Source organism: Rutidosis leptorrhynchoides, chromosome 1, assembly GCF_046630445.1.
Source record: "Rutidosis leptorrhynchoides isolate AG116_Rl617_1_P2 chromosome 1, CSIRO_AGI_Rlap_v1, whole genome shotgun sequence".
Classification (NCBI taxonomy): domain Eukaryota; kingdom Viridiplantae; phylum Streptophyta; class Magnoliopsida; order Asterales; family Asteraceae; genus Rutidosis; species Rutidosis leptorrhynchoides.
In genome coordinates this window covers 140,592,604-140,664,692 of record NC_092333.1, presented here as the reverse complement: position 1 = coordinate 140,664,692, position 72,089 = coordinate 140,592,604, and the positions used below count along the sequence as shown (strand labels likewise).

The window sequence follows — 72,089 nt, the reverse complement described above, 5'->3', positions numbered from 1 at the left end:
AATGTATATATATCATATTAAGAGATATTCGTACATCATAATATCATGATAATATAATAATTTAAAATCTCATTTGATATTATAAACATTGGGTTAACAACATTTAACAAGATCGTTAACCTAAAGGTTTCAAAACAACACTTACATGTAACGGCTAACGATGACTTAACGACTCAGTTAAAATGTATATACATGTAGCGTTTTAATATGTATTCATACACTTTTGAAAGACTTCAAGACACTTATCAAAATACTTCTACTTAACAAAAATTCTTACAATTACATCCTCGTTCAGTTTCATCAACAATTCTACTCGTATGCATCCGTATCCGTACTCGTACAATACACAGCTTTTAGATGTATGTGCTATTGGTATATACACTCCAATGATCAGTTCTTAGCAGCCCATGTGAGTCACCTAACACATGTGGGAACCATCATTTGGCAACTAGCATGAAATATCTCATAAAATTACAAAAATATGAGTAATCATTCATGACTTATTTACATGAAAACAAAATTACATATCCTTTATATCTAATCCATATACCAACGACCAAAAACACCTACAAACACTTTCATTCTTCAATTTTCTTCATCTTATTGATCTCTCTCAAGTTCTATCTTCAAGTTCTAAGTGTTCTTCATAAATTCCAAAAGTTCTAGTTTCATAAAATCAAGAATACTTTCAAGTTTGCTAGCTCACTTCCAATCTTGTAAGGTGATCATCCAACCTCAAGAAATCTTTATTTCTTACAGTAGGTTATCATTCTAATACAAGGTAATAATCATATTCAAACTTTGGTTCAATTTCTATAGCTATAACAATCTTATTTCAAGTGATGATCTTACTTGAACTTGTTTTCGTGTCATGATTCTGCTTCAAGAACTTCAAGCCATCCAAGGATCCGTTGAAGCTAGATACATTTTTCTATTTTCTAGTAGGTTTATCCAAGGAACTTAAGGTAGTAATAATGTTCATAACATCATTCGATTCATACATAAAAAGCTATCATATTCGAAGTGGTAAACTAGTAATCACTAGAACATAGTTTAGTTAATTCTAAACTTGTTCGCAAATAAAGTTAATCCTTCTAACTACACTTTTAAAATCAACTATACACATGATCTATATCTATATGATATGCTAACTAAAAGATTTAAAACTCGAAAACACGATAAACACCATAAAACCAGATTTACGCCGTCGTAGTTACAACCGGGGGCTGTTTTGGTTTGGATAATTAAAACTATGAAAAACTTTGATTTAAAATCTATACTTATGGGAAAATTATTTTTCTTATGAACATGAAACCATATCAAAAAATCATGGTTAAACTCAAAGTGAAAGTATGTTTTTCAAAACAGTCATCAAGATGTCGTTCTTTCGACGGAAATGACTACCTCTTTCAAAAACGACTTGTAACTTGTATTTCCGACTATAAACCTATACCTTTTCTATTTAGTTTCATAAATTCAAGTTCAATACGAAACCGTGGCCACTTAAATCACTCAAAACGGATTAGAAACGAATAAATGGCGAGCAAAACAAAATTGGTAAAAACTACTCATTTTAGCTACGTGAAAATTGGTAACAAATCTATTCCAACCATAACTTAATCAACTTGTATTGTATATTATGTAATCTTGAGATACCATGGACACGTATACAATGTTTCGACCTATCATGTCGACACATCTATATATATTTCGGAACAACCATAGACACTCTATATGTGAATGTTGGAGTTAGCTATACAGGGTTGAGGTTGATTCCAAAATATATATAGTTTGAGTTGTGATCAATACTGAGATACGTATACACTGGGTCGTGGATTGATTCAAGATAATATTTATCGATTTACTTCTGTACATCTAACTGTGGACAACTAGTTGTAGGTTACTAACGAGGACAGCTGACTTAATAAACTTAAAACATCAAAATGTATTAAAAGTTTTGTAAATATATTTTGAACATACTTTGATATATATGTATATATTATTATAGGTTTGTGAATCAACCAGTGGCCAAGTCTTACTTCCCGACGAAGTAAAAATCTGTGAAAGTGAGTTATAGTCCCACTTTTAAAATCTAATATTTTTGGGGAGAGAATACATGCAGGTTTTATAAATGATTTACAAAATAGACACAAGTACATGAAACTACATTCTATGGTTGAATTATCGAAATCGAATATGCCCCTTTTTATTAAGTCTGGTAATCTAAGAATTAGGGAACAGACACCCTAATTGACGCGAATCCTAAAGATAGATCTATTGGGCCTAGCAAACCCCATCCAAAGTACCGGATGCTTTAGTTCTTCGAATTTTAAATCATATCCGAAGGGTGTCCCGGAATGATGGGGATATTCTTATATATGCATCTTGTTAATGTCGGTTACCAGGTGTTCACCATATGAATGATTTTTATCTCTATGTATGGGATGTATATTGAAATATGAAATCTTGTGGTCTATTGTTACGATTTGATATATATATAGGTTAAACCTATAACTCACCAACATTTTTGTTGACGTTTAAAGCATGTTTATTCTCAGGTGAATACTAAGAGCTTCCGCTATTGCATACTAAAATAAGGACAAGATTTGGAGTCCATGTTTGTATGATACTGTGTAAAAACTGCATTCAAGAAACTGATTTCGATGTAACATATTTGTATTGTAAACCATTATGTAATGGTCGTGTGTAAACAGGATATTTTAGATTATCATTATTTGATAATCTACGTAAAGCTTTTTAAACGTTTATTTATGAAATAAAGGTTATGGTTTGTTTTAAAAATGAATGCAGTCTTTGAAAAACGTCTCATATAGAGGTCAAAACCTCGCAACGAAATCAATTAATATGGAACGTTTTTAATCAATAAGAACGGGACATTTCAATAACGGTTATTTTCCACAAGACCAAGGATGGGAAGTCGTCTTAGTTAAACCAGAATGCATGACTTGTTTCTGGACTTATGAATTATGTGTCTTTATTTTCTTTGCTGAACAACTTGCGTATTAACTAGATTTATCTTCAAAACTATCATGTATCATAGTGTACTATATTTCATGTTATATGTAATATAGCGAAGTTGTAAGTTTGAAGAATATTTGTATGTGATATATTATTATAATAAGTTTTTCATATGGAATTGTGGTAGTTGAATTGTATATTAGCTACTAAGTATGAACTTAACGGGTAGGTAGTACCCGAATTTAAACTTATAAAATGCTAATATGAAGAAAAAGCTTTTATAAATGAGTTCATATTATGCTACGAGATACTATTGACTACTCTTAATATTCTGTATGATTAACTTGTTTCATTTGACTATTTTGAAGGAAATGGCACCGACTACTCGACACACCTTGAATATGAGCGAAGAGGAATTTCGTGCCTTTCTTGCTTCAAACATAGCCGCAGTACAGGCCGCGCTACATACCAACAATAACTCTGAATCTAGCAATACAGCTAACGGCACAAGAAATCATGTAGGATGCTCCTACAAGGAATTCACTGCCTGCAAACCTTCAGAATTTGATGGGACCGAAGGACCAATCGGATTAAAATGGTGGACCAAGAAAGTTGAATCGGTGTTTGCCATAAGTAAGTGTGCTGAAGGAGACAAAGTGAAGTACGCTACGCATACCTTCACAGGTATTGCGTTAACATGGTGGAATACCTATCTAGAGAAAGTGGGACAAGATGCTGCTTACGCGCTACCGTGGTCAGCATTCAAGCACTTGATGAATGAGAAGTACCGTCCCAGAACCGAGGTCAATAAGCTTAAGTCAGAACTTAGAGGGTTATGAACACAGGGATTCGATATTACTTCGTACGAAAGACGATTCACAGAATTGTGCCTATTGTGTCCGAGAGCATTCGAAGATGAGGAAGAGAAGATCGATGCATTTGTAAAAGGGTTACCGGAGAGAATCCAAGAAGATATAAGTTCACACAAGCCTGCCTCCATACAAAAGGCATGTAGAATGGCTCACAAACTAGTGAACCAGATTGAGGGAAGAATTAAAGAACAGGCGGCCGAAGGGGCCAACGTGAAGCTAGTCAAAAGAAAGTGGGAGGAAAACGGTGATAAGAGTCACCAAAACAACAACAACTATCCCAACAATCGCAACATCAATCGCAACTACAACAAATGGCACAACAACAACAACAACAACAACTACAACAATCATCCCAACAACAAGAACAACCGCAACAACAACAACAACAACAATCAGAAGCAGCTATGCCAAAGGTGTGAAAAGTATCACTCGGGGTTCTGCACCAAATTTTGCAACAAGTGTAAAAGAAATGGTCATAGCGCGGCGAAGTGTGAGGTCTACGGACCAGGGGTTAACAGAACGAAAGGAACAAATGGTGTCGGAACGAGTAATAGCGGAGCAAGAAGTGTCGGAGCAAGTTATGCCAATGTAGTTTGTTATAAATGTGGAAAACCGGGCCACATTATTAGAAATTGCCCGAACCAGGAGAACACGAATGGACAAGGCCGCGGAAGAGTTTTCAATATTAATGCGGCAGAGGCACAGGAAGACTCAGAGCTTGTTACGGGTACGTTTCTTATTGACAATAAATCTGCTTACGTTTTATTTGATTCGGGTGCGGATAGAAGCTATATGAGTAGAGATTTTTGTGCTAAATTAAGTTGTCCATTGACGCCGTTGGATAGTAAATTTTTACTCGAATTAGCAGATGGTAAATTAATTTCAGCAGATAATATATGTCGGAATCGAGAAATTAAACTGGTTAGCGAAACATTTAAGATTGATTTGATACCAGTAGAGTTAGGGAGTTTTGATGTGATAATCGGTATGGACTGGTTGAAAGAAGTGAAAGCAGAGATCGTTTGTTACAAAAATGCAATTCGCATTATACGAGAAGAAGGAGAACCCTTAATGGTGTACGGAGAGAAGGGCAACACGAAGCTACATCTTATTGGTAATTTGAAGGCACAAAACTAATAAGAAAAGGTTGCTATGCTGTTCTAGCACACGTCGAGAAAGTACAAACTGAAGAAAAGAGCATCAATGATGTTCCCGTTGCAAAAGAATTTCCCGATGTATTTCCGAAAGAATTACCAGGACTACCTCCACATCGATCTATTGAATTTCAAATAGATCTTGTATCAGGAGCTGCACCAATAGCTAGTGCTCCTTACAGACTCGCACCCAACGAGATGAAAGAACTGCAAAGCCAACTGCAAGAACTATTACAACGTGGTTTCATTCGACCAAGCACATCACCATGGGGAGCTCCTGTTTTGTTTATCAAGAAGAAGGATGGTACATTTAGGTTGTGTATTGACTACAGAGAGTTGAATAAACTTACCATCAAAAACCGTTATCCACTGCCGAGAATTGACGACTTATTTGATCAACTACAAGGCTCGTCGGTTTATTCAAAAATCGATTTACGTTTTGGATATCATCAAATGCGAGTAAAGGAGGATGATATTCCAAAAACTGCTTTTAGGACGCGTTATGGTCATTACGAGTTTATGGTTATGCCGTTTGGATTGACTAACGCACCAGCTGTGTTCATGAACCTTATGAACCGAGTATGTGGGCCATATCTTGACAAGTTTGTTATTGTTTTCATCGATGACATACTTATTTACTCAAAGAATGATCAAGAGCACGAAGAACATTTAAGAAAAGTGCTAGAAGTATTGAGGAAAGAAAAACTGTACGCTAAGTTTTCAAAGTGTGCATTTTAGTTAGAAGAAGTTCAATTCCTCGGTCACATAGTGAACAAAGAAGGTATCCAAGTGGACCCGGCAAAGATCAAAACCGTTGAAAAGTGGGAAACCCCAAAAACTCTGAAGCATATACGTCAATTTTTAGGATTGGCTGGTTACTACAGAAGATTCATCCAAGATTTCTCCAAAATAGCAAAACCCTTGACTGCATTAACGCATAAAGGGAAGAAATTTGAATGGAAGGATGAACAAGAGAAGGCGTTTCAGTTATTGAAGAAAAAGCTAACTACGGCACCTATATTGTCATTGCCTGAAGGGAATGATGATTTTGTGATTTATTGTGACGCATCAGAACAAGGTCTCGGTTGTGTATTAATGCAACGAACGAAGGTGATTGCTTATGCGTCTAGACAATTGAAGATTCACGAACAAAATTATACCACGCATGATTTGGAATTAGGCGCGGTTGTTTTTGCATTAAAGACTTGGAGGCACTACTTATATGGGGTCAAAAGTATTATATATACCGACCACAAAAGTCTTCAACACATATTTAATCAGAAACAACTGAATATGAGGCAACGCAGGTGGATTGAACGGTTGAATGATTATGATTTTGAGATTCGATACCACCCGGGGAAGGCGAATGTGGTAGCTGACGCTTTGAGTAGAAAGGACAGAGAACCTATACGGGTAAAAGCTATGAATATAATTATTCTTACTAACCTTACTACTCAAATAAAGGAGGCGCAACAGGGGGTTATAAAAGAAGGAAAGTTGAAGAATGAGATACCCAAAGGATCAGAGAAACATCTTAATATTCGGGAAGATGGAACCCGATATAGGGCTGATAGAATTTGGGTACCAAGGTTTGGAGATGTGAGAGAAATGGTACTTAAAGAAGCACATAAAACCAGATACTCAATACATCCCGGAGCGGAGAAGATGTATAAAGATCTCAAGAAACACTTTTAGTGGCCGGGTATGAAAGCCGATATTGCTAAATATGTAGGAGAATGTTTGACGTGTTCTAAGGTCAAAGCTGAACATCAGAAACCATCAGGTCTACTACAACAACCTGAAATCCCGGAATGGAAATGGGAAAACATTACCATGGATTTCATTACTAAATTGCCAAGGACTGCAAGTGGTTATGATACTATTTGGGTAATAGTTGATCGTCTCACCATGTCAGCACACTTCCTTCCAATGAGAGAAGATGAAAAAATGGAGAAGTTGGCGCGATTGTATTTGAAGGAGGTTGTCTCCAGACATGGAATACCCATCTCTATTATCTCTGATAGGGATGGTAGATTTGTTTCAAGGTTCTGGCAGACATTGCAACAAGCATTGGGGACTCGTCTAGATATGAGTACTGCCTATCATCCACAAACTGATGGGCAGAGCGAAAGGAATATACAAATGCTTGAATACATGCTACGAGCATGTGTTATTGATTTCGGAAACAGTTGGGATCGACACCTACCGTTAGCAGAATTTTCCTACAACAACAGTTATCATTCTAGCATTGAGATGGTGCCGTTTGAGGCACTTTATGGCAGAAAGTGCAGGTCTCCGATTTGTTGGAGTGAAGTGGGAGATAGACAGATTACGGGTCCGGAGATAATACAAGAAACTACCGAGAAGATCATCCAAATTCAACAACGATTGAAAACCGCCCAGAGTCGACAAAAGAGCTACGCGGACAGTAAAAGAAAAGATATAGAGTTTGAAATTGGAGAGATGTTCATGCTTAAGGTTTCACCTTTGAAAGGCGTTGTTCGATTTGGTAAACAGGGGAAATTAAATCCAAGGTATATTGGACCATTCAAGATTATAGATCGTGTCGGACCAGTAGCTTACCAACTGGAGTTACCTCAACAACTCGCGGCTGTACATAACACTTTCCACGTCTCGAATTTGAAGAAATGTTTTACTAAAGAAGATCTCACTATTCCGTTAGATGAAATCCAAATCAACGAAAAACTTCAATTCATCGAAGAACCCGTCGAAATAATGGATCGTGAGGTTAAAAGACTTAAGCAAAACAAGATACCAATTGTTAAGGTTCGATGGAATGCTCGTAGAGGTCCCAAGTTCACCTGGGAGCGTGAAGATCAGATGAAGAAGAAATACCCGCATCTATTTCCAGAAGATTCGTCAACACCTTCAACAGCTTAAAATTTCGGGACGAAATTTATTTAACGGGTAGGTACTGTAGTGACCCGAACTTTTCCATGTTTATATATATTAATTGAGATTGATATTTACATGATTAAATGTTTCCAATGTGTTAAGTAATCAAACTTGTTAAGACTTGATTAATTGAAATATGTTTCATATAGACAATTGATCACCCAAGTTGACCGGCGATTCACGAACGTTAAAACTTGTAAAAACTATATGATGACATATATATGGATATATATATATATATATATATATATATATATATATATATATATATATATATATTTAACATGATACTATGATAAGTAAACATATCATTAAGTATATTAACAATGAACTACATATGTAAAAACAAGACTACTAACTTAATGATTTTTAAACGAGACATATATGTAACGATTATCGTTGTAAAGACATTTAATGTATATATATCATATTAAGAGATATTCATACATGATAATATCATGATAATATAATAATTTAAAATCTCATTTGATATTATAAACATTGGGTTAACAACATTTAACAAGATCGTTAACCTAAAGGTTTCAAAACAACACTTACATGTAACGACTAACGATGACTTAACGACTCAGTTAAAATGTATATACATGTAGTGTTTTAATATGTATTTATACACTTTTGAAAGACTTCAATACACTTATCAAAATACTTCTACTTAACAAAAATGCTTACAATTACATCCTCGTTCAGTTTCATCAACAATTCTACTCGTATGCACCCGTATTCGTACTCGTACAATACACAGCTTTTAGATGTATGTACTATTGGTATATACACTCCAATGATTAGCTCTTAGTAGCCCATGTGAGTCACCTAACACATGTGGGAACCATCATTTGGCAACTAGCACGAAATATCTCATAAAATTACAAAAATATGAGTAATCATTCATGACTTATTTACATGAAAACAAAATTACATATCCTTTATATCTAATCCATACACCAACGACCAAAAACACCTACGAACACTTTCATTCTTCAATTTTCTTCATCTAATTGATCTCTCTCAAGTTCTATCTTCAAGTTCTAAGTGTTCTTCATAAATTCTACAAGTTCTAGTTACATAAAATCAAGAATACTTTCAAGTTTGCTAGCTCACTTCCAATCTTGTAAGGTGATCATCCAACCTCAAGAAATCTTTGTTTCTTACAGTAGGTTATCATTCTAATACAAGGTAATAATCATATTCAAACTTTGGTTCAATTTCTATAACTATAACAATCTTATTTCAAGTGATGATCTTACTTGAACTTGTTTTCGTGTCATGATTCTGATTCAAGAACTTCGAGCCATCCAAGGATCCGTTGAAGCTAGATCCATTTTTCTCTTTTCCAGTAGGTTTATCCAAGGAACTTAAGGTAGTAATGATGTTTATAACATCATTCGATTCATACATATAAAGCTATCTTGTTCGAAGGTTTAAACTTGTAATCACTAGAACATAGTTTAGTTAATTCTAAACTTGTTCGCAAATAAAAGTTAATCCTTCTAACTTGACTTTTAAAATCAACTAAACACATGTTCTATATCTATATTATATGTTAACTTAATGATTTAAAACCTGGAAACACGAAAAACACCGTAAAACCGGATTTACGCCGTCGTAGTAACACCGCGGGCTGTTTTGGGTTAGTTAATTAAAAACTATGATAAACTTTGATTTAAAAGTTGTTATTCTGAGAAAATGATTTTTATTATGAACATGAAACTATATCCAAAAATTATGGTTAAACTCAAAGTGGAAGTATGTTTTCTAAAATGGTCATCTAGACGTCGTTCTTTCGACTGAAATGACTACCTTTACAAAAACAACTTGTAACTTATTTTTCCGACTATAAACCTATACTTTTTCTGTTTAGATTCAAAAAATAGAGTTCAATATGAAACCATAGCAATTTGATTCACTCAAAACGGATTTAAAATGAAGAAGTTATGGGTAAAACAAGATTGGATAATTTTTCTCATTTTAGCTACGTGAAAATTGGTAACAAATCTATTCCACCATAACTTAATCAACTTGTATTGTATATTAAGTAATCTTGAGATACCATAGACATGTATACAATGTTTCGACCTATCATGTCGACACATCTATATATATTTCGGAACAACCATAGACACTCTATATGTGAATGTTGGAGTTAGCTATACAGGGTTGAGGTTGATTCCAAAATATATATAGTTTGAGTTGTGATCAATACTGAGATATGTATACACTGGGTCGTGGATTGATTCAAGATAATATTTATCGATTTATTTCTGTACATCTAACTGTGGACAACTAGTTGTAGGTTACTAACGAGGACAGCTGACTTAATAAACTTAAAACATCAAAATATATTAAAAGTGTTGTAAATATATTTTGAACATACTTTGATATATATGTATATATTGTTATAGGTTCGTGAATCAACCAGTGGCCAAGTCTTACTTCCCGACGAAGTAAAAATCTGTGAAAGTGAGTTATAGTCCCACTTTAAAATCTAATATTTTTGGGATGAGAATACATGCAGGTTTTATAAATGATTTGCAAAATAGACACAAGTACGTGAAACTACATTCTATGGTTGAATTATCGAAATCGAATATGCCCCTTTTTGTTAAGTCTGGTAATCTAAGAATTAGGGAACAGACACCCTAATTGACGCGAATCCTAAAGATAGATCTATTGGGCCTAACAAACCCCATCCAAACTACCGGATGCTTTAGTACTTCGAAATTTATATCATATCCGAAGGGTGTCCCGGAATGATGGGGATATTCTTATATATGCATCTTGTTAATGTCGGTTACCGGGTGTTCACCATATGAATGATTTTTATCTCTATGTATGGGATGTGTATTGAAATATGAAATCTTGTGGTCTATTATTATGATTTGATATATATAGGTTAAACCTATAACTCACCAACATTTTTGTTGACGTTTTAAGCATGTTTATTCTCAGGTGATTATTAAGAGCTTCCGCTGTCGCATACTTAAATAAGGACGAGATTTGGAGTCCATGCTTGTATGATATTGTGTAAAAACTGCATTCAAGAAACTTATTTTGTTGTAACATATTTGTATTGTAAACCATTATGTAATGGTCGTGTGTAAACAGGATATTTTAGATTATCATTATTTGATAATCTACGTAAAGCTTTTTAAACCTTTATTGATGAAATAAAGCTTATGGTTTATTTTAAAATGAATGGAGTCTTTGAAAAACGTCTCATATAGAGGTCAAAACCTCGCAACGAAATCAATTAATATGGAACGTTTTTAATCAATAAGAACGGGACATTTCACTTAATACACTCAAATCTTTAAAACATAATAAAAATGGTTGTAATTATATTTTGATCATACTTTGATATATATGTACATATTTGTATAGGTTCGTGAATCGATCCGTGGCCAAGTCTTATTTCCGAGGAAGGAAATATCTGTGAAAGTGAGTTATAGTCCCACTTTTAAAATCTAATATTTTTGAGATGAGAATACATGCAGGTTTTATAAATGATTTACAAAATAGACACAAATACGTGAAACTACATTCTATGGTTGAATTATCGAAATCGAATATGCCCCTTTTTATTAAGTCTGGTAATCTAAGAATTAGGGAACAGACACCCTAATTGACGCGAATCCTAAAGATAGATCTATTGGGCCTAACAAACCCCATCAAAAGTACCGGATGCTTTAGTACTTCGAAATTTATATCATATCCGAAGGGTGTCCCGGAATGATGGGGATATTCTTATATATGCATCTTGTTAATGTCGGTTAACAGGTGTTCACCATATGAATGATTTTTATCTCTATGTATGGGATGTGTATTGAAATATGAAATCTTGTGGTCTATTGTTACGATTTGATATATATATATATATATATATATATATATATATATATATATATATATATATATATATATATATATATATATATATATATATATATATATATATATATATATATATATATATAGGTTAAACCTATAACTCACCAACATTTTTGTTGACGTTTTAAGCATGTTTATTCTCAGGTGAATACTAAGAGCTTCCGCTGTTGCATACTAAAATAAGGATAAGATTTAGAGTCTATGTTTGTATGATATTGTGTAAAAACTGCATTCAAGAAACATATGTCGATGTAATATATTTCTATTGTAAACCATTATGTAATGGTCATGTGTAAACAGTATATTTTAGATTATCATTATTTGATAATCTACGTAATGCTTTTAAAACCTTTAATGATAAAATAAAGGTTATGATTGTTTTAAAAATGAATGCAGACTTTGAAAAACGTCTCATATAGAGGTCAAAATCTCGCAACGAAATCAATTAATATGGAACGTTTATAATCAATATGAACCGGACATTTCATAAGAAAAGTCTGTAATATTGAAATCTTAAAAACTTTGAACTGTGTTCATGTATTCATTTACCCTTCGACTACTCTCGACGATTCACGAATAATTAATTGTATATAGATATGTGTATATGTATATATAAATAATAATTCGAAATATAATTTGAAGTATCATATGTTGTTGTTATTAAAAATTAATAAAATAAAAATAGGATATTATAATAATTATTATTTAAAATATATCACTATATATAAATAATGTATATTAAAAAAATTATTAAATGATTGTAATACTCGTTTAATGTTCTGATTGATATTAAATAAGTTAAATTCAAACTTATGTAATTTTAAAATACACGGTGATCCGAAAATGAGTTCTATAAATTTTAGGCTTACTAAAAATGTATTTGGGATCTAGTTATTAAATTTTAACACTTTGTATATTTTACCCAGAATTGAGAGGGACAATTGATGTAATTTTTATTTAACAAATTAAGGATCGAATTTTATACCATAATGACCAAAATAAATAAATATAATTACTGTAAAAATTTGGAATTTTTCTGAGAACTTTCATCCTCCACTGTTTAACAACGTAGCACGAAGTCTGGTTCATTAGAAGAATAGTAACTAATAATTCTATGACTGCTTCTTTGAGAACACATTTTTATTTATAATTATTATTATATTATTATTATTATTATTCAATCACTGTTTTTGATTGATTACCTTTAAAACTTTAACCATACATATAAACATATTCATGTATCAATTTGTTGTCCACTTGAGTAACCAAACAAATATCATCAACCATCTTCTATCACCCTTGGTTATTAGTTTATGTTTCTCTTGTTCATCGAACCCAACCCAAACCACCATTGAACTAATCAGTTGTAACTGCTACGGTATTATTTCATGTTTCATGAACGACTACTGATGTTAGAGCGAAGGGGTACTAAATACTATTAATTTTACTACCAAATACTATTAAATACGATACAATTTTACACAAGTAATTTATTTATTTATAGAGTGGATATACCTAAACCTTGCTACAACACTATAGGCAGTGTACCTAATCGTAGAGTAATATAGTTTTTAGTAAGTCCGATTCGTTCTGCAGGGAGCTAGCCAAGTTTAACGCTATATTTTTAAAAACTATATTTGTATATATATATATATATATATATATATATATATATATATATATATATATATATATATATATATATATATATGTAGTATTATTATTATTATAAAAAGGGAGTTTTACCGTTTAATGACCGGTTTGTCGATTTTATGTCTTAAATCGCAATTAAAACATAATGTAAAATATTAAATATACAAATGAATTAATTTAAAGCGTAAAGTAAATAACGATAATAAAAGTGCGATAATTTAAAGTGTGATAAATAAAATGACGATAAATAAAATTGCGATAATTAAAAAGTACGATAATTAAAAGTGCGATAAGATATAAAATAAAGGAATTATGCTTATTTAAACTTCCGTAATCATGACGTTTGACGTGTTGATTTTAATTTATTATCATGGGTTAACTGTCCTTTGTCCTGGATTATTCGATATGTCCATACGGTTTTATCCATAATAGTCCATCGGTCATAATTATAAAGTGCGAGGATCTTCGTCAAATTAACCTTATATCCGAAGTCAAGTATTCCAACTAATTGGGGATTCGAACTGTAACAAGGTCTTAATACTTTGTTTAATTAATACACCAGGTTATCGACTGCGTGTAGTCCAAGGTTTTAATACTTTGTTAACAATTACACCAATTACCCTTGAATGTAATCCACCCCTATTTCAACGAGTCCATTGACTATTAATCCATCCCCGTGTCCGGTAAAATGAACAATTATTGGTATTTATAGATATCCCATCCACCGTACCCGATTAAGCGTATGTGGTTATTTATATATACGTCAAATTGTAACCTTTATATTAAATTAATAAGATATCGTTTAGTTAATATAAAGCCCATTAATAGCCCATAGTCTAATTTTCACAAGTGTCGTTCTTTTGTCCAAACCCCAATTATGGTACAAAGCCCAATAACCCCGTCTTTATTATTTAGCCCAACATCACGATTACTTCGATTTAAATAAGCATAATAATAACTTAGCTACGAGACATTAATTTAAAAAGGTTGAACATAACTTACAATGAGTATTAATCACGTAGTGTTACACGGACAAAATTTTGACTTACAAACTTAAAACATTCGCCACTATAACCTTATTATTATTAACTTAATGTTAAAATTATAATTATAAAATATAAATATAAATATATTGAGAGAGTATGATGATAGAGGGATATATATTGTATTTAACTCGAGCAGAAAACGTTCCAATTTATAGATGTGGCCAGCCTCTTGGGCTCATGCGATCGCATGCTTTTTCTTCTTCCTGGCCATGCGATCACATGGCCAGCTGTACCCAGATATTTTCCTTTTTAAAACGTGGGATGCTCGGATTTATATAATATATAATATAATATATATAATTATATATATATTATATTATATTCTAGTGCATCGTTGACTTGTAATTTTAGCTCCGTTGAGTTGCGCGTTGATAGTTGGTTCATGCCCCATTTCCGGATTTTCGAACGTCCTTTCGTACGATTTAATATCTTGTACTTTGCGTTTCGCGACTCGTACTCTTGTAATTTTGAGACGTTTCTCATCAATAAATTGAACCTCTTGGATTGTACTTTGTACTTTTTAGCGTTTTGGTCATTTGCGTCTTCAATTCGTCGAATCTGTCTTTTGTCTTCACCTTTTATTATTTAAACGAATATCACTTGTAAATAGAACAATTGCAACTAAAAGCTTGTCTTTATTGAGGGATAATGCTATGAAATATATGTTCGTTTTTATCATTATCAAATATTCCCACACTTGAGCGTTGCTTGTCCTCGAGCAATATAGAACTTTGAATAAAAACATACTTGAATCACTTCTTTATTCTTCACACTTTGTACATCAGTGATTTTTATACGGCGGTATGAACAATGATAGTAACGTTGTGGTTTACAGCCCCACATGACTATGAAAATTTAGATCCTTTAAGGAAATTGGATCTTTATGAAAACTTTTGATCTTTTGAAAATTCAATCTAGCTTTTACCCTAGATAAGTTTTTCGGAATAACCCATCACCGGTGTTTGCAATTTGTTTTTGTGGGTTTTGTGGGTTTCAGATTTGAAAATTTTAGCTCAAAACTTGCGGTTTTGTGTCACCCACTTACTAACCTTGTATTTGGAAAGCAACACGTCCAGTATACTTCCTCCGTATATTACCTTTCGGTAAACTACTGTCCGGTTGTAAAGGAAAGCATTGAACAAGCAACTGTTAAGGCAATGTCTAATGACATGCTTTTGATTATGGTCTATATCGTATCGGATGCAATTACTATCCTTTGTAGGAGCAATAGTAAAGTTCACCCTATAGTTTTTCAGTCTGGCACAAGGTCCTGTCTTCAACCATGCTATGCAACCACCGTTCTTACGGTTGACACCCGATTTGGTTCAGGTGACCTAATGAATTCCGGTGAATTCTCAGGATTTTACGTTCAATGGTAATGAACGCATTGAAAATAGGTTTTCAGAAAACAAATCGGTTTGTAATTTGATCAAAATATTTTCTCATTCAAGCTCGAGTTTAGATATCATTGAATTCCATGAGTTTGAATTCTCAATCTTTAAGGTCAATCTCAAGGATTGAGTAATATCAGGCTTAAAAGCTGATTTTTGATCTTTTAAGGCTATTATCCTTTCTGGGGATCTGATTCATTAGTCTTATAAGCTAATTTGCATGGTGCCCCCCCTCCCCCAATTGTACGAGACTGATCCTCTCATGGTTAGGATAAGTCTGACCACTTGGTGACCCTGTTTGATGCTGAGGTCTGTGGATTTCCAGCTGATTTTCGAGAAAACTTTTCAAGGTTTTTCGTAGACTCTACAACTGGTCTGGACGACAACTTCCTAACCTAAATCAAGAAGCGCGTGTCTTTTTTTATCGGAAGACTTTACTTCCTTATAAATTCTATTTATATTACAATAAACTGGGTAAAACTGATTAATATCGTCCAAAACAAAAGTATCTTCAATTATTTGTTCAAAAATATGTGATATATGTTCTAAATAACTTGGTAAATTTTTCCCACACTTGGCTTTTATTTTTCTTTCTTTGCCTTTTTATTCTCCTCTATTCCATTTTAAATGAATTCAAGCATTTTGGATTGTTTCTTAATTTATGTCCTTTCTGAGGTAACAATAATTTCTGTGTTAACACCTAGTTTTATCGTTCATAAATATGTATAAACATGATTTTGAATTCATTTATTTGAAAATTTTTAAAAATTTTGCTAGAATTGGGTAGTCAGTATATAAGACTAGGGCTGTTCTTTATTATCAGAGAGCACTAGATTCTAATACAACTACTGCTTTACTAGTATTTTAACGGTGGCTATTAAACCAAGTGTATAAGTCAAAAAATTTTAAAACTGAAAGAATTTAATCCCTTCCCACACTTAAGATCTTGCAATGCCCTCATTTGCAAGAAATCAATAGCAATTTAAATTATTGAGGGTGATTAGCGTAGAAAAATGATTAAATTTTACCAAAGTTTCCAAACATAGTGGTGTTTGTTTTGAATGATAAATGGTGCACTTCATTTGTTCATTCCATCTATTGTTACATCACACTTGTTTTTCGTTTTGTCGTCAAAATTAATAGCTTTTGCTGAACTTAATGCCAATCTTTGAAAATGCGCTGTTTTACCCTGTTGTGTACATGAGATAAAATACATACAATACAAATATAAACATGCATGGTAATTTGAAATGGGACATAATATCCCACTTTCAAATTAAAAACAAAAAATGAAATATTAGTATACAATAATAAAAATATTAAACATTACATAAAAGTATCAAAATGTTAAGTGTTTAACATAAATAGATAAAAATAATAAAAGATAAGAAATCACCAATGGAACACTATTGATTTGGATAGGGATTCCAATTCATATCGTCGTTCAGGTTCAATGGTTGGTGATAGGTGTCCTGGTAGGCTCGATTGGGGTCGTACAGGTCATAGGGTGGTCGCATGTCGGGCTGATGTGGTGGATAGTAAGCAGGCCGAGTCGGGATGTAGTTATTTGGTACCTGATATGATAGCTGGCTCATGATTTGGTACTGATGAACTTGCCAGCTAACGTGTTGGCATCGCCTGGAAGTCTCATACTCATTCGCGACTTGCCACTGCTCATACCGACGATGCCTATCCTCGTTAGTCATTTCTACCTCATCTATACACTAGAAAACATCAGTAGCACTATCCCTAATGTCATCCGCTTCCTCCATCTCCTCATCCGAACCCCTCTCTACCTGTGGATGGCGTCCTTGATATGGTATTGCCTGATTGCGTCTCCTAGTCAATACCTTTGCACCTTGATAGACTTGCAAACCTAAAGTCACGTCTTGTTCCCTAACCACCATCATTGGACCCCCTTGTTCCCTATCTACACCTAAATACTCTCCAATGAGAGTAACAAAAATACATCCTCCTATTATTCCCCCGTCATGTATATCTTCCACCATTTTGGACAGATAAAAACCGACACAGTAGGGGATATTAACAAAGCCTCTAGTGTCTCCAATACACTTAAGGTAAAATAAATCGTGTAAGGTCATTTTCTCCTTGTTGTTACCTCTTTGTGTAATCGAGTTTGCAAAGAATCTATGTATTATACGAAGCTCGGCTTTATTAATATCTAGATAGGAGTGTCTTACTCCCCGCGTAAACACATTAAAATTTGACATACGCCTCCAGATGGCGTTAGCGTCAAAATTTCTATCTACCCTCTCACCATGATAAATCAAATTTATACAATCAGGTGATAGTAATTCAGCGGGAGTGTAAATCTGTAAAGCCCTGGCCATGTCCAGCATGGACATCCTGTACATCCTATGGCCAAGTAAAAATCTAAGAAAACTCTTATCATCTAACCTATATACATCCTTATTAAAATCTATAGTACTCATTAGTTTAACACGCCACTCCTTATATACAGGCCTACGAGTGGTAAATAAATGTTCCCAATCGGAAAAAGAAAAGCTGCCATACCTTTAGATTAGATGCTGCCTAACTGGGTTAGCTAGGTGGACCCCTTCCAAAGGCTCCCAATCTATTACCCTTGGTACTTCTACATTTTTGGTCCAAAGCTTAAATTTGTTACTTTGGTACGTCGGGTAATCTCTCCAACTTCTATCAAATCTTAAATTGGGATGCAACTGTTCTTCATGAATTGTTGGGTGTTCTATTATATGGTGAACGGGAAATACTATGTAGGTAATAAAAAAATTGTGGTTCTGGTTCATAGTATTGCACGTGTTGATCATAATGTTGTTGTTGTTCGGGTTGTTGTTCCGGTTCGTGATATTGCATCTCTGGCTATGGTTCCGGATCAGGTTGCCTAGACGATGATGCACCATCCGTATCTATATTTCTCTACAAAACACATTAAACACAAAATTTGTGCATCCAAATATGCATTAGTGTTAGCAAAATAACAAATTAAAACAATTATAATAACATGTTTAATCCATATTAAACTTATACTCATTTTCATATTTTTATCAATTCTACACATTTTCAAATAATCATATATGAAAATGTTTACAAAGTTCATAAGTTTTTATCTCAAATAACATGTCAAAATAATCATTACTAGCAATTAAACAAGTTTCAAATGACATTTTTATCAAATTAATCAAGTTCATGAATTTTAGACTTAAAAAGTCCACTTTAATTCTCAAAAATCATGTTTAGGATTAAAGTTTAGATCAATTAACAACCTAAACATGTTACACTACTTAATTTAGCACTAATTCATGACAAAAATCGGCCATAACCTGTTTATATCAAAAAGCCCCAAATTGCTCAAGAACACAAACCCTAGATTTCTAAAAATTTTGAAGTTAAGGCTTCAAATCATGTTAAATAGCATCAATCTAGGTTATGCATGCATAATATACTAAAATTTAACTCTAATTACACTAGAAATTAACAAAATCAAATTAGGTAAAAATTAGCTCAAGAACACTAAAATTCGAATTTAAAGAGTTTTAGGGGTGAAATCTTTACCTTCCTGCTTCCTCATCTGAATATAGGCATGAATAGAGCGGATTGTAGTGAAAATTTGGTGAATTTTGGTTAAAAATGATGATTTTAGGTGATGTTTTGAGAGTATTTGCGTATGTTTGTGTGTGTGTTTTATGTGGACAGAATACAGCTCGATGAGCTTTTGTTCCTGGTCAGTTTTTTAGCTCCATGTGATCGCATGGTTTATCTGTGTAAACCCCATGCGATCGCATGGGGTGTAACTCTTTTTTTTTTTTTATAAAACCTTTGACTTATAAAAACAAAAATGAAATAAATTTAAAATTTTGTTTCCTTTTAGAATGAGGGCGTTTCGGATCTTTGTTCTAGTTCGTCTCTCGACAAAATTTTAAAATTTGTCACTTTAAAGCGTTGTTTTAAAAGCAAAGATTTTTGGGTTTTATAATGTTTTTGGCATACTTTAATTCAATAAGATTAAAAATAATGATAATAAAATTTCTCGTCCCGCCCTTGGGTAAAGCAATTTCGGTTCCATAACCTAGTCTACAACTTACGACGACTTTTAGGTATCAAATTTTTAACTTAATGAAATATAGTAAATTTTGTTTTTAAATTCACACCAAACTTAAATTTAAAATGCATAAAATTAAAAATTCATATTAATATCATTAATACTTTTATACATTAATCTTACAAACTTATATTAAATATATTAATTTATAAATATTTAAAAACTTAAATATATTGGTTTTAAAAATTTACAATAATAATTTAATATTAATTTAAAAACAAGGTAAAAATTAAAATTAAAAATCTTTTTGGTCTTTTATCACACTTTAATCAATCAAATATTATCAAAAATATACGTCCCTCTTTTGGGTAAAGTAATTTCGGCTATTTTACCTAGTTTTACTCCTGACGAATTTTTGAAATATTTTGGATTGATTGATTAAAGATATTTATACCTTAAGAATAAACGGTAAATTTGGTAGTGATGTAATAAATTTTTGTATGATATCAATAATTTCGGTTTCGCATACCTAATTTTACTGAATATCAATTTATTACTTTATAGCGAACGATTCAGCGTTTATTATCAAAAGGTTAAAAGCAATAAAAAAAATTAAAACTGTACATACTTACCCGTGAGATAGAATTCTCAGAGACCCGCTTTAGCCGACTCATAGGAGATTCGTGTAATTTGATTTTCCATAGCTACATAAGCGTAACCTTAATTTTTCAATAACTTTTCTTTTAAACATATGAAAGGTCCTTCTCTGCATAGAGTAACAAATTCGGTATTTGAATATGTTTGATTGTTCAAACATTTACCTTCGTATGACCATTTTCCGCATTTATGACATCTTTCAAGGTGTCGTACTCTTCTTTTTATTGCGGATTTTGATTTTCCTTTACCAAAATGTGTCTTATGATGAATCTTCCTGAGTTCTTTCCTCACTTCGTCCATTTTTCCTCTTATGAATGATACCAGTTCACACGGAAAGATGTTATTATTACGTTTAGTAATCATAGCGTTTAGTAGTAGACCATGGTTCAGATCAAAGGAATTCTTCATCTTGTAAAACCTAAAAGAAATAAAAATTCAGAATGGAGGGAGAAGACTAGTTCTTTAGGGTCTGCTAGGGAAAGACCATTCGGATTCCATTCTAGAGAACTACATGAAAACAGAAAATCTAACTCTAACAGAAATATATATTATCCTTAAAAAGACTTGATTCTCCCCACACTTAGTTAGCTGTGGTGTCAAAATTGTGATTAACTTCGTTTTCAATTGGACTATCAACAACTTGTATATCTCTGACTTTTTCTTCAAGCCAATTGTTGATTTCCTCTATAACTTTCACAAATTCAACTAACATTGCCTTTTATTTAGGCGACAAATTGGATACTAATCGATTGCATAACTTAAAGTTCCCCTTAATCCTAGCATCTTGAATCCGTTTATAAAGTTTCTTCGTTGAACAATTGAAAACGGGTTCATCTAATTTCGTATCAATAACGGGGTTCTTTGTTATCGGGTTATCATTAGGTGTTTCTTCATCTTCCCCACACATAGGCGTTTTTATGGGTTCAACAGTTTTGGTTGGTGGAGATCTAAACTTTCGGTTCACAAAGGTAACCGATTTTTTACCATCCCTAAGTGTCATTCTACCTTCTCTTACATCAATGAATGCTTCGGTGGTTGCTAAAAATGGGCGACCTAAAATTAGAGAAATATCAAGGTCTTCCTCCATATTAATAACTATGAACTTTGCAACAAAGGTTAAACTTTCCACTTTAACAAATAAATTATTGGTTATTCTAACCGGGTGTTTAATGGTTTGGTCGAATAATTGAACACCTATTTTGGTTGGTCTTAATTTACCCACACCTAATCTTTTGTATAAGGAAAGAGGCAAAACATTTGTACTTGCTCCTAAATCTGCGAGTCCATTATACATAGCACCATCATTAATCAAGCAAGAAATGATAAATTCACCTGGGTCTCCTACTTTAGTAAGTAGAGTTAGTTTGTTAACTTTTTCCGGGTGATCTCTTCTTGGTTCTTTCACTTCTACTTGAATTTCTTGTTCACATTTTTCTTCGTTTCTTGGAATGGGAGGTTTGTATAGAAATTCTTCTTCATCACTCCAATTTGAAGCTTCCCCGTCTTCCAATTTTGGTTTTTCATATGTTGTTGATAACATATTTATGTTTTCATTCTGAGGGTTTTCTTGAGTGGTGAAATTATGATTGACTTCATTGTCAACTTTCATCGGACCATGTATGTAATGTTTAACTCTATGACCATTAACTTTAAATTCAATCCCATTTGAATTTATTAACTCTATTGTTCCGTATGGAATAACTCTTTTGACTATGAATGGTCCAGACCATCTTGATTTCAATTTTTCAGGAAATAGCTTGAAACGTGAATTGAAAAGAAGGACTCTGTCTCCTTCCCTAAATTCTTTTGAACTTCTGATTCTTTTATCATGCCATTTCTTCGTTCTTTCTTTATAGATTAATGAATTTTCATATGCTTCATGTCTTAATTCTTCTAATTCGTTTAGTTGACTTAACCGTAGACGTCCAGCTTCATGTAAATCAAGATTGCATGTCTTCAAAGCCCAAAATGCTTTGTGCTCAATTTCTACTGGAAGGTGACATGCTTTTCCGTAAACGAGTTTAAAAGGTGTGGTTCCAATTGGAGTTTTGTAGGCTGTTCTAAAAGCCCAGAGTGCATCCTCCAATTTCATGGACCATTTCTTCGAATTTGATCCTACGGTTTTTTCTAGAATACGTTTTAAAGCTCGGTTGGTATTTTCAACTTGTCCACTTGTTTGTGGATGATAAGCAGTTGAGATTTTATGAGTTACTCCATATCTTTTGAGAACTTTCTCAAGTTGATTGTTACAAAAATGAGTACCCCGATCACTTATTAAAGCTTTCGGTGTTCCAAACCTTGCAAAAAGATGTTTTAAGAAGTTGACTACAACTCGTGCATCATTAGTTGGGAGAGCTTGTGCTTCCGCCCATTTAGGTACATAATCAATGGCAACGAGAATGTAGAGATTATTATGAGATTTTGGAAATGGACCCATAAAGTCAATACCCCAAATGTCAAATACTTCACATACTTGAATGATATTTTGTGGCATTTCATCACATTGACTTATTTTTCCGGCCCTTTGACAAGCATCACATGATTTGCAAAGAAGGTATGCGTCTTTGAAAATTGTAGGCCAATAGAATCCAGCATCGTAAACTTTTCTTGTTGTGAGTTGAGGCCCATAATGCCCTCCTGTTGATCCTGTGTGACAATGATTTAAGATTTGACTAGCTTCATCCCCGAATACGCATCGGCGTATTATTCCATCGGGACAACTTTTAAACAAATGCGGATCTTCCCAAAAATAGTGTTTTATATCACTAAAGAATTTCTTTCGTTTTTGGTACGACAACCCTTTTTTAAGGAATCCACATACTAAGTAGTTTGCATAGTCTGCAAACCATGGAATTTCATTATAATCGATCTTCAATATATATTCATCAGGAAAGTTATCTTGTATGGTCGATTCATTTAGAACTTCTAATTCGGGATTTACAAGACGAGAAAGATGATCAGCGGCGATATTTTCTGCTCCCTTTTTATCTTGGATTTCAATATCGAACTCTTGTAAGAGTAAGATCCAACAGATTAATCGTGGTTTGGCATCTTGTTTTGAAAATAGGTATCTAAGAGCAGAATGGTCGGTATAGACCACCGTTTTTGCTAGAACGAGATACGAACGAAATTTGTCAAAAGCAAAGACAATAGCAATGAGTTCTTTTTCAGTAGTTGTGTAATTCGTTTGTGCTCCTTGTAACATCTTACTAGCGTAATAAATAGGTTGAAATCGTTTTTCAATCCTTTGTCCTAAAACGGCTCCCATTGCAAAATCACTTGCATCGCTCATAAGTTCAAATGGTAGATTCCAATTTGGAGTTATCATGATCGGTGCATTAGTGAGTTTTTCTTTAAGAATATTAAAAGATTTGATGCATTCATCCGAAAAGATGAATGGAGCATCTTTTTCAAGGAGTTTATTCATAGGAGTGGCAATTTTAGAAAAATCTTTTATGAAACGTCGGTAAAAACCAGCATGCCCTAGAAAACTCCTAATTCCTCTAACATTTGTGGAATGTGAAAGTTTAGCAATTACATCTACTTTAGCTCTAACCACTTCAATTCCTTCCTTTAAAATTTTATGACCAAGAACGATGCCTTCTTTAACCATGAAATGGCATTTCTCCCAATTAAGAATTAGATTTGATTGCTCGCATCTAATAAGCATTCATTCAAGATTAACTAGACATGTTTCAAAAGTATCACCGAAGACTGAAAAGTCATCCATGAAAACTTCCATGCATTCTTCTATCATGTCGTGAAAAATCGCCATCATGCACCTTTGAAAGATTGCAGGGGCGTTGCAAAGTCCAAATGGCATGCGTTTAAAAGCAAAAGTACCATAAGGGTACGTGAACGTGGTTTTCTCTTGGTCAATGAAAGGTAAGGGAAAGAGATCTTTTCTGGTGGCGTCATTTAATTTTCTATAATCAATACAAACACGCCATCCTGTTACAGTCCTAGTAGGAATAAGCTCATTTTTTTCATTTGTGATGACAGTCATGCCACCCTTCTTAGGTACGCATTGAACTGGGCTTACCCAAGGACTATCAGAGATTGGATAAATTAAACTTGCATATAGCAGTTTAATAATTTCTTTCTTAACAACATCTTGCATATTAGGATTTAGTCTTCGTTGGTGTTGCACATACGTTTTATGGCCTTCTTCCATAAGGATTTTATGTGTGCAATACGAAGGACTTATACCTTTAATGTCATGAATCTTCCATGCAATAGCTGGTTTATGAGCTTTTAGCACAGAAATGAGTTGAGATTTTTCATTTTCTGTAAGAGAAGACGATATTATTACAGGTAATTCAGATTCACCATGTAAATAATCATATTCCAAATGGTTTGGAAGTGGCTTTAACTCTAATGTCGGTGGTTCTTCTATCGATGATTTGTATCGATATCTGTCTTCTTCTTTTAGAATTTGAAGTTCTTCTGTTGTTGGTTCATATTCATTAGCCATAAGTGTAGCTAACATTTCAGCTTCATCAATTGGTTCAGTTCCTTCTCCTAAAGAACATTCTCCCGTTCCTTGTAATTCTGGAAATTCTTCTAACAATTCTGTATGTGAAACTATAGTTTGAATATAATAACATGTATCATCTGCAGATTGTGGTTGTTGCATAGCTCTATCAACAGAAAAGGTAACACTCTCGTCCTCTATACTTAGGGTCAGTTTCTTACCGAACACGTCTATTATTGTTTTAGCCGTGTTTAAGAATGGTCCTCCTAATATAAGAGGAACTCTAGAATCTTCTTCCATGTCCAGAATAACAAAATCTACTGGAAATACTAAAGTACCAACTTTAACTAGCATGTTTTCCATTATCCCTCTAAGGTATTTTACTGATCGATCGGCTAGTGGTATACTTATTCTTGTTGGTTTTAATTCTCCAAGGTCTAGTTTAGCGTATAGTGAATACGGCATTAAATTTATACTAGCACCTAAATCTGCCAATGCTTCTATTGAACTAAGACTACCCAGAAAATATGGAATTGTGAAACTTCCTGTATCAGATAATTTTTCTGGTATCTTACTCAACAACACTGCAGAACAATTAGCATTCATAGTAACAGCTGAAAGTTCTTCCATTTTCTTTCTATTTGTGATTAGATCTTTCAGGAATATAGCATACCTTGGCATTCCTGAAATCACATCAATGAAAGGAAGATTGACATTTATTTGTTTAAACATATCCAAGAATTTAGATTGCTCGGCTTCAAGTCTTTCTTTTCTCATTTTACTTGGGTAAGGAAGTGGTGGTTGGTATGGTTTAACATAAGGCTTTGCCTTAACTGTGTTATCTTCATTAACCTTTTCAACTACCGGTTCTGTTTCCTTATCTTGATCAGGCTGTGGTGCCTGTGGAGTGGAAATAGAGTCATCAGAATTTACAGGAATTTCGGGTGGTTTAAGTGTAATACCACTTAGGCTTTAGCTGTTTCATCCTGGGCGTTAGCATTTGTATCGCTAGGTAGACTTCCCGGTTTTCTTTCACCTATCAATCTTGCTAGGTTACTCACTTCTTGTTCCAGATTTTGAACAGAAGCTTGTTGATTTCTAAATGCTTGAGCATTTTGTTCATTGGTTTGTTTCTGAGATGTGAAAAATTGAGTTTGAGATTCAACTAGCTTCGACATCATATCTTCTAAATTTGGCTTTTTATCATCGGTTTGTGGTGGTTTAATTGGAAAAATAGGTCTTTGCTGATTGTAAGTATTGTTGGATACTTTTTGATTGCTAGGACCTTGTTGATTGTTGTATGGAACATTTCGGTTATAATTCTGGTTTTGATTGTACTTTGGTCTTGGCGGTTGATAATTATTCTAATAATTATTTCCAGGCCTTTGGTTCATGTATGAAACATTCTCTCTTTATTCCATTGTTTGTTCAATACTGACACAATATTTTGTCAAATGTGGTCCTCCACACTGCTCACAACTAATTCGTATTGCGTGCATATCTTTAGTCATCTTTTCCATTTGTCTCTCGAAAGCATCTATCTTTGCAGAAATGGAATCAAAGTCATGGCTAGAATCGGCTCTAGCCGCTTTAGATGATCTAACGATGTCTTTTTCTTGATGCCACTCATGTGAGTGGGAAACTGTGTTATCAATAATTTTGTAAGCTTCAGTTGCGGTTTTCTTCATAATGGAACCATCAGCATCTATATCGATTTCTTTTCGTGTAGTAATGTCGCATCCTTGGTAGAATATTTGTACTATTTGATAAGTGTCTAAACCATGTTGAGGACATCCTCTCAACAACTTTCTAAATCTTGTCCACGCCTCATATAGAGTTTCATTTGGCTTTTGTGTGAACGTAACTATTTCTCCTTGAAGTCTCACGGCTTTAGATGCCGAAAAGAATTGTTTAAGAAATTTTTCAACTAAGACATCCCATGTATCAATCGCCCCTTCAGGTAACGATTCTAACCAATCTTTGGCTTCTCCCTTTAAAGTCCAGGGAAATAACATGAGATAAATATGATCATCCTCAACTTCTCTGATTTTAAATAAAGTACAGATCCTATTAAAGGTATGAAGACGTTCATTTGGATCTTCCTTTGGCGCACCACTAAATTGGCATTGATTAGTTACCATGTGTAGGATTTGTCGATGTAATATATTTCTATTGTAAACCATTATGTAATGGTCATGTGTAAACAGTATATTTTAGATTATCATTATTTGATAATCTACGTAATGCTTTTAAAACCTTTAATGATAAAATAAAGGTTATGATTGTTTTAAAAATGAATGCAGACTTTGAAAAACGTCTCATATAGAGGTCAAAATCTCGCAACGAAATCAATTAATATGGAACGTTTATAATCAATATGAACCGGACATTTCATAAGAAAAGTCTGTAATATTGAAATCTTAAAAACTTTGAACTGTGTTCATGTATTCATTTACCCTTCGACTACTCTCGACGATTCACGAATAATTAATTGTATATAGATATGTGTATATGTATATATAAATAATAATTCGAAATATAATTTGAAGTATCATATGTTGTTGTTATTAAAAATTAATAAAATAAAAATAGGATATTATAATAATTATTATTTAAAATATATCACTATATATAAATAATGTATATTAAAAAAATTATTAAATGATTGTAATACTCGTTTAATGTTCTGATTGATATTAAATAAGTTAAATTCAAACTTATGTAATTTTAAAATACACGGTGATCCGAAAATGAGTTCTATAAATTTTAGGCTTACTAAAAATGTATTTGGGATCTAGTTATTAAATTTTAACACTTTGTATATTTTACCCAGAATTGAGAGGGACAATTGATGTAATTTTTATTTAACAAATTAAGGATCGAATTTTATACCATAATGACCAAAATAAATAAATATAATTACTGTAAAAATTTGGAATTTTTCTGAGAACTTTCATCCTCCACTGTTTAACAACGTAGCACGAAGTCTGGTTCATTAGAAGAATAGTAACTAATAATTCTATGACTGCTTCTTTGAGAACACATTTTTATTTATAATTATTATTATATTATTATTATTATTATTCAATCACTGTTTTTGATTGATTACCTTTAAAACTTTAACCATACATATAAACATATTCATGTATCAATTTGTTGTCCACTTGAGTAACCAAACAAATATCATCAACCATCTTCTATCACCCTTGGTTATTAGTTTATGTTTCTCTTGTTCATCGAACCCAACCCAAACCACCATTGAACTAATCAGTTGTAACTGCTACGGTATTATTTCATGTTTCATGAACGACTACTGATGTTAGAGCGAAGGGGTACTAAATACTATTAATTTTACTACCAAATACTATTAAATACGATACAATTTTACACAAGTAATTTATTTATTTATAGAGTGGATATACCTAAACCTTGCTACAACACTATAGGCAGTGTACCTAATCGTAGAGTAATATAGTTTTTAGTAAGTCCGATTCGTTCTGCAGGGAGCTAGCCAAGTTTAACGCTATATTTTTAAAAACTATATTTGTATATATATATATATATATATATATATATATATATATATATATATATATATATATATATATATATATATATGTAGTATTATTATTATTATAAAAAGGGAGTTTTACCGTTTAATGACCGGTTTGTCGATTTTATGTCTTAAATCGCAATTAAAACATAATGTAAAATATTAAATATACAAATGAATTAATTTAAAGCGTAAAGTAAATAACGATAATAAAAGTGCGATAATTTAAAGTGTGATAAATAAAATGACGATAAATAAAATTGCGATAATTAAAAAGTACGATAATTAAAAGTGCGATAAGATATAAAATAAAGGAATTATGCTTATTTAAACTTCCGTAATCATGACGTTTGACGTGTTGATTTTAATTTATTATCATGGGTTAACTGTCCTTTGTCCTGGATTATTCGATATGTCCATACGGTTTTATCCATAATAGTCCATCGGTCATAATTATAAAGTGCGAGGATCTTCGTCAAATTAACCTTATATCCGAAGTCAAGTATTCCAACTAATTGGGGATTCGAACTGTAACAAGGTCTTAATACTTTGTTTAATTAATACACCAGGTTATCGACTGCGTGTAGTCCAAGGTTTTAATACTTTGTTAACAATTACACCAATTACCCTTGAATGTAATCCACCCCTATTTCAACGAGTCCATTGACTATTAATCCATCCCCGTGTCCGGTAAAATGAACAATTATTGGTATTTATAGATATCCCATCCACCGTACCCGATTAAGCGTATGTGGTTATTTATATATACGTCAAATTGTAACCTTTATATTAAATTAATAAGATATCGTTTAGTTAATATAAAGCCCATTAATAGCCCATAGTCTAATTTTCACAAGTGTCGTTCTTTTGTCCAAACCCCAATTATGGTACAAAGCCCAATAACCCCGTCTTTATTATTTAGCCCAACATCACGATTACTTCGATTTAAATAAGCATAATAATAACTTAGCTACGAGACATTAATTTAAAAAGGTTGAACATAACTTACAATGAGTATTAATCACGTAGTGTTACACGGACAAAATTTTGACTTACAAACTTAAAACATTCGCCACTATAACCTTATTATTATTAACTTAATGTTAAAATTATAATTATAAAATATAAATATAAATATATTGAGAGAGTATGATGATAGAGGGATATATATTGTATTTAACTCGAGCAGAAAACGTTCCAATTTATAGATGTGGCCAGCCTCTTGGGCTCATGCGATCGCATGCTTTTTCTTCTTCCTGGCCATGCGATCACATGGCCAGCTGTACCCAGATATTTTCCTTTTTAAAACGTGGGATGCTCGGATTTATATAATATATAATATAATATATATAATTATATATATATTATATTATATTCTAGTGCATCGTTGACTTGTAATTTTAGCTCCGTTGAGTTGCGCGTTGATAGTTGGTTCATGCCCCATTTCCGGATTTTCGAACGTCCTTTCGTACGATTTAATATCTTGTACTTTGCGTTTCGCGACTCGTACTCTTGTAATTTTGAGACGTTTCTCATCAATAAATTGAACCTCTTGGATTGTACTTTGTACTTTTTAGCGTTTTGGTCATTTGCGTCTTCAATTCGTCGAATCTGTCTTTTGTCTTCACCTTTTATTATTTAAACGAATATCACTTGTAAATAGAACAATTGCAACTAAAAGCTTGTCTTTATTGAGGGATAATGCTATGAAATATATGTTCGTTTTTATCATTATCAAATATTCCCACACTTGAGCGTTGCTTGTCCTCGAGCAATATAGAACTTTGAATAAAAACATACTTGAATCACTTCTTTATTCTTCACACTTTGTACATCAGTGATTTTTATACGGCGGTATGAACAATGATAGTAACGTTGTGGTTTACAGCCCCACATGACTATGAAAATTTAGATCCTTTAAGGAAATTGGATCTTTATGAAAACTTTTGATCTTTTGAAAATTCAATCTAGCTTTTACCCTAGATAAGTTTTTCGGAATAACCCATCACCGGTGTTTGCAATTTGTTTTTGTGGGTTTTGTGGGTTTCAGATTTGAAAATTTTAGCTCAAAACTTGCGGTTTTGTGTCACCCACTTACTAACCTTGTATTTGGAAAGCAACACGTCCAGTATACTTCCTCCGTATATTACCTTTCGGTAAACTACTGTCCGGTTGTAAAGGAAAGCATTGAACAAGCAACTGTTAAGGCAATGTCTAATGACATGCTTTTGATTATGGTCTATATCGTATCGGATGCAATTACTATCCTTTGTAGGAGCAATAGTAAAGTTCACCCTATAGTTTTTCAGTCTGGCACAAGGTCCTGTCTTCAACCATGCTATGCAACCACCGTTCTTACGGTTGACACCCGATTTGGTTCAGGTGACCTAATGAATTCCGGTGAATTCTCAGGATTTTACGTTCAATGGTAATGAACGCATTGAAAATAGGTTTTCAGAAAACAAATCGGTTTGTAATTTGATCAAAATATTTTCTCATTCAAGCTCGAGTTTAGATATCATTGAATTCCATGAGTTTGAATTCTCAATCTTTAAGGTCAATCTCAAGGATTGAGTAATATCAGGCTTAAAAGCTGATTTTTGATCTTTTAAGGCTATTATCCTTTCTGGGGATCTGATTCATTAGTCTTATAAGCTAATTTGCATGGTGCCCCCCCTCCCCCAATTGTACGAGACTGATCCTCTCATGGTTAGGATAAGTCTGACCACTTGGTGACCCTGTTTGATGCTGAGGTCTGTGGATTTCCAGCTGATTTTCGAGAAAACTTTTCAAGGTTTTTCGTAGACTCTACAACTGGTCTGGACGACAACTTCCTAACCTAAATCAAGAAGCGCGTGTCTTTTTTTATCGGAAGACTTTACTTCCTTATAAATTCTATTTATATTACAATAAACTGGGTAAAACTGATTAATATCGTCCAAAACAAAAGTATCTTCAATTATTTGTTCAAAAATATGTGATATATGTTCTAAATAACTTGGTAAATTTTTCCCACACTTGGCTTTTATTTTTCTTTCTTTGCCTTTTTATTCTCCTCTATTCCATTTTAAATGAATTCAAGCATTTTGGATTGTTTCTTAATTTATGTCCTTTCTGAGGTAACAATAATTTCTGTGTTAACACCTAGTTTTATCGTTCATAAATATGTATAAACATGATTTTGAATTCATTTATTTGAAAATTTTTAAAAATTTTGCTAGAATTGGGTAGTCAGTATATAAGACTAGGGCTGTTCTTTATTATCAGAGAGCACTAGATTCTAATACAACTACTGCTTTACTAGTATTTTAACGGTGGCTATTAAACCAAGTGTATAAGTCAAAAAATTTTAAAACTGAAAGAATTTAATCCCTTCCCACACTTAAGATCTTGCAATGCCCTCATTTGCAAGAAATCAATAGCAATTTAAATTATTGAGGGTGATTAGCGTAGAAAAATGATTAAATTTTACCAAAGTTTCCAAACATAGTGGTGTTTGTTTTGAATGATAAATGGTGCACTTCATTTGTTCATTCCATCTATTGTTACATCACACTTGTTTTTCGTTTTGTCGTCAAAATTAATAGCTTTTGCTGAACTTAATGCCAATCTTTGAAAATGCGCTGTTTTACCCTGTTGTGTACATGAGATAAAATACATACAATACAAATATAAACATGCATGGTAATTTGAAATGGGACATAATATCCCACTTTCAAATTAAAAACAAAAAATGAAATATTAGTATACAATAATAAAAATATTAAACATTACATAAAAGTATCAAAATGTTAAGTGTTTAACATAAATAGATAAAAATAATAAAAGATAAGAAATCACCAATGGAACACTATTGATTTGGATAGGGATTCCAATTCATATCGTCGTTCAGGTTCAATGGTTGGTGATAGGTGTCCTGGTAGGCTCGATTGGGGTCGTACAGGTCATAGGGTGGTCGCATGTCGGGCTGATGTGGTGGATAGTAAGCAGGCCGAGTCGGGATGTAGTTATTTGGTACCTGATATGATAGCTGGCTCATGATTTGGTACTGATGAACTTGCCAGCTAACGTGTTGGCATCGCCTGGAAGTCTCATACTCATTCGCGACTTGCCACTGCTCATACCGACGATGCCTATCCTCGTTAGTCATTTCTACCTCATCTATACACTAGAAAACATCAGTAGCACTATCCCTAATGTCATCCGCTTCCTCCATCTCCTCATCCGAACCCCTCTCTACCTGTGGATGGCGTCCTTGATATGGTATTGCCTGATTGCGTCTCCTAGTCAATACCTTTGCACCTTGATAGACTTGCAAACCTAAAGTCACGTCTTGTTCCCTAACCACCATCATTGGACCCCCTTGTTCCCTATCTACACCTAAATACTCTCCAATGAGAGTAACAAAAATACATCCTCCTATTATTCCCCCGTCATGTATATCTTCCACCATTTTGGACAGATAAAAACCGACACAGTAGGGGATATTAACAAAGCCTCTAGTGTCTCCAATACACTTAAGGTAAAATAAATCGTGTAAGGTCATTTTCTCCTTGTTGTTACCTCTTTGTGTAATCGAGTTTGCAAAGAATCTATGTATTATACGAAGCTCGGCTTTATTAATATCTAGATAGGAGTGTCTTACTCCCCGCGTAAACACATTAAAATTTGACATACGCCTCCAGATGGCGTTAGCGTCAAAATTTCTATCTACCCTCTCACCATGATAAATCAAATTTATACAATCAGGTGATAGTAATTCAGCGGGAGTGTAAATCTGTAAAGCCCTGGCCATGTCCAGCATGGACATCCTGTACATCCTATGGCCAAGTAAAAATCTAAGAAAACTCTTATCATCTAACCTATATACATCCTTATTAAAATCTATAGTACTCATTAGTTTAACACGCCACTCCTTATATACAGGCCTACGAGTGGTAAATAAATGTTCCCAATCGGAAAAAGAAAAGCTGCCATACCTTTAGATTAGATGCTGCCTAACTGGGTTAGCTAGGTGGACCCCTTCCAAAGGCTCCCAATCTATTACCCTTGGTACTTCTACATTTTTGGTCCAAAGCTTAAATTTGTTACTTTGGTACGTCGGGTAATCTCTCCAACTTCTATCAAATCTTAAATTGGGATGCAACTGTTCTTCATGAATTGTTGGGTGTTCTATTATATGGTGAACGGGAAATACTATGTAGGTAATAAAAAAATTGTGGTTCTGGTTCATAGTATTGCACGTGTTGATCATAATGTTGTTGTTGTTCGGGTTGTTGTTCCGGTTCGTGATATTGCATCTCTGGCTATGGTTCCGGATCAGGTTGCCTAGACGATGATGCACCATCCGTATCTATATTTCTCTACAAAACACATTAAACACAAAATTTGTGCATCCAAATATGCATTAGTGTTAGCAAAATAACAAATTAAAACAATTATAATAACATGTTTAATCCATATTAAACTTATACTCATTTTCATATTTTTATCAATTCTACACATTTTCAAATAATCATATATGAAAATGTTTACAAAGTTCATAAGTTTTTATCTCAAATAACATGTCAAAATAATCATTACTAGCAATTAAACAAGTTTCAAATGACATTTTTATCAAATTAATCAAGTTCATGAATTTTAGACTTAAAAAGTCCACTTTAATTCTCAAAAATCATGTTTAGGATTAAAGTTTAGATCAATTAACAACCTAAACATGTTACACTACTTAATTTAGCACTAATTCATGACAAAAATCGACCATAACCTGTTTATATCAAAAAGCCCCAAATTGCTCAAGAACACAAACCCTAGATTTCTAAAAATTTTGAAGTTAAGGCTTCAAATCATGTTAAATAGCATCAATCTAGGTTATGCATGCATAATATACTAAAATTTAACTCTAATTACACTAGAAATTAACAAAATCAAATTAGGTAAAAATTAGCTCAAGAACACTAAAATTCGAATTTAAAGAGTTTTAGGGGTGAAATCTTTACCTTCCTGCTTCCTCATCTGAATATAGGCATGAATAGAGCGGATTGTAGTGAAAATTTGGTGAATTTTGGTTAAAAATGATGATTTTAGGTGATGTTTTGAGAGTATTTGCGTATGTTTGTGTGTGTGTTTTATGTGGACAGAATACAGCTCGATGAGCTTTTGTTCCTGGTCAGTTTTTTAGCTCCATGTGATCGCATGGTTTATCTGTGTAAACCCCATGCGATCGCATGGGGTGTAACTCTTTTTTTTTTTTTATAAAACCTTTGACTTATAAAAACAAAAATGAAATAAATTTAAAATTTTGTTTCCTTTTAGAATGAGGGCGTTTCGGATCTTTGTTCTAGTTCGTCTCTCGACAAAATTTTAAAATTTGTCACTTTAAAGCGTTGTTTTAAAAGCAAAGATTTTTGGGTTTTATAATGTTTTTGGCATACTTTAATTCAATAAGATTAAAAATAATGATAATAAAATTTCTCGTCCCGCCCTTGGGTAAAGCAATTTCGGTTCCATAACCTAGTCTACAACTTACGACGACTTTTAGGTATCAAATTTTTAACTTAATGAAATATAGTAAATTTTGTTTTTAAATTCACACCAAACTTAAATTTAAAATGCATAAAATTAAAAATTCATATTAATATCATTAATACTTTTATACATTAATCTTACAAACTTATATTAAATATATTAATTTATAAATATTTAAAAACTTAAATATATTGGTTTTAAAAATTTACAATAATAATTTAATATTAATTTAAAAACAAGGTAAAAATTAAAATTAAAAATCTTTTTGGTCTTTTATCACACTTTAATCAATCAAATATTATCAAAAATATACGTCCCTCTTTTGGGTAAAGTAATTTCGGCTATTTTACCTAGTTTTACTCCTGACGAATTTTTGAAATATTTTGGATTGATTGATTAAAGATATTTATACCTTAAGAATAAACGGTAAATTTGGTAGTGATGTAATAAATTTTTGTATGATATCAATAATTTCGGTTTCGCATACCTAATTTTACTGAATATCAATTTATTACTTTATAGCGAACGATTCAGCGTTTATTATCAAAAGGTTAAAAGCAATAAAAAAAATTAAAACTGTACATACTTACCCGTGAGATAGAATTCTCAGAGACCCGCTTTAGCCGACTCATAGGAGATTCGTGTAATTTGATTTTCCATAGCTACATAAGCGTAACCTTAATTTTTCAATAACTTTTCTTTTAAACATATGAAAGGTCCTTCTCTGCATAGAGTAACAAATTCGGTATTTGAATATGTTTGATTGTTCAAACATTTACCTTCGTATGACCATTTTCCGCATTTATGACATCTTTCAAGGTGTCGTACTCTTCTTTTTATTGCGGATTTTGATTTTCCTTTACCAAAATGTGTCTTATGATGAATCTTCCTGAGTTCTTTCCTCACTTCGTCCATTTTTCCTCTTATGAATGATACCAGTTCACACGGAAAGATGTTATTATTACGTTTAGTAATCATAGCGTTTAGTAGTAGACCATGGTTCAGATCAAAGGAATTCTTCATCTTGTAAAACCTAAAAGAAATAAAAATTCAGAATGGAGGGAGAAGACTAGTTCTTTAGGGTCTGCTAGGGAAAGACCATTCGGATTCCATTCTAGAGAACTACATGAAAACAGAAAATCTAACTCTAACAGAAATATATATTATCCTTAAAAAGACTTGATTCTCCCCACACTTAGTTAGCTGTGGTGTCAAAATTGTGATTAACTTCGTTTTCAATTGGACTATCAACAACTTGTATATCTCTGACTTTTTCTTCAAGCCAATTGTTGATTTCCTCTATAACTTTCACAAATTCAACTAACATTGCCTTTTATTTAGGCGACAAATTGGATACTAATCGATTGCATAACTTAAAGTTCCCCTTAATCCTAGCATCTTGAATCCGTTTATAAAGTTTCTTCGTTGAACAATTGAAAACGGGTTCATCTAATTTCGTATCAATAACGGGGTTCTTTGTTATCGGGTTATCATTAGGTGTTTCTTCATCTTCCCCACACATAGGCGTTTTTATGGGTTCAACAGTTTTGGTTGGTGGAGATCTAAACTTTCGGTTCACAAAGGTAACCGATTTTTTACCATCCCTAAGTGTCATTCTACCTTCTCTTACATCAATGAATGCTTCGGTGGTTGCTAAAAATGGGCGACCTAAAATTAGAGAAATATCAAGGTCTTCCTCCATATTAATAACTATGAACTTTGCAACAAAGGTTAAACTTTCCACTTTAACAAATAAATTATTGGTTATTCTAACCGGGTGTTTAATGGTTTGGTCGAATAATTGAACACCTATTTTGGTTGGTCTTAATTTACCCACACCTAATCTTTTGTATAAGGAAAGAGGCAAAACATTTGTACTTGCTCCTAAATCTGCGAGTCCATTATACATAGCACCATCATTAATCAAGCAAGAAATGATAAATTCACCTGGGTCTCCTACTTTAGTAAGTAGAGTTAGTTTGTTAACTTTTTCCGGGTGATCTCTTCTTGGTTCTTTCACTTCTACTTGAATTTCTTGTTCACATTTTTCTTCGTTTCTTGGAATGGGAGGTTTGTATAGAAATTCTTCTTCATCACTCCAATTTGAAGCTTCCCCGTCTTCCAATTTTGGTTTTTCATATGTTGTTGATAACATATTTATGTTTTCATTCTGAGGGTTTTCTTGAGTGGTGAAATTATGATTGACTTCATTGTCAACTTTCATCGGACCATGTATGTAATGTTTAACTCTATGACCATTAACTTTAAATTCAATCCCATTTGAATTTATTAACTCTATTGTTCCGTATGGAATAACTCTTTTGACTATGAATGGTCCAGACCATCTTGATTTCAATTTTTCAGGAAATAGCTTGAAACGTGAATTGAAAAGAAGGACTCTGTCTCCTTCCCTAAATTCTTTTGAACTTCTGATTCTTTTATCATGCCATTTCTTCGTTCTTTCTTTATAGATTAATGAATTTTCATATGCTTCATGTCTTAATTCTTCTAATTCGTTTAGTTGACTTAACCGTAGACGTCCAGCTTCATGTAAATCAAGATTGCATGTCTTCAAAGCCCAAAATGCTTTGTGCTCAATTTCTACTGGAAGGTGACATGCTTTTCCGTAAACGAGTTTAAAAGGTGTGGTTCCAATTGGAGTTTTGTAGGCTGTTCTAAAAGCCCAGAGTGCATCCTCCAATTTCATGGACCATTTCTTCGAATTTGATCCTACGGTTTTTTCTAGAATACGTTTTAAAGCTCGGTTGGTATTTTCAACTTGTCCACTTGTTTGTGGATGATAAGCAGTTGAGATTTTATGAGTTACTCCATATCTTTTGAGAACTTTCTCAAGTTGATTGTTACAAAAATGAGTACCCCGATCACTTATTAAAGCTTTCGGTGTTCCAAACCTTGCAAAAAGATGTTTTAAGAAGTTGACTACAACTCGTGCATCATTAGTTGGGAGAGCTTGTGCTTCCGCCCATTTAGGTACATAATCAATGGCAACGAGAATGTAGAGATTATTATGAGATTTTGGAAATGGACCCATAAAGTCAATACCCCAAATGTCAAATACTTCACATACTTGAATGATATTTTGTGGCATTTCATCACATTGACTTATTTTTCCGGCCCTTTGACAAGCATCACATGATTTGCAAAGAAGGTATGCGTCTTTGAAAATTGTAGGCCAATAGAATCCAGCATCGTAAACTTTTCTTGTTGTGAGTTGAGGCCCATAATGCCCTCCTGTTGATCCTGTGTGACAATGATTTAAGATTTGACTAGCTTCATCCCCGAATACGCATCGGCGTATTATTCCATCGGGACAACTTTTAAACAAATGCGGATCTTCCCAAAAATAGTGTTTTATATCACTAAAGAATTTCTTTCGTTTTTGGTACGACAACCCTTTTTTAAGGAATCCACATACTAAGTAGTTTGCATAGTCTGCAAACCATGGAATTTCATTATAATCGATCTTCAATATATATTCATCAGGAAAGTTATCTTGTATGGTCGATTCATTTAGAACTTCTAATTCGGGATTTACAAGACGAGAAAGATGATCAGCGGCGATATTTTCTGCTCCCTTTTTATCTTGGATTTCAATATCGAACTCTTGTAAGAGTAAGATCCAACAGATTAATCGTGGTTTGGCATCTTGTTTTGAAAATAGGTATCTAAGAGCAGAATGGTCGGTATAGACCACCGTTTTTGCTAGAACGAGATACGAACGAAATTTGTCAAAAGCAAAGACAATAGCAATGAGTTCTTTTTCAGTAGTTGTGTAATTCGTTTGTGCTCCTTGTAACATCTTACTAGCGTAATAAATAGGTTGAAATCGTTTTTCAATCCTTTGTCCTAAAACGGCTCCCATTGCAAAATCACTTGCATCGCTCATAAGTTCAAATGGTAGATTCCAATTTGGAGTTATCATGATCGGTGCATTAGTGAGTTTTTCTTTAAGAATATTAAAAGATTTGATGCATTCATCCGAAAAGATGAATGGAGCATCTTTTTCAAGGAGTTTATTCATAGGAGTGGCAATTTTAGAAAAATCTTTTATGAAACGTCGGTAAAAACCAGCATGCCCTAGAAAACTCCTAATTCCTCTAACATTTGTGGAATGTGAAAGTTTAGCAATTACATCTACTTTAGCTCTAACCACTTCAATTCCTTCCTTTAAAATTTTATGACCAAGAACGATGCCTTCTTTAACCATGAAATGGCATTTCTCCCAATTAAGAATTAGATTTGATTGCTCGCATCTAATAAGCATTCATTCAAGATTAACTAGACATGTTTCAAAAGTATCACCGAAGACTGAAAAGTCATCCATGAAAACTTCCATGCATTCTTCTATCATGTCGTGAAAAATCGCCATCATGCACCTTTGAAAGATTGCAGGGGCGTTGCAAAGTCCAAATGGCATGCGTTTAAAAGCAAAAGTACCATAAGGGTACGTGAACGTGGTTTTCTCTTGGTCAATGAAAGGTAAGGGAAAGAGATCTTTTCTGGTGGCGTCATTTAATTTTCTATAATCAATACAAACACGCCATCCTGTTACAGTCCTAGTAGGAATAAGCTCATTTTTTTCATTTGTGATGACAGTCATGCCACCCTTCTTAGGTACGCATTGAACTGGGCTTACCCAAGGACTATCAGAGATTGGATAAATTAAACTTGCATATAGCAGTTTAATAATTTCTTTCTTAACAACATCTTGCATATTAGGATTTAGTCTTCGTTGGTGTTGCACATACGTTTTATGGCCTTCTTCCATAAGGATTTTATGTGTGCAATACGAAGGACTTATACCTTTAATGTCATGAATCTTCCATGCAATAGCTGGTTTATGAGCTTTTAGCACAGAAATGAGTTGAGATTTTTCATTTTCTGTAAGAGAAGACGATATTATTACAGGTAATTCAGATTCACCATGTAAATAATCATATTCCAAATGGTTTGGAAGTGGCTTTAACTCTAATGTCGGTGGTTCTTCTATCGATGATTTGTATCGATATCTGTCTTCTTCTTTTAGAATTTGAAGTTCTTCTGTTGTTGGTTCATATTCATTAGCCATAAGTGTAGCTAACATTTCAGCTTCATCAATTGGTTCAGTTCCTTCTCCTAAAGAACATTCTCCCGTTCCTTGTAATTCTGGAAATTCTTCTAACAATTCTGTATGTGAAACTATAGTTTGAATATAATAACATGTATCATCTGCAGATTGTGGTTGTTGCATAGCTCTATCAACAGAAAAGGTAACACTCTCGTCCTCTATACTTAGGGTCAGTTTCTTACCGAACACGTCTATTATTGTTTTAGCCGTGTTTAAGAATGGTCCTCCTAATATAAGAGGAACTCTAGAATCTTCTTCCATGTCCAGAATAACAAAATCTACTGGAAATACTAAAGTACCAACTTTAACTAGCATGTTTTCCATTATCCCTCTAAGGTATTTTACTGATCGATCGGCTAGTGGTATACTTATTCTTGTTGGTTTTAATTCTCCAAGGTCTAGTTTAGCGTATAGTGAATACGGCATTAAATTTATACTAGCACCTAAATCTGCCAATGCTTCTATTGAACTAAGACTACCCAGAAAATATGGAATTGTGAAACTTCCTGTATCAGATAATTTTTCTGGTATCTTACTCAACAACACTGCAGAACAATTAGCATTCATAGTAACAGCTGAAAGTTCTTCCATTTTCTTTCTATTTGTGATTAGATCTTTCAGGAATATAGCATACCTTGGCATTCCTGAAATCACATCAATGAAAGGAAGATTGACATTTATTTGTTTAAACATATCCAAGAATTTAGATTGCTCGGCTTCAAGTCTTTCTTTTCTCATTTTACTTGGGTAAGGAAGTGGTGGTTGGTATGGTTTAACATAAGGCTTTGCCTTAACTGTGTTATCTTCATTAACCTTTTCAACTACCGGTTCTGTTTCCTTATCTTGATCAGGCTGTGGTGCCTGTGGAGTGGAAATAGAGTCATCAGAATTTACAGGAATTTCGGGTGGTTTAAGTGTAATACCACTTAGGCTTTAGCTGTTTCATCCTGGGCGTTAGCATTTGTATCGCTAGGTAGACTTCCCGGTTTTCTTTCACCTATCAATCTTGCTAGGTTACTCACTTCTTGTTCCAGATTTTGAACAGAAGCTTGTTGATTTCTAAATGCTTGAGCATTTTGTTCATTGGTTTGTTTCTGAGATGTGAAAAATTGAGTTTGAGATTCAACTAGCTTCGACATCATATCTTCTAAATTTGGCTTTTTATCATCGGTTTGTGGTGGTTTAATTGGAAAAATAGGTCTTTGCTGATTGTAAGTATTGTTGGATACTTTTTGATTGCTAGGACCTTGTTGATTGTTGTATGGAACATTTCGGTTATAATTCTGGTTTTGATTGTACTTTGGTCTTGGCGGTTGATAATTATTCTAATAATTATTTCCAGGCCTTTGGTTCATGTATGAAACATTCTCTCTTTATTCCATTGTTTGTTCAATACTGACACAATATTTTGTCAAATGTGGTCCTCCACACTGCTCACAACTAATTCGTATTGCGTGCATATCTTTAGTCATCTTTTCCATTTGTCTCTCGAAAGCATCTATCTTTGCAGAAATGGAATCAAAGTCATGGCTAGAATCGGCTCTAGCCGCTTTAGATGATCTAACGATGTCTTTTTCTTGATGCCACTCATGTGAGTGGGAAACTGTGTTATCAATAATTTTGTAAGCTTCAGTTGCGGTTTTCTTCATAATGGAACCATCAGCATCTATATCGATTTCTTTTCGTGTAGTAATGTCGCATCCTTGGTAGAATATTTGTACTATTTGATAAGTGTCTAAACCATGTTGAGGACATCCTCTCAACAACTTTCTAAATCTTGTCCACGCCTCATATAGAGTTTCATTTGGCTTTTGTGTGAACGTAACTATTTCTCCTTGAAGTCTCACGGCTTTAGATGCCGAAAAGAATTGTTTAAGAAATTTTTCAACTAAGACATCCCATGTATCAATCGCCCCTTCAGGTAACGATTCTAACCAATCTTTGGCTTCTCCCTTTAAAGTCCAGGGAAATAACATGAGATAAATATGATCATCCTCAACTTCTCTGATTTTAAATAAAGTACAGATCCTATTAAAGGTATGAAGACGTTCATTTGGATCTTCCTTTGGCGCACCACTAAATTGGCATTGATTAGTTACCATGTGTAGGATTTGTCCTTTGATTTCATAATATGGCACATTAATGTCTGGTTGAGTAATGGCATGACCTTGGCCAGTGCGTTTAGCTCTCATTCGATCTTCCATACTTAGAGGTTCCTGATTTTTCATGATTGAAATTGTTGAATCTGAATCACCAGAGGATTCTGATTTAATGGTTTCTTCCTCGACAATCTCTGGATGAGTGATTTATGGTTCAGGAGGAATGATTAGTGGTTCAGGATCTCTGAATTGTCCCTGAATATCTTCCGGATTCTCAATTGTGAGGTTGGGTTCAAAAAATGGATTATCGGAAATTTGAATCAGAGTACTTGGTTGATTAGATGACGATTCTAAAGAAAAATCAACGGCGACAATATTGGCTAGATGTCTTGATCGAGTTACAGGTGGTGAACGTATGAAAGGTGGTGAACATTTTGCTCGGTGCATTCACTGAATATCCTATTAGTTATAAAAGATAAAAATTATATAAGTTATCAAATTAATAGACTTTTCTGATTTTGCCCATGTTTCGAATAGCCAATAGATGCAGCAGGTAGCCAGGACCCTTTAAATCGGAAGCCCACAACTCGCCACTAACAAATCCAACTATTACTACGAATAAGAAAATTTTGGATGTCTATCAATTTAACCACTTAAAATAATTTTTCGTCAAAATTTTGGAAAAAAAAACTATGTCCTAAAAACTAGAGCGTCGAGAAATAAGAAAGAAAAAGAGTGCGTCAAAAAACGTCGAAAAATAAAAGGTCAAAAAATAATAATAAGAAAGTAAAGCGTCGAAACTCAAAAGTCTAAAAACTATATATTAAAAGTTGCGTCTAAAGGTATTAAAGCTTAAAAGGACTTCTATATCCAAAAAGGCAATAACTTAAAAAGTACTAAAATCTTAAAACGGCATCGCAAAATTCTAAAGCACCTAAATCTTAGTCTAAAGAAAAAGCACTTAAGGGATTTTACGGCAAAGCCTAAAAATCTAGAAATAAAAATAACTACGGCAAAAACTATATCTTAAAACTAGTTACGAACGATAAAAATACAAATTACGAATAAAAAGATACAAAATATAAAAATAAAACTTAAAGTTATAAAAATACAATTTTTATAAATATATTATTTTTATATAACTTATTTTACAAAAGTATCAATTTTATATTTAATAAAACTAATTAAAACTTAATATTACAAATTAATTAAAAACTAAACTAAATAATAAAATCCTTAACCCTAATTACTTAATTAATAATAATTATATTAAAAACCTAACCCTAATCCGTACCAGTTAAGGTTTCAGATCTGTCAAGTCACCTCATGCGATTGCATGAGGTTAACTTGTTAGTGCCATGCGGTCGCATGGGTTCGGGTTCCAGGCCAGATTGTTTGGGCTGCTACAGTACGGCCCGATTACTTTTAATTATTTTTTTTTCTGTTTTTAACTTATATAAAATATTTATATAAAATAAATAAAAACTTATATTTTAAAAACTAAAATAGAAATAGAATTACTTTATAATTTTTATATATTTTAAACAAACTCTTAAATATATATATATATATATATATATATATATATATATATATATATATATATATATATATATATATATATATATATATATATATATATATATATATATATATATATATATATATATATATTATGTTTTTATATTTTTGTATTTTTACAAAATATTTTTACAAAATAAGAAATATTATATTTTTACAAAAATATCTTAAATTTTTTTTTATAGCGTTTAGGTTTCGGCGTTGATGAAGTGCCCGGCAGCGGTGCCAAAAATACTTGATGTTAGAGCGAAGGGGTACTAAATACTATTAATTTTACTACCAAATACTATTAAATACGATACAATTTTACACAAGTTATTTATTTATTTATAGAGTGTATATACCTAAACCTTGCTACAACACTATAAGCAGTGTACCTAATCGTAGAGTAGTATAGTTTTTAGTAAGTCCGGTTCGTTCCGCAGGGAGCTAGTCAAGTTTAACGCTATATTTTTAAAAACTATATTTGTATATATATATATATATATATATATATATATATATATATATATATATATATATATATATATATATATATATATATATACTTATTATAGGTTCGTGAATCCGAGGCCAACCTTGCACTTGTTCAGTGTCATCATATTCGTAATTACTACGAAATACAGTATCTTGCATTCGTTTTGCTTCCCCCCGCTTCCCCCCGATTGGTTACTTCCCCATTGATCCTGCCCCTATATATATAGGGGCAGGATCAATGGGGAAGTAACCAATCGGGGGGAAGTGGGGGGAAGCAAAATGAATGCAAGATCACACGAAAATATGAACATTTAGAAGAGACACTTCGTGATGAATGTTATTATTTAGGCGGGAAAACGATCGACAAAAATAACATTCAAGATAATATTGTTCGTGAAGAATATGAACGTTTTTTTTTTTTCATGTTTTGTGAAGTAAAATTTAGCCCGATTCAGAGTTTAGGGTTTAGGGTTTAGGGTTTAGGGTTTGGTATTTTGGGTTTATTCCATAAACCCAAAACACCAAACCCTAAACCCTAAACCCTAAACTCTAAACCGTTCGTGTTAAAAACTCAATCTAAATCCTAAATCTAACCCTAAATATAAACCCTAAACCCTAAATTTCAAAACCCTAATATCTAAACCCTAATATCTAAACCCTAATATCTAAACCCCAACAGCTAAAACCTCAAAATACGCTCGAAAAACACGATAATTGTTATATATTACTTCTTCGAGCGTTTTCCCGCCAAAATAAAAACATTTATCACAAAGTGTCTCTACTAAATGTTCATATTTTCATCTCATCTATAATGTTCGTGAACAAAGTTTTTTCAAAAAACAAAAAAAAAAAGTTTTTGCTTCCCCCCGCTTCCCCCCGAATGGTTACTTCCCTCTTGATCCTACCACTATATATATATATATATATATATATATATATATATATATATATATATATATATATATATATATATATATATATATATATATATATATATATATATATATATATAAGTAGTATTATTATTATTATAAAAAGGGGGTTTTACCGTTTAATGACCGGTTTGTCAATTTTATATCTTAAATCACAATTAAAACCTAATGTAAAATATTAAATATACAAATGACTTAATTTAAAGCGTAAAGTAAATAACGATAATAAAAGTGCGATAATTTAAAGTGCGATAAATAAAATGACGATAAATAAAATTGCAATAATTAAAAAGTACGATAATTAAAAGTGCGATAAGATATAAAATAAAGGAACTATGCTTATTTAAACTTCCGTAATCATGATCTTTAACGTGTTGATTTTAATTTATTATCATGGGTTAATTGTCCTTTGTCCTGGATTATTCGATATGTCCATACGGTTTTATCCATAATAGTCCATCGGTCATAATTATAAAGTGCGAGTATCTTCGTCAAATTAACCTTATATCCGAAGTCAAATATTCCAACTAATTGGGGATTCGAACTGTAACAAGGTCTTAATACTTTGTTTAATGAATACACCAGGTTATCGACTACGTGTAGTCCAAGGTTTTAATACTTTGTTAACAATTACACCAATTACCCTTGAATGTAATCCACCCCTATTTCAACGAGTCCATTGACTATTAATCCATCCCGTGTCCGATAAAATGAACAATTGTTGGTATTTATATATACTCTCTCAATATATATATATATATATATATATATATATATATATATATATATATATATATATATATATATATATATATAACCCGATTAAGCGTATGTGGTTATTTATATATACTTCAAATTGTAACCTTTATATTAAATTAACAAGATATCGTTTAGTTAATATAAAGCCCATTAATAGCCCATAGTCTAATTTTCACAAGTGTCGTTCTTTTGTCCAAACCCCAATTATGGTACAAAGCCCAATAACCCTGTCTTTATTATTTAGCCCAACATCACGATTACTTCGATTTAAATAAGCCTAATAATAACTTAGCTACGAGACATTAATTAAAAAAGGTTGAACATAACTTACAATGAGTATTAACCGCGTAGTGTTACACGGACAGAATTTCGACTTACAAACTTAAAACATTCGCCACTATAACCTTATTATTATTAACTTAATATTAAAATTATAATTATAAAATATAAATATAAATATATTGAGAGAGTATGATGATAGATGGATATATATTGTATTTAACTCGAGCAGAAAACGTTCCAATTTATAGATGTAGCCAGCCTCCTAGGCCCATGCGATCGCATGCTTTTTCTTCTTCCTGGCCATGCGATCGGATGGCCAGCTGTACCCAGATATTTTCCTTTTTAAAACGTGGGCTGCTCGGATTTATATAATATATAATATAATTTATATAATTATATATATATTATATTATATTCTAGTGCATCGTTGACTTGTAATTTTAGCTCCGTTGAGTTGCGCGTTGATAGTTGGTTCATGCCCCATTTCCGGATTTTCGAACGTCCTTTCGTACGATTTAATATCTTGTACTTTGCGTTTCGCGGCTCGTACTCTTGTAATTTTGAGACGTTTTTCATCAATAAATTGAACCGCTTGGATTGTACTTTGTACTTTTTAGCGTTTTGATCATTTGCGTCTTCAATTCGTCGAATCTGTCTTTTGTCTTCACCTTTTATTATTTAAACGAATATCACTTGTAAATAGAACAATTGCAACTAAAAGCTTGTCTTTCTTGAGGGATAATGCTATGAAATATATGTTTGTTTTTAGCATTATGATAATGATCATAAACACGAAGATGATGGAGATCGTTTGTGATTTAAGGATGATGATGTGGATAATAATATTGATGATGATGGTGATAGAGATAGAGATAAACGATGATGTTGATCATATGATGATGATGATGGTTCCATGATGAATGATGATGTTTTAGTGAATTAAAGATGAACCGAAGGCCCCACCCCTTTATTCTGTCGGCCTCGTAACCAGATTAGGGTATATATCGGGCTATTGAATCACTCTTCTTGGGCTGCTACAATTCGATTACTAGTTGGGCCGCCGGTTTCTATTTGGGCCGAAACCCAAAAATCTAATCAAATAATACAATAGATGAAGGTGAACATTTTATTTTAATTGTGAGATGAATGGCTATGATATAGATGAAACAGATGGTTAAATTAACTATGGTTATGATCTTAAACATATAAACATAACCAGAGGAGTGGTTAAGGAGTGTTTGTGTTAGACGAGAGGTCGCGGGTTCGAGCCTAGTCTAAGGCATTATTCTTTTTAGGGAAAGCTTTTAAGGTAGTTCATTTATCATTTTTATTATGGTTATATTCATTATTACTATTATTATTATTATATGACTATGATTATGAAGATGAATTAAATATTGAAGTATTAGGAATTTATTTTATTTTTTATGAAAGTAAATATAACATAAGTATGACTAAATTTATTGTATGAAATAAATATAAATATAATAAAAGATAGTTTTATGAAAACAAACATTATATTAAAAATGACTAAAAAAATTTAATTAAGTTATAAGTGACAAAGATAAAAATATAAATATATGTATATAACTCAATTATCATTATTATTATTATTATTATTATTATTATTATTATTATTATTATTATTTTTATTATTATTATTATTATTATTATTATTATTATTATTATTATTATTATTATTATTATTATTATTATTATTATTATTATTATTAACATAAGTATCATTATTAACAATATCATTTTTTATTATTAGTATTATCATTATTAATAAATTTATTATTATTATTATTATTATTATTATTAGTAAATCATTATTTTCAAAACTCTCATTTTAACAAATAAATATTTTGTATATAAAAATATACTTACTACATATATTATAACTATATTAATATTACATATACATTATATATTAAACCTAATAACATTGTTTACATAAATATTTACATATAACAAATTTTTGATTTAACCATATAATACTAATTATATAGATTTATATGTATTAGTATAACTATATGTATAAATATTAAAATACAAAGTAAATATATATAACCTTTGAAATAATAAATAAATTACTAAATTAAATAAGTAATATACATAAACTAGTTTGATTATTATTACATGTTAATTATATGTGTTAATATATATACTTGATATAGGTTCGTGAATCCGAGGCCAACCCTGCGTTGTTCAGTTCCGTCGTATGCATATTTTTACTACAAAATATCGTATCGTGAGTTTCATTTGCTCCCTTTTTAAATGCTTTTGCAATATATATTTTTGGGACTGAGAATACAAGCGCTGCTTTATAAATGTTTGACGAAATAGACACAAGTACTTAAAACTACATTCTATGGCAGGATTATTAAACCGAATATACCCCTTTTTAGTCTGGTAATCTAAGAATTAGGGAACAGACACCCTAATTGACGCGAATCCTAAAGATAGATCTATTGGGCCCAACAAGCCCCATCCAAAGTACCGTATGCTTTAGTACTTCGAATTTATCATGTCCGAAGGATGTCCCAGAATGATGGGGATATTCTATATGCATCTTGTTAAGATCGGTTACCAGGTGTTCAATCCATATGAATGATTTTTATCTCTATGCAGTTTGTGCGAAATGCCTGATATGAGATGATGTTAATGAAAAATGAAAATAGAAATCTTGTGGGCTATTAAAATTATGGAAATGATTGATTACGATAAACTAATGAACTCACCAACCTTTTGGTTGACACTTGAAAGCATGTTTATTCTCAGGTTTGAAAGAAATCTTCCGCTGTGCATTTGCTCATATTAAAGATATTTCTTGGAGTCATTCATGGCATATTTCATAAGACGTTGCATTCAAGTTGTTGAGTTCAATAAAGATCATTATTAAGTAAATGACATATTAAGTCATCTGTAGTTTGGATATATTATGAAATGGTATGCATACCTGTCAACTTTCGATGAAATGAAAGTTTGTCTTTTAAAAACGAATGCAATGTTTGTAAAATGTATCATATAGAGGTCAAATATCTCGCATTGAAATCAATTATTATGTAACATTTATAATCGATATGAACGGGGCATTTCATTTAGAAGTCTAATTTAAGAATCACCCCTTTCCACTTATTCACGTCGCTATAACCTAGTATTAGGACCTGATCAACCCTAGGATACAAGGTAAGTAGTTATGTGTGCTTAACGTCACAATAGGTATATAGTACCTACGTACGGTTAATCATTTATCCGTCAAAGAAGAGCTGCCCATTTAGGTTGTGATTAGAGTAGGCAATATAGAGTTCAGTGAACACTGGCTTACTCAAAAGCATGATTCGCGTCAGAAGCAATGTTCTTGGGATGTTGTAAGATGATCCGTGGTTGAGTAAGAATCCAATTAGTAGTACCTTAGAATATCTAAGATTACACATCTGTTAATATTAAGGCATAGCTTAGTATTAAGTGGCAGAACATTACTATAGTTCAACTAACTAGGATTAAGAAAAGCTGAGACTTTCCTTTAGGGATATACCACTTTATTCATGTACCTAGGATTCTATCCATAAGGTCGTTTAAACCTTCTAACGTTAACATTGGGAGTAGGGATATCCATCTTATCTAGAATCTTTAAAGCCTAAACTCTTAGTGACAAATCAATTAAGATTCATAACCCGGTTGATTGAGGTTTAGTGTTTAATCTAGGAAGTTAAACTTTTGTAATAGTTCCCCATCAGTATTATATTCTTCATACATATCCCTTTTTATCTTTATAGTCTGTATTACCTTTAGTTAATCTTAATTTATCACCACTTGTCACTAGGGTTAACTATTTAGGCACTGTTATCCCACATTACTGAGCAAACATACAAAAATACGAACCTGAGTTATACTTATCACTTACTCGTTAAAAGGATGACAAGTAGGTGAATTATAGCTAGGAAACCTAGCTAAATATAAATAATAAAATCATTACTCCCTTTTGGTAACTGATTCTGACGTTTTGCGACCTAACGACTCCGCACAAATAAAACCGTCCGTTTCGGTCATATCAGGGCTCAAAGTTGTCCCCAGTATTGAATATCCTACTAGTGTTATTGAAATAGCAAATGAACTGGAAATTGTTTGAGGTGCCAAACACAACCTTTTTGATATACATATTCTAAAAGTTCATTTACAAAATATAATTTAGCTGTCTCGCTTAGAAAGCCAATGTCTTGTACCCAGCATGTTGAGAATTTTATGAACATTGAGCTTGGATCAGCCAATAATCTTATCTGATTTTATAATGTGTTATATCAATTTCATCTATATTAATGTGTTCTATATTTGCGTGTTTTTATCCATGAATGATGATTTATTCTAAATTTTTTATTGTCGGTTGATGATACGGGAGTAACATCAAATTAAGACAAATGTGATCATTTGATATGATCATTGTGATATGTAAAGTGTTGCTATAAAACTCACATGTGTTCATTGCGATGCATATTGACCCGACCTTTGAGCTTTCGCTACATGGCTCGACGTCACTACTGAACTCGAAAGTGGCTAAAGTCATATTGTCCTTCGACTTGAGATGCACACACGTTTTGATGTGTAGAACATTATACTTTAATATGGTTAAACGATGTCCTGTATTAGGCTGTTATAAAGGTAATTATTGGGCGTAATATAAAGCTCGTAACAGACACGTATAGTCAAGATAAGATTTGTTAAGGCTATTTCAAAGGTCATTATTGGGGATAATGTAAAGCTCATGACAGACTCATGTAGTCATGATATGATTTGTTCCTCCAACATGTTCGGAGTTAGATACCTTTAAGATCCTCGATGATTAAATAGATATATGTATGGCAATACCCATATATAATTGAGATGATAATTAATTAATTTAGTGATCTAGTTCAGTTCTGAAAAATGAGAAACAAAATATTTAAAAAAAAAACGAGAATGACTAATGATCCATGTCTCAATTTTAACTAAAGTATCTGAAACAAATAGACAAATACATTTAACACTTACTATGAGCAGTTTTGAGAAACTACCCTCGTATGAATTGGGGACAATGATATTTTGCTAGACGTCAACCATTTTTTGTATAGTTACATGGTGTTCTGTTGTGCACAAGTGGAAGTCTGTAAGATAATACGCAAGGTACAACAATACATAACTATATGTCTAAATTCATGTGTGTGACGACCCGAAAATTTCCGATCAAATTTAAACTTAATCTTTATATGTTTCTGACATGATAAGCAAAGTCTGTAATGTTGAGTCTCGAAAACCTTGGAACAGTTACATGAATGCATTTGCCCTTTTTGACCTATGCCCGACGATTCACGAACAATTGGATGTAATATATATATATATATATATATATATATATATATATATATATATATATATATATATATATATATATATATATATATATATATACACACACACACAAATATAGACATAAGTATGTATATAATATTTTAAAAATTAATAAAGGATACTTTAATTAAAATACAAACAATATATAAGATAATTAAATGGTTATTGAAATAAATATATATATGATTTCTATATACAATTAAGATTACATGTATATTGTAAAATACGTAATATATATAAATATTAAATATTTTATACATTAGATAACTAGTAAATATGATATAATTAACAAATTATAATAAGAAAATATTAAATATAATTACAAGTTAAAAATATAGTTATTATACTAAAAGTACTATGACTACTTTCATTAATATTAAAAATCAGTATTACTAATATATATATATATATATATATATATATATATACATATATATAAAGTGTAACTATTATATGTTATATAAATATACATAATTAATAATATGTAATAGTAATATATTAAATGCAAGCAGAAAATATAAATGTTATAGTAATATTATTAGTACTTTTATTATTACCATTAATATTAATATCAATGTTAGTATTACTAATAATAATATCATTATTATTGTCATATATATATATATATATATATATATATATATATATATATATATATATATATATATATATATATATATATATATATATATATATATATATATAAGTTATGATTATCAAAAATAAAGAAGATAAACATAAATATTAATATAAGAATGATGGAAATTATATTTTTATTATTATTAATATTGTTTAATATTATTTTTATAAATATTATTACAATTAATATCATTAATATTATAATTGATATTATTATTAGAAAATAATACAAACTATTAATTTTTTTTATAATATTAGTTTTATAATTGTTATTAGTATTTTTTATTATAATTACTAAATATTAATTCTTTATTCATGTAAAAATCGTATATATGGATTTGATGAATCAGAATTGGTTCCAAGTCTTTTTCCATCTGTAGTTAATTGTTAAAATCGTACCAATCAAATTCACAAAGAACCAAAATCAATTTAACATCACAATCTACTTTCTATTTTTTTTATTTTATTTCTCTTTTGATTTATTCCCTCTGACGATTACCTATTTGTATACAATAATTGAATTGATCCGTGATATAAGAAAACTCAGTCAATTCTTTCATCCACTTTATCAATTAAAACAATTACTGTCAAATTTAGATTAAAATTATAAAGAAAAAGGGGATGAACCCGTCGACTCAATCTGTTCTTGATTTTTTTTTTTACCAAAATGCGAATTTGAATCATTTGTAAAAATCGAAAATTGCAGAGTTGTTAGGATTAATCAAACCAAACTATCTGCAAATTTGTAAGTCTCAATTCTCGAAATCAAGGATTAATTTCGGAGTCAAACTTTCGAATTTAAAAGTCAAACTTTCGGTTTATCATGAAATTCAAAACGATTTTTAGGTTTCAAGATAAATTGACGATTGAGAAAGTTTCTAGGGATGATTTTAAACAAAATTTATGTTGTAATATTTGTCTAAAACGTTCTTAAAATCCAGTTTGATGTTTGAGTTTTCACTTGGGTTCACAAACGCAGTTTTATTCTTTCTGTTATTGTTTTTTTTTTTACTAATCGTGTCTGTTAAATTAGCTAACCTTTAACAGTCAATTAGGTTTCAATTTAAAGGTTAAATCAAAAATAATTCGAATTATAGGATTAATTTCCTACTGTTCTGGTCGACTAGTTTTCAGTGAAGAAGAAGAAGCTTAGAACATATAGTAATACGGGTTATATTTAAAATCGAGGGGTTTAATTCCAGAAAAACGAGAATGGTCCATTGGTTAAGTGTGTTAACGGTTAAACCGAGAGGTCTCGGGTTCGATTCTAGTCTGGAGCATTTCTTTTTAAGAGAAGCTTTTATATGGGTACACTCTTTTATAAAATTTCTATTATTATTATTATTATTATTATTATTATTATTATTATTATTATTATTATTATTATTATTATTATTATTATTATTATTATTATTATTATTATTACTAATTGTTATTATTATTGTTATATTATTAATTATGGGCTTTTTGTTAGTTATTAATATGATTTGTATCATTAAGTTCATTAATGTAAATTACGACATTATCATTAATATTATTAGTATTATCATGTACAAACACTAGTAGTATTATCATTTCTAATATTATTATTATTAGTATTATTATTATTGTAGTATTGCTATTAATATTATCATGATTACAAATAAGTTTTTAAAAGAAATTATCGTCGTTAGCCTATAAATTAAACGCGAAGGTTATGATTATTATTACTATGAATATGCAGGTTTTAACAATGTTGATAAGATAGTAAATATAGAAATCTTGGATATAAACATTATTATAAAAAAAATGATACAAATTATTATTATTTTCATTTATATTAATATTAGTAACATTATTGTTAAAAAATATTATCTTTATGAAAACTATCATTTTATCCTATCATTATTATCAAAATTGCCATCTTTATTAAAGATATTATTATTATTACCATTATCATTATTATTAGTATCATAACTATTAATATCCTTATTCTAGTACTATTATCATAAATATTTTTCAAATAAAAGAAAATTTTATAAGAATATATTTATTACCTAAGTATACTAATGTTACAAAATATTACATTTTAACTAATATAATATCATCTATATTGATATAACGTTAATTAAAATATAAATCAAATGGACATTATAATATATGATAAGTATTAATAAAATTGTATATATATATATATATATATATATATATATATATATATATATATATATATATATATATATATTTATATATATAAATATATATATATATATATATATATATATATATATATATATATATATATATATATATATATATATATATATATATATATTTATATTAATCTTAATACAAAAACTAAAGATATATAAATTCGATTACAAGTATATGTATTAATGAATATACAAATGATATAGGTTCGTGAATCCGAGGCCAACCCTGCATTGTCCAGTTGTTCAATATCGTCATATGTATTTTTACTACAAAATACAGTACTGTGAGTTATAGTCCCACTTTTAAAATCTAATATTTTGGGATGAGAATACATGCAGTTTTATAAATGTTTTACGAAATAGACACAAGTAAATGAAACTACATTATATGGGTGAATGATCGAAGGCGAATATGCCCCTGTTTGCTTGGTAACCTAAGAATTAGTAAACTGATCTACTAATTGACGCGAATCCTAAAGATAGATCTATTGGGCATAACGAACCCCATCCATGATTGCGGATGCTTTAGTACTTCGATGTTGTTTTATCATGTCCGATGGATTTCCCGGAATGATAGGGGATATTCTTATATGCATCTTTTTAATGTCGGTTACCAGGTGTTCACCATATGAATGATTATTTTTGTCTCTATGCATGGGACGTATATTTATGAGAACTGGAAATGAAATTCTTGTGGTCTATTAAAATGATGAAAATGAATGATTATGATAAACTAATGAACTCACCAACCTTTTGGTTGACACTTTAAAGCATGTTTATTCTCAGGTATTAAAGAAATCTTCCGCTGTGCATTAGCTCATTTTAAAGATATTACTTAGAATCTTTCATGGCATATTTCAAAAGACGTTTCATTCAAGTCGTTGAGTTCAGTAAAGATTATGATTAAGTAAATGACAAATTAAATCATTTATAGATAGATATTATGAAATGGTATGCATGCCTGTCAACTTTCGATGTAAATGAAAGTTTGTATTTTAAAACGAATGTAATGTTTGTAAAATGTATCATATAGAGGTCAAATACCTCGCGATGTAATCATATGTTATTGTATTAGTTCTTATGGATTAGGACGGGTCTTTACATGTGGTATCAGAGCGGTGGTCTTAGCAAACCAGGTCTTGCATTAGTGTGTCTAACTGATAGTTGTTTAGATGCATTAGTGAGTCTGGACTTCGACCGTGTCTGTATGTAAAAAGTTTTGCTTATCATTTCTTGTCAGAAATTACCTGCTTATCATTCTTAGTCTAGACACGTTTTACTGCAATTAATTGCATGAATAGTGTATAGACAAAATTCATATCTTAGCGTATCTGCTACTGTAGACTTTGCCTGACAGCTTCCGTAGATTCCTCTGTAACTTATGGGATTTTAGTATTATATATGCATATATAAATCATGTATTGCATGGTACTAATCTACATCCTATAATACATCCTATAATCTAATTCTTATCGAAAAATCCTTTACTAAATCGTACAAAATGGAGCTCGTCACTAGTTCAAGTTCTTCGGAACCCGACAGCTATTCCGACATGGATGTTCACCTAAGCTCCAGAAGCAACGTCACCAGAATGAATCAGCCATCCTCAATTCATCTGATGGTTTCGTAGCCTCCTTAATCATTGGAGACAAGAAGAAGGTGATCCCTTCCACCAACCGAATTCACCTCTTGGTGAAGAACCTGATGCACTTACCGGCGAACCTAACCGAAACACCATTTTCACACTCATTTCCAGAATATCTCGCCACGACTATATCATTACTCAGATTCTAAACCTTATTCATTCGCCCGTTCTTACAGACAATCATCCCGGAGTAATAAGTCAACAAACTTCACGCTCGAGTAATCAATTTGGAAAATATGGTGCAAAATTTACCAGCTTCAGCAACATCACCGGCACCAACAGTATCATCAGTAACAGCACTAGTACCATCAACAATCCATGCCTCAACATCTCATTCGATACCTCGAAGTATAATCATCGTTCTACGTGACGTTCTACATCATTTATCTTCGTTCGACATGGCGATTATGTAATCTCTAATATTTTAGAGATTATATACTCTTGTTCTAACGGTAAATCAAATGAAATTAATATTATATTAACTCATTAAATCCATGATTACATCTGAAGAAAATATTTAAGTATATATATTTTCATAAGGATTGTAATTAAAAATTCTTTTGTACAAACTGTTAATTGTGAAAATATTTTAACGGGTAGGTAATACCCTAGGAATATTTAGATTTCACATTAGTAAGTTACACTGTACATTCTTCAAATCTTATTCAACATTCATTTACTATCCTACTTACATCTACAAAGATACGAATCCGTTCACCGCAGAATAACCATTTTCATTTAATTTCATATTTGAATTTTGACCTATCAGAATCCAAAAAATGGTATAATGAAGAAAACATTGGACAAAATAAAATTTGTTAGAAACAAACAAATTAACTATGAAAAATTTTGTTAAGAATCCACGCTAACTGTTCCTAGCTAACTGATTACATTTTATTTATCGCAGTTTATTTATCGCAATTTAATTATCGCAATTTTATTTATCGTCATTTAATTTCTGTTATTTACTTTACGCACTTTATTTATCGTCATTTAATTTCTGTTATTTATTTTACGAACTTTAAATATCAGGACACGTATATAAGGTTTTGACATATCATATCGACGCATCTATATATATTATTTGGAATAACCATAGACACTCTATATGCAGTAATGTTGGAGTTAGCTATACAGGGTTGAGGTTGATTCTATAATAATATATATACTTTGAGTCGTGATCGAGTCTGAGACATGTGTACGGGTCACGATACTTATTAATTAATTCGAATATTATATATGAATTATTGAATTGCTAACTGTGGACTATCAACTGAGGACTACCAACATTGGACAATTAAAATGAATTAAAATATTGATTATAACATATGAAACTAAACAATTTTTCAAGTTTGCCACTTGATTTCATCTTAAACCTCATTTGTATCTTGACGATTACAATCTGCGTTTAAACCTTTCATGATTTTTGAAAACACCTCAATCGAGAGGATGAATCAACCACACTTCATCTACGTAAGAAGAGGTTGATGCATATAGCTATGCACTTAAAAACACTCGGAACTTGAGTAAACATTTAATACGTATCTGTGTTAATTCCTTTAGTGTTATTATTACCCAAAATAACTTAGTAATCCCTTTCAAAGTAGACAACTTTGTCACAGCTTCAGCAAATCAATTTCGACTTTTCGTAACCTTGATATATAACTTTGCTTTCGTCAACATTACCGAAGAACCATATATATATTCCGCCATATTAGCAGTAAACTTAACAGCAACTTCATTGATCTCTGACTTTCTGAAGAACCATTATATATGTTCATTAAAACCCTATCATATACTCACCCGCATCTTATAACAAAAATTGCCATACCAATTACCGAGTATCAGCAATCAGTATTTTGAAGTCTTTCAGCATGTCTACATCAACAGTTATATGTATACATATAACAATTATCTCTTAGAATTATGATGTTCCATTCTGAAATTATGAAAAGCAACCAGTCTACGAATCAATATTCCAAAGTTTTTAAAAAGCTGATGAAACAGTGAAAACTGAAGACTGCCTTAACAGTCAAAAGTTTAATGATAAAGAATGGAGTGTTGGAAACACTCAATGGAAAATTTGGAACAGGAAAACGAATTAAGTAAACCATGAAGGAGACCGAGGAAAAATACAAGAATCAAACCCTATATTCAAAGAATCCAGATGATTCTATATCCGATGAAATCTTTAGAAAATATCTTGCTCCATACTCATGTTAAATCTTGTGAAAAAATCTTTCTTCATCAACCTTCGATCTTAGAAATTCCAAAATATCATCATAAATATCTTCGATATTTCTGAGGATATTTTCATAAATATTCTTGTCCAAAATTATTCATCTCTTCGTTCTATCTATGTTACATCAGAAAGGAAACCGTTTTAGCTTCTAAATTCTGAAAAATTCAAATTTAAATTATGAATGTTTTTGAAGTAGTGTTGGGGACTGAAGCATGAGTTAGTATAATATAATGACACTTGATCAACGTGATTATATTACAGTAAGTCATGCTGAGTTTCTAATGGAACGTGATGATTCACAGATTATAATGCGTGCCATGTTACATAACTCTTTCATTCTGCTTAACTTCTGAACATATCAACAAAATATATTCTTGATAGTTCTGTTCTCGGTGATTCTGGTAAATTGACAAATCAAATCGTGCTATTTCGTTCTTTCTTGTTTAGAACATTAGTTATGTTCATTCAAAACTTCATATCTACGAATTCTGGATTATTATTCGCTTAACTTAAAGTCGGGAAGAAAAAACAAAAGCATGAAGCTCCGAAATAGAAAGGGAGTATAAATCGCAGCAAATAAGAGAGAGCATTAACTGTGAATGACAATGATTATAAAAGACGGAAGCAGGGACTCCAAAATATAAGGGAGAATATAAAGCCCGATAACAACACATAAATTACAAACCGTGGATATCAATGTTTATCGCAACATAAAGACACGGGAGAATTAAAAATACTATAACGCCAAGGTAATAGTAGAAGTAAACAGATTTTTCTGGTGGAAGATTGAAAAGAAGGATGACAGAAATGATAATTAGAAAAATATCAAGGATTAGAACAGGATTAAGCATTTTTACAATCTTTTGGATGTATGAACTAAGAAAGAAAGTATAGGAATAGCGAAAATAATGGAACGGAAAAAGTTTAATTTATAATGGGAATATCGGACAGAGTAATCGAGGCAGATCACCGTATTTAATTATAGAGATCTTAATTTCAATATTCGCCGAAGAATCAAATCTTTTAGATTTTGAAGATTTTCTTTATATCCCTTGAATTTCGTAAATTCAACCATGACTACGTCACCTGATAAGATGAACCTACATTTACTCATTTCACTATTTTGGGATAACTTCACTCGTACTCTTCGAGTAATCGAATTATTCTATCCATATTACTCTTTGGTAATAAAACTATATTTATCAACTCATATTCGTCATGAAAACATTTCTATTGTTAGCCATGACCACCTCACTCAAATTTCGAGACGAAATTTCTTTAACAGGTAGGTACTGTGACGACCCAAAAATTTCCGATCAAATTTAAATTTAATTTTTATATGTTTCCGACACGATAAGCAAAGTCTGTAATGTTGAGTCTCGAAAACCTTGGAACAGTTACATGAATGCATTTGCCCTTTTTGACCTATGCCCGACGATTCACGAAAAATTGGATGTAAATATATATATATATATATATATATATATATATATACAAATATAAACATAAGTATGTATATAATATTTTGAAAATTAATAAAGGATACTTTAATTAAAATAAAAACAATATATAAGATAATTAAATGGTTATTGAAATAAATATATATATGATTTCTATATACAATTAAGATTACATGTATTTTGTAAAATACATAATATATATAAATATTAAATATTTTATACATTAGATAACTAGTAAATATGATATAATTAATAAATTGTAATAAAAAAATATTAAACATAATTACAAGTTAAAAATATAGTTATTATACTAAAAGTACTATGACTACTTTCATTAATATTAAAAATCAGTATTACTAATTTATATATATATATATATATATATATATATATATATATATATATATATATAGATATATATATATAAAGTGTAACTATTATATGTTATATAAATATACATAATTAATAATATGTAATAGTAATATATTAAATGCAAGCTGAAAATATAAATGTTATAGTAATATTATTAGTACTTTTATTATTACCATTAATATTAATATCAATGTTAGTATTACTAATAATAATATCATTATTATTGTCATATATATATATATATATATATATATATATATATATATATATATATATATATATATATATATATATATATATATATATATATATATATATATATATATATATATATATATCTAAAAAGTTATGATTATCAAAAATAAAGAAGATAAACATAAATATTAATATAAGAATGATGGAAATTATATTTTTATTATTATTAATATTGTTTAATATTATTTTTATAAATATTATTACAATTAATATCATTAATATTATAATTGATATTATTATTAGAAAATAATACAAACTATGAATTTTTTTTATAATATTAGTTTTATTATTGTTATTAGTATTTTTGATTATAATTACTAAATATTAATTCTTTATTCATGTAAAAATCGTATATATGGATTTGATGAATCAGAATTGGTTCCAAGTCTTTTTCCATCTGTAGTTAATTGTTAAAATCGTACCAATCAAATTCACAAAGAACCAAAATCAGTTTAACATCACAATCTACTTTCTATTTTTTTTATTTTATTTCTCTTTTGATTTATTCCCTCTGACGATTACCTATTTGTATACAATAATTGAATTGATCCATGATATAAGAAAACTCAATCAATTCTTTCATCCGCTTTATCAATTAAAATAATTACTGTCAAATTTAGATTAAAATTATAAAGAGAAAGGGGATGAACCCGTCGACTCAATCTGTTCTTGATTTTTTTTTACCAAAATGCGAATTTGAATCATTTGTAAAAATCGAAAATTGCAGAGTTGTTAGGATTAATCAAACCAAACTATCTGCAAATTTGTAAGTCTCAATTCTCGAAATCAAGGATTAATTTCGGAGTCAAACTTTCGAATTTAAAAGTCAAACTTTCGGTTTATCATGAAATTCAAAGAGATTTTTAGGTTTCAAGATAAATTGACGATTGAGAAAGTTTCTAGGGATGATTTTAAACAAAATTTATGTTGTAATATTTGTCTAAAACGTTCTTAAAATCCAGTTTGATGTTTGAGTTTTCACTTGGGTTCACGAACGCAGTTTTATTCTTTCTGTTATTATTTTTTTTTTTTTACTAATCGTGTCTGTTAAATTAGCTAACCTTTAACAGTCGATTAGGTTTCAATTTAAAGGTTAAATCAAAAATAATTCAAATTATAGGATTAATTTCCTACTGTTCTGGTCGACTAGTTTTCAGTGAAGAAGAAGAAGCTTAGAACATATAGTAATACGGGTTATATTTAAAATCGAGGGGTTTAATTCCAGAAAAATAAGAATGGTCCATTGGTTACGTGTGTTAACGGTTAAACCGAGAGGTCTCGGGTTCGATTCTAGTCTGGAGCATTTCTTATTAAGAGAAGCTTTTATATGGGTACACTCTTTTATAAAATTTCTATTATTATTATTATTATTATTATTATCATTATTATTATTATTATTATTATTATTATTATTATTACTAATTGTTATTATTATTGTTATATTATTAATTATGGGCTTTTTGTTAGTTATTAATATGATTTGTCTCATTAAGTTCATTAATGTTAATTACGACATTATCATTAATATTATTAGTATTATCATGTACAAACACTAGTAGTATTATCATTTCTAATATTATTATTATTAGTATTATTATTATTGTAGTATTGCTATTAATATTATCATGATTACAAATAAGTTTTTAAAAGAAATTATCGTCGTTAGCCTATAAATTAAACGCGAAGGTTATGATTATTATAACTATGAATATGCAGGTTTTAACAATGTTGATAAGATAGTAAATATAGAAATCTTGGATATAAATATTATTATAAAAAAATGATACAAATTATTATTATTTTCATTTATATTAATATTAGTAACATTATTGTTAAAAAATATTATCTTTATGAAAACTATCATTTTATCCTATCATTATTATCAAAATTGCCATCTTTATTAAAGATATTATTATTATTACCATTATCATTATTATTAGTATCATAACTATTAATATCCTTATTCTAGTACTATTATCATAAATATTTTTCAAATAAAAGAAAATTTTATAAGAATATATTTATTACCTAAGTATACTAATGTTACATAATATTACATTTTAACTAATATAATATCATCTATATTGATATAACGTTAATTAAACTATAAATCATATTAACATTATAATATATGATAAGTATTAATAAAATTGTATATATATATATATATATATATATATATATATATATATATATAAATATTAATCTTAATACAAAAACTAAAGATATATAAATTCGATTACAAGTATATGTATTAATGAATATACAAATGATATAGGTTCGTGAATCTGAGGCCAACCCTGCATTGTTCAGTTGTTCAATATCGTCATATGTATTTTACTACAAAATACAGTACTGTGAGTTATAGTCCCACTTTTAAAATCTAATATTTTGGGATGAGAATACATGCAGTTTTATAAATGTTTTACGAAATAGACACAAGTAAATGAAACTACATTATATATGTGAATGATCGAAGCCAAATATGCCCCTTTTTTCTTGGTAACCTAAGAATTAGTAAACCAATCTACTAATTGACGCGAATCCTAAAGATAGATCTATTGGACCTAACGAACCTCATCCATGGTTGCGGATGCTTTAGTACTTCGATGTTGTTTTATCATATCCGTTGAATTTCTCGGAATGATAGGGGATATTCTTATATGCATCTTGTTAATGTCGGTTACCAGGTGTTCACCATATGAATGATTATTTTTGTCTCTATGCATGGGACGTATATTTATGAGAACTGAAAATGAAATTCTTGTGGTCTATTAAAATGATGAAAATGAATGATTATGATAAACTAATGAACTCACCAACCTTTTAGTTGACACTTTAAAGCATGTTTATTCTCAGGTATTAAAGAAATCTTCCGCTGTGCATTAGCTCATTTTAAAGATATTACTTGGAATCATTCATGGCATATTTCAAAAGACGTTGCATTCAAGTCGTTGAGTTCAGTAAAGATTATGATTAAGTAAATGACAGATTAGATCATTTATAGATAGATATTATAAAATGGTATGCATGCCTGTCAACTTTCGATGTAAATGAAAGTTTGTCTTTTAAAACGAATGCAATATTTGTAAAATGTATCATATAGAGGTCAAATACCTCGCGATGTAATCATATGTTATTGTATTCGTTCTTATGGATTAGGACGGGTCTTTACAATGTGGGCCTTCGGGGTCATATAGACGTCAATTATATATATACAACAACAACAACAACAACAAAACCCAATACCACATAAGTGGTGTATGGGGGAAGTGAGATGTAGACAATCCTTCCCCTATCCGAGAATAAAGACAAGTCATTTCTCCACCCAGAGTCAAACACTCTCAAAAGTAGAGAAAGTCATCCCTCTCTCTATTCGACGGATAAAGAGATTGCTTCCGAGAGGACCTCCAACCTTTAAGTAGGAAAAAGTTTTCTAAAAAATTAAAAATAATAATATTAATAATAGTTAGACGCCATGAAAATGGTAGAATCAAATTTCCATGGGTTTTAACTCCTGACTGGAATTTAATTTAGGCTCTAAGAGTCAGTCAAGTCGCCAATAAATCAACGATTGCTGTCGACTCAATAGAGCCGTATTAAAAAGGGGTGCAACACGAGGACTTCCCAGGGGGTCACCCATCCTAGTACTACTCTCGCCCAAGCACGCTTAACTGCAGAGTTTTGATGGGATCCGGTGCGTTAGTGCTGGTATGATCGCACGGGTGTGTAAAAAATCATGCAAAAAATGTAATTTGCAGTTCATATTGGTATGTAAATAGCGGTACTAAAAGAATATGAAAAGTATAAGAATTACTCCGTATTTAAGAACCCGTGGTGTTGAAAAATTTTAAAAATTCTTTTGAGTTTAAGAGCCTGTGGTGTTGACAAATTTTAAAAATTCCTTTAGTGTTTCAGAGCCCGTGGTGTTGACGAATTTTAAAAGTTCTTTTGAGTTTAAGATCCTGTGGTGTTGATAAATTCTAAAAGTGGTTTCGGGTTGCTTTAGCACCATTAATATCTTTTTAATATATAAATTATATATCACGTAATATTTAGAGTATATTGAAAACTTGTAATGGAACGTAATATTAGTAAAATATAAGTTATATTATTTTAGAATTATTATTATACAATTACTTTTTAAATAAAGGTGTAACCCGCGAGTTTAATTTTATAAAAGTTGTTAGTCATTTCATTAAACTAATGATATTCGCGCGGGGGGGGGGGGGGTCGTCATGTATAATTAATATTATAATAGTTATATTTGCGTGTTCATAAATATATTAAGGACTTAAACTGTAAATTCATATCACTTTCATATTTATTGCTAAAAAGAAATGCTCCGTTGGTAGTGCATCGAAGGTCCGATTCGAATACAATTTATTACGTTTTGTTCGTAAAATTATTTCGAATTTAACGGTGATGGCGGTGAAACCTAACTCGTGGTGAAAAGAAAGATAAATCCATTAAAAAAATCTGTTGGATTTATTTGAAAACATACTTAAATAGCTTATTTACATCAATTCTACCCTAATTATAAACATAGCTTTTAAATACTAATGTATATAATAATTAGTTAATTGGCCGTTCATGAAGTTTTATATACGAACAATATATATATATACAAACATCCTAAAATAACTTTCAACCATAATTCACAAAACCTTTTGGTTTATATATATATATATATATATATATATATATATATATATATATATATATATATATATATATATATATATATATATATATATATAGTGAAATGATCCTGGAAGAACTCTGCATAGCAGAGAACCCAGCGAACCCTCACCTGCCGATTTTACCAATTTTATCATACATCAAAATCAACAAAATTGAAAGTTAAAATTGATGAAACAAGATCCTAAGGCTGCGATTATCAACTTCCTTGAAGGATTATACTCCAAATCATCATCGAATTTCTCAATTTCATGATGAACAGTGAACGAATTGATGAAGATGAACTGTAACTTTGATTTTTATGATTCAGTTATTTTCAGACTTTGAATCCTTCACAAAATTCTTCTAGTCGCTGCTATTGGAACAAGGTAACATCAAATTCAAACATTAATTCGATTGATTTAAGAATCTGTACATTCGATTGACTAGGTGAATTTTGTAGATGAACTCACGAATTCGAGCTCAAATCTAGGTGTTAGAATCTGAAACTTTGCACATAGATTCACGAGATGAAACCTAATAAATCTGCGTTTTTAATTTTTGCTATAGATTTGATTTTGAAAGATTCAATTTCCTACGAAGAACAGAGTGTGCATGCACTCAATCTGCAAGCAGATTGACTCGATCTGCACGCAGATTGACTCGATCTGCATGCAGATTGACTCGATCTGCACGCAGATTGACTCAATCTGCACCCAGATTGACTCAATCTGCACCCAGCTTGACTCGAGCTGCACGCAGATTGAAGGTCAAGCTGTTGGTTCTCTCGGTTCTCTACCACCTCTGGTTCTCTCTAGATCCTCACCCTATATATATATATATATATATATATATATATATATATATATATATATATATATATATATATATATATATATATATATATATATATATATATATATATATATATATAACCAGATTAAATAGAGTTAAATCCTAAATTTGTTGAACTCGTCTTGATCATTAATTATTGAACTCTTGAAGTAATTAAATTATTTAAGTCCATTAATACTTAACTCAATCGCATTAAATTAAACTCGATTTTAATTAATTTATATTTATATATATAAGGTAAGATTAGATCAATTCCTAATAGAAGAATTAACAAAATAAATAATATTCGGTCACTCTCCTTTTCATGAGATGCAAAGTAAGAATATAATAGAATATTTTTTTTATTATCATTTTTATTCACAAATTTTGTGGTAGCAACCGGTAAACAAAACAAAGGCTTGTGGTTCCTTCATCACAATCACCATTAATATTATTTTTTTTGGTACAAGATTGAAAGTGAGGCTATATGGAAACAAAATCACCATGTTTAAATTACTAGGTTTTAAGAGTATATAAATAAAAGGTGTATCAATCTTTTCTTGATTAATTGAGTTGGGACTAGCATTTCATTTAACGTTGTTTGAAGTGTAGTGTGGATCAACATTAGAGACAGCCGTACTTTCGATCATATGTTCCTCTCATCAAATTATGGTAATAATTGAGAAAAAAATTTATTATATGTTTGTGACATATTAATAATTGAGTAGAAAATTATTAACACACATGAGAGTCGAACCATAACCTTTCTTATGAAATATCAGGTCACTACTAAAGCACCAACACCTTAACATTGTTATCTTCACCTTCATTATTTTTTTCCGGTAAAAAAACGAAAACTCATATAGATACGAAGTCGTTTTCCAAAGGAAAACGCCCTCAACGGAATACAAACAAACGGGAGAAAACGGGAGAGCTCGCACCTAGAACGCAACTAACTAAAGAAAATTTCTATAAACGAGTCTCCCCTAACCAAAACTAATCCGAATACTACACGAAAATAATAGTAGCTAAACCAAAATAACTAAATGAAATCAACAAGTAGAAATAGTAAACGAGACGAACCCAACCAATCAACCTCTAGGTCCCGCCCTTTTCAACTTACCATTCACCGTCTCTTTCAAAATGTTTTTTCCGGACCGATTCTCTATTTTATAAGATGACACATTAACGAATCCATCACCCGGTAGGCGCTCCTCGGCCAAACATGTCATCATTTTATCGAATGCCGCGAAAGCCTCCACGGACATTATTCTATCGCCGTTTGCCGATGAACCGCCGTCTCTACCATCTTGAGACGCCAAAAACAAGTTTTGAATTGCGTCCCCGTAGTAAAATTCATCAATGTTGTCTCTAAGCTTATAAGAACTCGAAGTGGAAGCATCACTCACCTTCTTTCTTGGCCTTGGATTAACCTCGCTAAGTAAATCTCTTGGAACATTTCTATTCAAAATGTACCACGATATACAATAACCTTCGCACGAGGTGTCTCACAATCACAATAACTTCTTCCACTACGACTAATTAACATCGGTAAAGGCCTATCTTCGTTCGATTCTTCCTTATTTTTAGCCAATAAGCCTTCTTTATTTTTCTGCTTCTCCTTCTTCAAACTAGTCAATCTCTCTGCAAACGTTATGTTATCCAATTTATCTAGGCTAGTACAATCCACATTAGTTGAATGTGACGGTTCAGCCTCTAACTCATCATTAATTTGAATAACCTCCTGGATTGGTTCTAAAACATTCCTATGATCACCTCGAGTTCTAGTACCCAATTTATGATTGATATCATCACCTCTGTTGCCCATTTTCTTCTTAATCTCATTAATTATAACATCTCCAAATGAGGCCGTGGAATCATCTCGCTTACATACCGAACACGAAAGCCCCGATGCGATCTCTTTCTCACAAGAAGAATCCATAACAGGAGCAGGTACAACAGAAATGTTGTGTGTAAACAATGGCCTAGTAGCAACAGACCCAAATATAAAACCAGACCCAGGCCCATTTGTCAACTCATTTTGAACAGAAGGAGTTGCTGGAAAATCACTCTTTTGGTTTGAAACACACAAAACTGAAACGATCCCAGGCTCTTCAACTTGACCACTATTTGAAGCATCACAATGTCGATTTAAAGCATCAATCACCTTCTCTTTATGAACATGAACCGAAGGCATCATATTACTATCTTTCGTCCCGACACAACGATCATTTTCATTAACTAGCGGATGACTTGCAACCACAAATCGATTGGTGAACAACAATAAATTGTGATCGAAAGCTTGAAAAATACAAAGAGCAACACAAGAGATATCTAACATCACACCTAGAACAAACCAAATCCTCGACATCGGCCTTGACCAAGTCATGTATATGTTTAACGGTTGTTGATTTAATAAAAGCGAAAAACGAACCAACACTATCCAAATTCGAAGACGATTGAGCCACATCTTCACCTTCATCATCTATCCCTATCAAAAATCATAAACACCAAATCTTAATCTTCAATAGCATTTGAAATTTACAAATACTAAATCCAATCAAAATTCTAAATCCAAATCAATTTAAAATCTACAAATTAATTTGTTAAAAAATATATAAGTGTACCATCGTCCAAGGGTTTAAAATAATGGTCTTTGCTTATAAGAGAATATCAAAAATTTAAAATATAACTAAACCAACACTCATTCTTAAACTAGTTTTGAGGTTCGCGCGACGCAACGGATTTTGAGTTAACTATATGAATTAAGATGCAATGTGAAATGTCCCGTTCTTATTGATTAAAAACGTTCCATATTAATTGATTTCGTTGCGAGGTTTTGACCTCTATATGAGACGTTTTTCAAAGACTGCATTCATTTTTAAAACAAACCATAACCTTTATTTCATAAATAAAGGTTTAAAAAGCTTTACGTAGATTATCAAATAATGATAATCTAAAATATCCTGTTTACACACGGCCATTACATAATGGTTTACAATACAAATATGTTATATCGAAATCAGTTTCTTGAATGCAGTTTTTACACAATATCATACAAACATGGACTCCAAATCTTGTCCTTATTTTATTATGCAACAGCGGAAGCTTTTAGTATTCACCTGAGAATAAACATGCTTTAAACGTCAACAAAAATGTTGGTGAGTTATAGGTTTAACCTATATATATCAAATTGTAACAATAGACCACAAGATTTCATATTTCAATACACATCCCATACATAGAGATAAAAATCATTCATATGGTGAACACCTGGTAACCGACATTAACAAGATGCATATATAAGAATATCCCCATCATTCCAGGACACCCTTCGGATATGATATAAATTTCGAAGTACTAAAGCATCCAGTACTTTGGATGGGGTTTGTTAGGCCCAATAGATCTATCTTTAGGATTCGCGCCAATTAGGGTGTCTGTTCCCTAATTCTTAGATTACCAGACTTAATAAAAAAGGGCATATTCGATTTCGATAATTCAACCATAGAATGTAGTTTCACGTACTTGTGTCTATTTTGTAAATCATTTATAAAACCTGCATGTATTCTCATCCCAAAAATATTAGATTTTAAAAGTGGGACTATAACTCACTTTCACAGATTTTTACTTCGTCGGAAAGTAAGACTTGGCCACTGGTTGATTCACGAACCTATAACAATATATACATATATATCAAAGTATGTTCAAAATATATTTACAATACTTTTAATATATTTTGATGTTTTAAGTTTATTAAGTCAGCTGTCATCGTTAGTAACCTACAACTAGTTGTCCACAATTAGATGTACAGAAATAAATCGATAAATATTATCTTGAATCAATCCACGACCCAGTGTATACGTATCTCAGTATTGATCACAACTCAAACTATATATATTTTGGAATCAACCTCAACCCTGTATAGCTAACTCCAACATTCACATATAGAGTGTCTATGGTTGTTCCGAAATATATATAGATGTGTCGACATGATAGGTCGAAACATTGTATACGTGTCTATGGTATCTCAGGATTACATAATATACAATACAAATTGATTAAGTTATGGTTGGAATAGATTTGTTACCAATTTTCACGTAGCTAAAATGAGAAAAATTATCCAATCTTGTTTTACCCATAACTTCTTCATTTTAAATCCGTTTTGAGTGAATAAAATTGCTATGGTTTCATATTGAACTCTATTTTATGAATCTAAACAGAAAAAGTATAGGTTTATAGCCGGAAAAATAAGTTACAAGTCATTTTTGTAAAGGTAGTCATTTCAGTCGAAAGAACGACGTCTAGATGACCATTTTAGAAAACATACTTCCACTTTGAGTTTAACCATAATTTTTGGATATAGTTTCATGTTCATAATAAAAATCATTTTCCCAGAATAACAACTTTTAAATCAAAGTTTATCATAGTTTTTAATTAACTAACCCAAAACAGCCCGCGGTGTTACTACGACGGCGTAAATCCGGTTTTACGGTGTTTTTCGTGTTTCCAGGTTTTAAATCATTAAGTTAGCATATCATATAGATATAGAACATGTGTTTAGTTGATTTTAAAAGTCAAGTTAGAAGGATTAACCTTTATTTGCGAACAAGTTTAGAATTAACTAAACTATGTTCTAGTGATTACAAGTTTAAACCTTCGAATAAGATAGCTTTATATGTATGAATCGAATGATGTTATGAACATCATTACTACCTCAAGTTCCTTGGATAAACCTACTGGAAATGAGAAAAATAGATCTAGCTTCAAAGGATCCTTGGATGGCTTGAAAGTTCTTGAAGCAGAATCATGACACGAAAACAATTTCAAGTAAGATTTTCACTCGAAATAAGATTGTTATAGTTATAGAAATTGAATTAAAGTTTGAATATGATTATTACCTTGTATTAGAAAGATAACCTACTGTAAGTAACAAAGGTTTCTTGATCTTGGATGATTACTTGGAATGGATTTAGAAAACTTGGAAGTAAACTTGCAATCTTGGAAGTATTCTTGATTTTATGAAACTAGAACTTTTGGAATTTATGAAGAACACTTAGAACTTGAAGATAGAACTTGAGAGAGATCAATTAGATGAAGAAAATTGAAGAATGAAAGTGTTTGTAGGTGTTTTTGGTCGTTGGTGTATGGATTAGATATAAAGGATATGTGATTTTATTTTCATGTAAATAAGTCATGAATGATTACTCATATTTTTGTAATTTTATGAGATATTTCATGCTAGTTGCCAAATGATGGTTCTCACATGTGTCAAGTGACTCACATGGGCTGCTAAGAGCTGATCATTGGAGTGTATATACCAATAGTACATACATCTAAAAGCTATGTATTGTATGAGTACGAATACGGGTGCATACGAGTAGAATTGTTGATGAAACTGAACGAGGATGTAATTGTAAGCATTTTTGTTAAGTACAAGTATTTTTATAAGTGTCTTGAAGTCTTTCAAAAGTGTATGAATACATATTAAAACACTACATGTATATACATTTTAACTGAGTCGTTAAGTCATCGTTAGTCGTTACATGTAAATGTTGCTTTGAAACCTTTAGGTTAACGATCTTGTTGAATGTTGTTAACCCATTGTTTATTATATCAAATGAGATGTTAAATTGTTATATTATCATGATATTATGATATATAATATATCTTAGTATGATATATATACAGTTAAATGTCGTTACAACGATAATCGTTACATATATGTCTTGTTTCGAAATCATTAAGTTAGTATTCTTATTTTTACATATGTATTTCATTGTTAATACACTTAATAATATAGTTACTTATCATTTAACATAATTAACCAAGTGTATCAATATCTTAATATGATTCATATGTACCTAGTAAGACGTTGTTATAACGATAATCGTTATATATATCGTTTTCGAGTTTCTTAAATTAATAGTCTCATTTTTTATGTATATAACTCATT

At 31.3% G+C, this 72,089-nt stretch overlaps 3 non-coding genes across 3 annotated transcripts; 2 read left to right on the top strand and 1 right to left on the bottom strand.

Moving 5' to 3' along the window:
• The first annotated feature begins 26,866 nt into the window (after positions 1-26,866).
• Positions 26,867-26,973, top strand: LOC139887403 (small nucleolar RNA R71). Its single transcript, XR_011773237.1, has one exon. It is a non-coding gene; the product is annotated as a small nucleolar RNA R71 (small nucleolar RNA).
• Positions 26,974-42,036: 15,063 nt separating this feature from the next.
• Positions 42,037-42,143, top strand: LOC139887402 (small nucleolar RNA R71). Its single transcript, XR_011773236.1, has one exon. It is a non-coding gene; the product is annotated as a small nucleolar RNA R71 (small nucleolar RNA).
• Positions 42,144-64,228: 22,085 nt separating this feature from the next.
• LOC139887471 (5S ribosomal RNA) lies at positions 64,229-64,347 on the bottom strand. Its single transcript, XR_011773302.1, has one exon. It is a non-coding gene; the product is annotated as a 5S ribosomal RNA (ribosomal RNA).
• Positions 64,348-72,089: the final 7,742 nt, after the last annotated feature.